The sequence below is a fragment of the Miscanthus floridulus genome, chromosome 5 (assembly GCF_019320115.1).
Source record: "Miscanthus floridulus cultivar M001 chromosome 5, ASM1932011v1, whole genome shotgun sequence".
Lineage (NCBI taxonomy): Eukaryota > Viridiplantae > Streptophyta > Magnoliopsida > Poales > Poaceae > Miscanthus > Miscanthus floridulus.
Genome location: NC_089584.1, coordinates 81937501 through 82007823, shown reverse-complemented (window position 1 = coordinate 82007823; position 70323 = coordinate 81937501). Strand labels below are relative to the sequence as shown.

Sequence of the window (70323 nt, the reverse complement as noted above, 5' to 3'; positions counted from 1 at the left end):
GCCCAACCATGTGTACAAATTGAAGAAGGCATTGTATGGCTTGAAGCAAGCACCTAGAGCATGGTATGAGAGATTGAGGGACTTCCTCCTCTCTAAAGGGTTCACAATGTGCAAGGTTGACACCACTCTATTCATCAAGAAGATTGGAAAAGATCTATTTGTTTTGCAAATCTATGTTGATGACATCATATTTGGATCAACAAATCAAGAATTTTGTGATGAGTTTGGAAAGATGATGGCTAATGAGTTTGAGATATCCATGATTGGAGAGTTGAGTTACTTCCTTGGTTTTCAAATCAAGCAATTAAAGAATGGTACATTTGTGAGTCAAGGAAAGTACATCAAGGACATGATCAAAAAGTTTGGCATGATTGATAGCAAAGTCATTAGCACACCAATGGGAACCAATGGCAACTTGGATAGTGATGCAAGTGGAAATATGGTGGATCAAAAATTGTATCGGTCTATGATTGGAAGCCTACTCTATGTGACCGCATCAAGGCTGGATGTCATGTTTAGTATATGCATGTGTGCAAGATTTCAAGCCTCACCAAGAGAAATTCATTTGAAGGCTACAAAGAGAATATTGAGGTACTTGAAGCATACACCAAATGTTGGTTTGTGGTATCCCAAAGGAGCAAAGTTTGAGCTAGTTGGTTACTCCGACTTGGATTATGCGGGATGCAAGGTTGAAAAGAAGAGCACCTCAGGCACATGTCAATTGTTGGGAAGATCACTTGTTTCATGGTCATCAAAGAAGCAAAATAGTGTTGCATTATCAACCGCCGAAGCCGAATACATATCTGCCGATAGTTGTTGTGCACAAGTACTTTGGATGAAGGCCACTTTGTGTGACTTTGGAATCAAGTTCAAGAAAGTGCCATTGCTATGTGACAATGAGAGTGCAATCAAGCTAACCAACAATCCGGTTCAACATGCAAGAACAAAGCACATTGATGTCCGCCACCATTTCATAAGAGATCACCAACAAAAAGGGGACATTTGCATTGAGAGTGTAGGCACTGAAGATCAACTTGCCAATATATTCACCAAGCCATTGGATGAGAAAAGGTTTTGCAAGCTAAGGAATGAGTTGAACATATTGGATTTCTCAAATATGTGTTGATGCACCCCCGCTCATATGACATGCCTCTCCTTCGAGCAATCCAAGGTAAAAGTTGATTGGCATGGCATACATCCTTGCTAAGAACATGTTTAGTGCATCTAGTCATATTTTTTAATCTTATTAGGACCTTTCAAGTGGTTCTATTTTATTAAGATCATTCATGAAAATCAAATGATTTTGATGTCTATATGGTATCACTATTGCTTCTATGCTTGACTTGATCTAGTGATAGCATATGACATGTTTATGGGCTTGTAAACCTAGTGTTTAATCTAGAAAATGAACTATAAGTGTTTAACTCAACATGGTACAAGATAACCCTTATTTGGAGGTGTGAAGAAGCTTGTCCTTGGATCAAACCGAGTTAAATATCTTTGGCAAATAATCTAGATTGGACCAAATTTGGGAAAATAATCCTCACCACATTGATTGACATTGATAATCTCGACCCTACAAATAATACTATCTATATTTAGAACCTTTGTGGTCATTGATGACAAAGGGGGAGAGAAACAAAGATAGTATCATAAAGGGAAAGAAACATATGATATCTAGATATATGACATAGGGGGAGAGATATGACAAATGAAAAGGATCAATTAAAATTTTGAGCACACAAGTAGGGGGAGCAAGCTTATGAACTTGTATGGTGCATTTGAATGTGCATTTCATATGTTTGCTTGCATGGCACAAGTATTAAATTTAAACATCCATGCTTGTGTGATGAATGTTAGTTGTAAGATTGAATGATGAAATGAAATCACTAGATAACCTTCATTTCAAGTATTGTTTCCAAGTGATATTGAGCTAACCATGGTGCTAAGGATGGTATATTGGTGCACTCCAATTGGTATCACGCTTCAAAGGTCCATCTCTTATACCTTAGCATCATATGGTAGACATTGACTTCTATATTTCCTATCTAAGCATATGTGCAAGCTACAATCCAAACTCTTAGCATATATATAGGGGGAGCAATTGCTACCATTTAGGGTTCATGAAACTTGTCCATATCCTTTTACACATGGTAAATATGCTTGGGCAAGCAACATGGATTCAATTGAATTTAAATTCATATCTTTGTGAAAGGGTTGTCATCAATTACCAAAAAGGGGGAGATTGAAAGCTCTAGTTTGGTTTTGGTGAATTGATGAAACCCTAAGTGCTAACCTAGTTTATCAAGTGATCATGAGATAGGTAGCACACTCCAAGTGATGAAGAAAATAAAGATCGTAGCATGATGATGTTGATATCATAATGATGATCAAGTGCTTGGACTTGGAAAGAAGAAAGAGAAAAACAAAAAGCTCAAGGCAAAGGTATAAACCATAGGAGCTGTTTTGTTTTGGTGATCAAGACACTTAGAGAGTGTGATCACATTTAGGTTTGATAGCCGTACTATTAAGAGGGGTGAAACTCGTATCGTAATGCGGTTATCAAAGTGCCACTAGATGCTCTAACTCATTGCATATGCATTTAGGATCTAGTGGAGTGCTAACACCCTTGAAAATGTTTGTGAAAATATGCAAACACATGTGCACAAGGTGATACACTTGGTGGTTGGCACATTTAAGCAAGGGTGAAGAAGTTAGAGGTGAAATGGAGTTGGTCACAATGATGCCGGCGTTGGTCAACTGACCGGACGCTGGGTCACTCTGCGACCGGACGCTGAAGGGCTGCATTCGGTCGTGTTGTCGGTCGGCACAGTGGTTAGGGTTAAGCACCGGACGCTGGGCTATGTCTGGTCAAGCTTGACCGGACACGTCCGGTCGGCAAAATCATGTTTTGGACCCTTACTGTAAACGACCGGACGCTGAGGGTCCAACGTCCGATCAGCTCTGTCGGAGCGTCCGGTCAACTTTTCGACTGTTGAGATCTAACGTTCACTGTTGAACGCAGGAGACACGTGGCCGCCATCGGGCGACCGGACGCTGAGGTATAGCGTCCGGTCAGTTGGACCGAAGCGTCCGATCAGCCCGCGTTATGCCCAGTGAAGGGGTATAACGGCTCTATTTTGAGGGGGCTTCTATTTAAGCCCCATGGCCGGCTATGGCTCATATCTTTGGCCATTTTCATTGACATAGCAACCTTGTGAGCCTAGCCAAAGTCCTCCCACTCATCTACATCATTGATTCATCATCATAGTGAGATTGGGAGTGAATCCAAGTGCATTGCTTGAGTGTTTGCATCTAGAGGCACTTGGTGTTCGTGTTTCGCTGCGGATTTCACTTGTTACTCTTGGTGGTTGCCGCCACCTAGACGGCTTGGAGCAGCGAGGATCGTTGAGCGGAGGGTGGTGATGGTCTCCAGCTCCGATCGTGGTGATTGTGAGGGGTTCTTGACCTTTCCCCGGCGGAGCGCCAAAAGGTACTCTAGTGGATTGCTCGTGGCTTGTGTGATCCTCATCTTGTGTTGGTTGTGCGGCACCCTATTGAGGGTTTGGCGTGTGAAGCCAATTAGCACGTGAACCTCCAAGTGAGTGAATCGCCCCAACGAGGACTAGCTTGCCGACAAGCAAGTGAACCTCGGTAAAAAATCATTGTGTTCATCATTGATTCCGAGGTGATTGGTCTTCATTGTTATTCATCCTTGTGATTGATTGGCTCATTCATCTACACGGCGGTATAATCTTCTTGATCACTCTCTTTACATTACCGCAAACTAGTTGTCAAGCTCTTTAGTGTAGCTAGTTGTGAGAGCTTGCTTGCTTGGTTGGTGTGGCTCTTTAGTTAGCCTTTGAGAGCACACTAACATAGGGTAGTGTCATAGCTCTTGTATGAATCGACACTATCTAAACTAGAATTGTGGTAGGTGGCTTGCATTTTAAGTAGGCTAGCGCAACACTTGCTTTGCCTCATAATTGTCTAACCTTTTGTTAAGTGTTGTTGTAGATTTTTTATTAGGCTATTCAACCCCCCCCCCTCTAGCCATTAGGACCTTTTAGACACTCTGGTTCAGCACCGACCACCCTCCGATCTAGATCTATCGAAGGCTGCTCGAGAAACTCCAGGGGTTACGGCCCTACCCTTCGGGTTCACCAACATCGCCGCCGCTTACCAACATGCCCTGAGGGGCAGATTCACCGACAAGCTTGAAGACGTCCATCCCCTCGCCGACCAGATAGCGCCATACGTCGCTGACCAGACATTCTATATAAAGCTAAGTCACACTTTAATATTCTTTTAAATATTCTCCAATTTTCGTTAATCGCCATAATGTTTCTCCGAGCTGTTTTCTCCATATTTGCTCTCCAAACAATTTTTCGAACCCCCGAACAGTCACATTGATGCTCGGATGCCTCTAGAGACGGCCCTGTCTCCGGCTCCTCCCTACACATGCTACGGGCTCCACGCTCTGCATTATGGGTGGTCGGCAGTGGCTCCTTGGTCACGCATGTTCCTCCTACACGTGCACGGGCTCCGTGCTCGACGTTATGGACTATGGGCTAGCAAGGGCTGGAGACTCAGCTACACGCCTACACACTAACTGGTCAGACGGTTTATATTAAATATAAATACATCTTCGCTCCAACTGATCGCCAACCTACATACGCTATTTTTTCTCTGGAGTTCATATATTTTTACATCATGTACTACCCATTCTACATGTTTGTATTTGCAGGGTCATCATCCAGGTGATTGGACCACCTGGTGCTCGGACTTCTCCACCGATCAACTAGTCGGACCGCTTGGTTCATCGACTTCATTGCCAACCAGTTGATCGGACTGTTCGCCGATTGTTTCTAGTCAATGCTCACTTCGCCACCGACCAGTTGACCAGACTGTTCGTTGCTCGTGCTTCATCGCCGGCTATGCCGGTTACTCCTCGGCGCTCGAATTCTTCATGCTCGAGGACTAAGTGGACACACTTCACTGCACGAACATCGCCAGCTACGCCAGGGACTCCTCGCTCCTCGATGCTCGGTCATCGCCAGCGATATCGGAGACTCCTCGCTCCTCGGTGCTCGGACATCGCCAGCGACGTCGGAGATTCCTCGCTCTTCGGGGCTCGGTCATCGCCAGCGACGCCGGGGACTCCTCGCTCCTCGGTGCTCGATCATCGCCAGCTTCGCTTGGGACTCCTCGCTCATCGGTGCTCGGTCATCGCTAGTGACACCAGGGACTCCTCGCTCCTCAGTGCTTGGACATCGCCAGCGACGCCGGGGACTCCTCGCTCCTCGGTGCTCGGTCATCGCCAGCGATGCCGAGGACTCCTCGCTCCTCGGTGCTCGGACATCGCCAGCGACGTCAGGGACTCCTCGGTGCTCGGACCTCGCCAGCAATTCCAGGAACTCCTCGCTGCTCGAACGTCGCCAGCTGCGCCGAGGACTCCTCGGTGGTCGGACGTCGCTAGCTACACTGGGAACTCCTCGCTGCTCGGACATCGCTAGCTGCGCCGAGGACTCCTCGGTGGTCAGACGTCGCCAGCTACATCAGGAACTCCTCACTGCTTGGACGTCGCCAGCTGCGCCGAAGACTCCTCGGTGCTCGAACCTCGCCAGCGATGCCGGGGACTCCTCGCTCCTCGGTGCTCAGTCATCGCCAGCGACGTCGGGGACTCCTCGCTCCTCAGTGCTCGGTCATCGCCAGCAACGCCGGGGACTCCTCGCTCCTCGGTGCTCGGACATCGCCAGCGACGCCGAGGGCTCTTCGCTCTTCGGTGCTCGGACATCGCCAGCGACATTGGGAAATCCTCGGCGCTCCTTTGGTGGTCGGATCTTGCTACGTCTCATCAGTGTGCTATCAAGTTGCTCCATGCTGTTCGGATTAGGATGCTGATCTTGGGCAGCACATCTGGGGTCTTGATACGCGCATGTTAGACAACGTCGGCAAGCTTTCAGACTTTCTTTTCTTTGACCCTGCTACAAGATTCATTCTTCATCTTCCAGCAGGTTCGGGGACTAAGTGGGCACAATTCACCTTGCGGTGAATGTGTGCTTTTCTCATCTCGAGGCTACGCCCAGGGACTGGCTGCCTGCTCGGCTGGTCTTCTATTTTCTGACCCTGGCACCATATGACTACGTCACCTACTATCAGGCTCGGGGACTAGCTGTGGGGGTATGGCCCCCGATATCCACAAGACAAGACATGGGCCGCACCATCAGAGGTGGCCTAGCCTACAAGATTAAGGTGTGCACGGCACTGCTCGGCGTTGAAAGGTCCTAATGGCTAGAGGGGGGTGAATAGCCTAATAAAATTTCTACAACAACACTTAACAAAATGGTTAGACAATTATGAGGTGAAGCAAGTGTTGCGCTAGCCTACTCAAAATGCAAGCCACCTACCACAATTCTAGTTTAGATAGTGTTGATTCACACAAGAGCTATGACACTACCCTATGTTAGTGTGCTCTCAAAGGCTAACTAAAAAGCCACACCAACCAAGCAAGCAAGCTCTCACAACTAGCTACACTAAAGAGCTTGTCAACTAGTTTGCGGTAAAGTAAAGAGAGTGATCAAGAGGGTTATAGCGCCGTGTAGACGAATGATCCAATCAATCGCAAGGATGAAAAACAATGAAGACCAATCACCTCGGAATCAATGATGAACACAATAATTTTAACCGAGGTTCACTTGATTGCCGGCAAGCTAGTCCTCGTTGTGGCGATTCACTCACTTGGAGGTTCACGTGCTAATTGGCTTCATACGCCAAACCCTCAATAGGGTGCCACACAACCAACACAAGATGAGGATCACACAAGCCACGAGCAATCCACTAGAGTACCTTTTGGCGCTCCGTCGGGGAAAGGTCAAGAACCCCTCACAATCACCACGATTGGAGCTAGAGACAATCACCACCCTCCGCTCAACGATCCTCGCTGCTCCAAGCCATCTAGGTGGCGGCAACCACCAAGAGTAACAAGCGAAATCCGCAGCGAAACACGAACACCAAGTGCCTCTAGATGCAAACACTCAAGCAATGCACTTGGATTCACTCCCAATCTCACTATGATGATGAATCAATGATGTAGATGAGTGGGAGGACTTTGGCTAGGCTCACAAGGTTGCTATGTCAATGAAAATGACCAAAGATATGAGCTACAGCCGGCCATGGGGCTTAAATAGAAGCCACCACGAAATAGAGCCGTTATACCCCTTCACTGGGCATAACACGGGCCGACCGGACGCTCCGGTCCAACTGACCGGACGTTGCTCCTCAGCGTCCGGTCGCCCGATGGCGTCCACGTGTCTCCTGCGTTCAACAGTGAACGTTTGATCTCAACGGTCGACAAGTTGACCAGACGCTCCGACAGAGCTGACCGGATGCTGGACCCCATCCAATCGTTTACAGTAAGGGTCCAAAACATGTTTTTGCCGACCGGACGCGTTCGGTCATGCTTGACCGGACACAGCCCAGCGTCCGGTGCTTAACCCTAATCACTGTGCCGACCGACAACACGACCGGACGTAGCCCTTCAGCGTTCGATCGCAGAGTGACCCAGCATCCGGTCAGTTGACCGACGCCAGTGTCATTGCGACCAACTCCATTTCACCTCTAACTTCTTCACCCTTGCTTAAATGTGCCAACCACCTAGTGTATCACCTTGTGCACATGTGTTTGCATATTTTCACAAACATTTTCAAGGGTGTTAGCACTCCACTAGATCCTAAATGCATATGCAATGAGTTAGAGCATCTAGTGGCACTTTGATAACCGCATTACGATACGAGTTTCACCCCTCTTAATAGTACGGCTATCAAACCTAAATGTGATCACACTCTCTAAGTGTCTTGATCACCAAAACAAAACAGCTCCTATGGTTTATACCTTTGCCTTGAGCTTTTTGTTTTTCTCTTTCTTCTTTCCAAGTCCAAGCACTTGATCATCATTATGATATCAACATCATCATGCTATGATCTTCATTTTCTTCATCACTTGGAGTGTGCTACCTATCTCATGATCACTTGATAAACTAGGTTAGCACTTAGGGTTTCATCAATTCACCAAAACCAAACTAAAGCTTTCAATCTCCTCCTTTTTGGTAATTGATGACAACCCTTTCACAAAGATATGAATTTAAATTCAATTGAATCCATGTTGCTTGCCCAAGCATATTTACCATGTGTAAAAGGATATGGACAAGTTTCATGAACCCCAAATGGTAGCAATTGCTCTCCCTATATATGTGCTAAGAGTTTGGATTGTAGCTTGCACATATGCTTAGATAGAAAATATAGGAGTCAATGTCTACCATATGATGCTAAGGTATAAGAGATGGACCTTTGAAGCGTGATACCAATCGGAGTGCACCAATATACTATCCTTAGCACCATGGTTAGCTCAATATCACTTGGAAACAATACTTGAAATGAAGGTTATCTAGTGATTTCATTTCATCATTCAATCTTACAACTAACATTCATCACACAAGCATGGATGTTTAAATTTAATACTTGTGCCATGCAAGCAAACATATGAAACGCACATTCAAATGCACCATACAAGTTCATGAGCTTGCTCCCCCTACTTGTGTGCTCAAAATTTTAATTGATCCTTTTCATTTGTCATATCTCTCCCCCTATGTCATATATCTAGATATCATATGTTTCTTTCCCTTTATGATACTATCTTTGTTTCTCTCCCCCTTTGTCATCAATGACCACAAAGGTTCTAAATATAGATAGTATTACTTGTAGGGTCGAGATTATCAATGTCAATCAATGTGGTGAGGATTATTTTCCCAAATTTGGTCCAATCTAGATTATTTGCCAAAGATATTTAACTCGGTTTGATCCAAGGACAAGCTTCTTCACACCTCCAAATAAGGGTTATCTTGTACCATGTTGAGTTAAACACTTATAGTTCATTTTCTAGATTAAACACTAGGTTTACAAGCCCATAAACATGTCATATGCTATCACTAGATCAAGTCAAGCATAGAAGCAATAGTGATACCATATAGACATCAAAATCATTTGATTTTCATGAATGATCTTAATAAAATAGAACCACTTGAAAGGTCCTAATAAGATTAAAAAATATGACTAGATGCACTAAACATGTCGTTAGCAAGGATGTATGCCATGCCAATCAACTTTTACCTTGGATTGCTCGAAGGAGAGGCATGTCATATGAGCGGGGGTGCATCGACACATATTTAAGAAATCCAATATGTTCAACTCATTTCTTAGCTTGCAAAACCTTTTCTCATCCAATGGCTTGGTGAATATATCGGCAAGTTGATCTTCGGTGCCTACACTCTCAATGCAAATGTCCCCTTTTTATTGGTGATCTCTTATGAAATGGTGGCGGACATCAATGTGCTTTGTTCTTGCATGTTGAATCAGATTGTTGGTTAGCTTAATTGCACTCTCATTGTCACATAGCAATGACACTTTCTTGAACTTGATTCCAAAGTCACACAAAGTGGCCTTCATCCAAAGTACTTGTGCACAACAACTACCGGCCAATATGTATTCGGCTTCGACGGTTGATAATGCAACACTATTTTGCTTCTTTGATGACCATGAAACAAGTGATCTTCCCAACAATTGACATGTGCTCGAGGTGCTCTTCCTTTCAACCTTGCATCCCGCATAATCCAAGTTGGAGTAACCAACTAGCTCAAACTTTGCTCCTTTGGGATACCACAAACCAACATTTGGTGTATGCTTCAAGTACCTCAATATTCTCTTTGTAGCCTTCAAATGACTTTCTCTTGGTGAGGCTTGAAATCTTGCACACATGCATACACTAAACATGACATCTAGCCTTGATGCAGTCACATAGAGTAGACTTCCAATCATAGACCGATACAATTTTTGATCCACCATATTTCCACTTGCATCACTATCCAAGTTGCCATTGGTTCCCATTGGTGTGCTAATGACTTTGCTATCAATCATGCCAAACTTCTTGATCATGTCCTTGATGTACTTGCCTTGACTCACAAATATACCATTCTTTAATTGCTTGATTTGAAGACCAAGGAAGTAACTTAACTCTCCAATCATGGACATCTCAAACTCATTAGCCATCATCTTTCCAAACTCATCACAAAATTCTTGATTTGTTTATCCAAATATGATGTCATCAACATAGATTTGCAAAACAAATAGATCTTTTCCAATCTTCTTGATGAATAGAGTGGTGTCAACCTTGCCCATTGTGAACCCTTTAGAGAGGAGGAAGTCCCTCAATCTCTCATACCATGCTCTAGGTGCTTGCTTCAAGCCATACAATGCCTTCTTCAACTTGTACACATGGTTGGGCTTCTTGTCATCTTCAAAACCGGGAGGTTGCTCAACATATACTTCTTCATTGATATAACCATTGAGAAATGCACTCTTAATATCCATTTGATAGAGCTTGATGTTGTGTGCACAAGCATAGGCTAGCAAGATTCTAATTGCTTCCAATCTAGCAACCGGGGTATATGTTTCTCCAAAGTCAAGACCTTCAACTTGTGTATAGCCTTGTGCTACCAATCTTGCTTTGTTCCTTACTACTATCCCATCTTGATCTTGCTTGTTTCTAAAGACCCATTTGGTTCCAATCACATTGTGTCCCTTTGGTCTTTCTACCAACTCCCATACTTGATTTCTTGTAAAGTTATTCAATTCTTCATGCATAGCATTCACCCAATCAACATCCTTCAAAGCTTCATCTATCCTCTTTGGTTCAATGGATGACACAAATGAGAAGTGTTCACAAAATGCCAATCTTGATCTTGTTTGTACACCTCTAGAAATATCTCCAATTATAGTGTCCAAAGGATGATCTCTTGCAACATTGGTTCGTTGGAGGATTGGAACTTGATTGCTTGCACTTGCTTGATCATTGGGTTGAGATGATGTACTAGCCACTTGATCTTGTTAATTGTCATGAGATCCACTTGCACTAACTTGATTTGTATCATCTTGCACATTCGAGTTAGAGAGCACTTGCACTTGATCATCTTCATCATCATTCACTTGCCTAGGCCTCAATTCACCAACATCCATGTTCTTCATAGCATTTGAAAGTTGAATGCCTCTAACATCTTCCAAGTTTTCATCCTCTACTTGTGAACCCTTGGTTTCATCAAATTCAACATCATAAACTTCCTCAAGAGTACCATTATCTAAATTCCAAACTCTATAAGCTTTGCTTGTGGTGGAATAGCCAAGTAGGAATCCTTCATCACATTTCTTGTCAAACTTGCCCAATCTTGTGCCTTTCTTCAAGGTATAGCATTTGCAACCAAAGACCCAAAAATATACAATGTTGGGCTTTCTACCATTCAAGAGCTCATATGGTGTCTTCTCTTTCAATCGGTGACAATAGAGGTGGTTGCTACAATAGCAAGCCATGTTGACAATAGAGTAGGAAATCCCTCAATCTCTCATTCCATGCTCTAGGTGCTTATTTCAATCCATACAAAGCCTTTCTCAACTTGAACACATGGTTGGGTTTCTTTTCATCTTCAAAACCAGGAGGTTGCTCAACATACACAAGCTCATTGATGTACCCTTTGAGAAATGCATTTTTCACATCCATTTGGTACAACTTGATGTTGTGGGCACAAGCATAAGCTAGCAAGATCCTAATTGCTTCCAATCTTGCAACCGGGGCATATGTTTCTCCAAAATCAAGACCTTCAACTTGAGTGTAACCTTGAGCCACTAATCTTGCTTTGTTCCTTATTACTATCCCATCTTGATCTTGCTTGTTCCGAAAGACCCACTTAGTTCCAATCACATTATGATCCTTAGGCCTTTCAACTAAATCCCACACTTGGTTTCTTGTGAAGTTGTTTAGCTCTTCATGCATAGCATTGATCTAATCTACATCCCTTAAAGCTTCATCTATCTTCTTAGGTTCAATGGATGACACAAATGAGAAATGCTCACAAAATGAGGCCAATCTTGATCTTGTTTGCACACCTCTTCAAATATCACCAATGATAGTGTCCAATGGATGATCTCTTGCAACATTGGTTGGTTGAAGCATTTGCACTTGATTGCTAGCATTTGATTGATCACTTGGTTGAGATGATGAACTAGCCACTTGTTGATCTTGCACATTGCCATCACTAGTGCTTGCTTGGATTTGATCATGAGAACCACTAGCTTGCACATTTGGGTTAGAGAGTACTTGATTCTTGTCATATTCAACATCAATCACCTCTCTAGGCCTTAACTCACCAATGTCCATGTTCTTCATTGCATTGACCAATTGAGTGCCTCTTACATCATCTAGATTCTCATCTTCCTCTTGGGAACCATTTGTTTCATCAAATTCCACATCATGAACCTCCTCAAGAATACCACTAGCCAAATTCCAAACTCTATAAGCCTTGCTAGTAGTTGAGTAACCAAGCAAGAAACCTTCATCACATTTCTTTTCAAACTTGCTCAATCTAGTGCCTTTCTTCAATATATAGCATTTACAACCAAAAACCCGAAAGTATGCTATGTTGGGCTTTCTCCCATTCAATAGCTCATAAGGTGTCTTCTCCATCATGGGGTGACAATAGAGTCGGTTGCTATAGTAGCAAGCCATGTTGATTGCTTCGGCCCAAAATGAATGACTTACATTGTACTCACTCAACATTGATCTTGCCATATCAATCAAGGTTCTATTCTTTCTTTCAACTAGCCCATTTGATTGAGGAGTATACTTGGCCGAGAATTGATGTCTAATTCCAAATTCATCACACAACTCATCAACTCAAGTGTTCTTGAATTCACTACCATTGTCACTTCTAACTTTCTTGATTGTTGTTTCAAACTTATTGTGAATGCCTTTGACAAATGATTTGAATGTTGCAAACACATCACTCTTATCAACAAGAAAGAACACCCATGTGTATCTAGTGAAATCATCCACAATCACAAATCTATATTTGTTTCCACCAATGCTAGTGTATGTGGTTGGTCCAAACAAGTCCATGTGCATCAACTCAAATGCCTTAGATGTGCTCATTATGCTCTTCTTAGGATGTGTATTACCAACTTGCTTTCTGGCTTGACATGCACTACATAGCTTATCCTTCTCAAATGTGACATCTTTCAAGCCTCTAACTAAGTCATGCTTAATCAATTTGTTCAATTGTTTCATTCCAACATGACCAAGCCTTCTATGCCATAACCAACCCATGCTAGACTTAGTGATCAAACATATTGACAATTGAGCTTCTCTAGCATTGAAATCAACTAAGTATAGATTCTCATATCTAAATCCTTTGAATATCAAGTTAGAGCCATCTACACTTATGATCTCTACATCATCCACACCAAATATGCACTTGAAACCAAGATCACACAATTGAGCTACCGACAATAAGTTGAAGTTCAAGCTCTCTACTAGTAGCACATTTGAAATGCTCAAGTCATTGGATATTGCAATCTTACCAAGCCCTTTGACCTTGCTTTTTCCATTGTCACCAAATGTGATACTATCAATCCCATTGCTCTTGCTTTCATTGATTGAATTGAACATTCTTGAATCACCGGTCATGTGTTGTATGCACCCACTATCAAGCACCCAATGCCTTCCTCCGGCTTTATAATTTACCTACAAAAGAAGATCAATTCCTTTTAGGTACCCAAACTTGCTTGGGTCCTTGTAGGTTAGTCACCAAGGTCTTTGGTACCCAAATGGTCTTCTTCTTTGGGCCCACAATTGGTGTACCAATGAACTTAGCCTTCACACAATTGGCACCCTTATAAAGCATGTAACAAGAATCAAATTTGATTGAGGATACATTAGGTTGCTTGTTCTTAGTCTTGCAATTTTGCTCTATATGCCCAACTTACTTGCATCTATTGCAAAACCGACCATTGCCCTTCACAAAGCTAACTTTGGGAGTGACAAAGGCTGCCTTGCCTTTCTTGGGGGTATAGCCTAATCCCTCTTTGTTGAGAGAAAACCTTTGGCTACCCAAGCACTTTAGCAAGCGGGCATCTCCACCATAGGCATTGCTTAGGGCACGAGTGAGCTCATTCACCTCCTTCTTGAGGGTTTCATTTTCCACCATTAGTGATGTATCATTCATAGGTGGAGTGGTAATGGTTGTGCTACAAGAAGTGTTAGTAGGAGCAACAATAATGGGTTCATGAAAAGATTCATCAATAAGATCACATGTTAGTCCCACATCACATGTTACTATCACTTGCTCCTTCTTGACTTGCTCAATGAGAGAGGAGTGAGCCTTTTCAAGCTTAGAGTGAGCTTTGCCAAGCTTCCCATGGGCATCCATTAGCCCCTCATGAGTGGCATTTAGCTCATTAAAGGATTGCTCAAGAAATTTTACTTTCTTGCGTAATTCTTTGCACTCCTTTCTCTTCACCTCATTGCAAGCGTGCACTTGCTCACACATGTCCAAGAGCTCCTCCTTGGAGTACTCCTCCTCATCATCATCATCATCATTATCATTCCTACAAGAGTCACTTTCACATTCATCATCATCACTCTCATCATATTTTACCTTGGTAGGCTTTGCCATGAGGCATGTTGATGGAGTGTCGAAGATGGAGGGCTTGTTGTTGATGGCGATGCTTGCTAGTGCTCTCTTGATAGACTTCTTGCCATCATCACTAGAGTCATCACTATCTGATGAGCCATCACTATCCCAAGTGACTACATAGCCTCCACCCTTCTTCTTCTTTTGGAAGGTCATTCTCTTCTCCTTCTTCTCCTTCTTTTCATTCTTATCTTTCTTGTGCTTCTTCTTTTCATCTTCATCATTATCACTATTGTAGGGACAATTTGCTACAACGTGATCGGGGCTCTTGCAATTGTAGCATCTTCTCACATATTCTTTGCTCTTGGTGTGATCTCTTCTCTTTCTTGCACCATAGCCCTTCTTCTTCATGAACTTGCCCATCTTGCGCACAAAGAGAGCCATAGCCTCATCATCAATATCACTTAGATCCTCATCATCACTTGATTCTTTCTTGGACTTGCCCTTGTTTTTGTATGATGATGAACTAGCCTTGAATGCTATGCTTTTCTTCTTCTTCTTGTCCTCTTCTTCCTTCTTGTCATCCTTGTCATCCCCCTCCCTTTCCACACGGTATGTCTCTTGTGTCATGACATCACCTAGTACTTGGTTGGGGGTAATGTCCTTCAATCCTCCTCTTATGATGAGCAATCTTAACATCTCAAATCTTGGAGGTAAGCACATCAAGAATCGATGGGAGACATCATCATCCTTGATCTTCTCTCCCAATACCTTCAAGTCATTGACAATGACTTGCAATCGATGGAACATCTCCGGTGTGCCCTCATATGTTTCCTCCAATCTCTTCCACACCTCATTTGCTCTATCACAATCCTTGATTTGCTCAAACACCTTGGAATCAATGGCATTGTATATGGTGTTGAGAGCCATTGTATTGCATTGCTTATTGATCTTATCTTGATTGGTTGGATCATCGGGATCAATGATAGCATAGTCATTTTCGGTCACTTTCCATACTTGATCATTGATTGAACCAAGATGCATCCTCATCTTTCTCTTCCAATAACCATAGCATGTGCCATTAAAGAACGGTGGTTTGCCCCCCACATGGTTGAACACAACTTGAGCCATAATTTGACACTGAGGTTGTTAAGCCTTTAATCAAACGGTGACCACAGCTCTGATACCACTTGAAAGGTCCTAATATGGCTAGAGGGGGGGTGAATAGCCTATTTAAAAATCTACAAACCAACTAGAGCAATTTGATTAGTTTGACAAATGGCATAATGCAAACTTGCTCTAGCTCTACAAGGGTTGCAAGCCACCTATCCAATAATTCTAGTTGCAATGATTACTTAGGCACACAAACTTGCTACTCTAAAGAGCTCAACTAGATGAATGTAAACAATAAAGCAAGCTCTCAATTCTAATTACACTAAAGAGCTTGTATCAACTAGTTTGCAAGAATGTAAGCAAGTAAGTAGGGTGATTATACCATTGTGTAGGGGATGAACCAATCACAAGATGAAGATCAAGTCAACCACCGGGAGAATGCAAATGACAAGAGACAACCGATTTTTCTCCCGAGGTTCACGTGCTTGCCAACACGCTAGTCCCCGTTGTGTCGACCAACACTTGGTGGTTCAGTGGCTAAGAGGTGTTTCACAAACCTCGTCCACATGATAGGACACCACAAGAACCGACCCACAAGTGAGGTAACTCAATGACACGAGCAATTTACTAGAGTTACCTTTCAGCACTCCACCGAGGGAAGTATAACTCCCCTTACAATCACCGGAGATGGCCATGAACAATCACCAACTCGTGCCAATCCTCCACCGCTGCTCCAACCGTCTAGGTGGTGGCAACCACCAAGAGAAACAAGCGAAATCCGCAGCGCAACACGAATACCAAGTGCCTCTAGATGCAATCACTCAAGCAATGCACTTGAATTCTCTTCCAATCTCACAATGATGATGGATCAATGATGGAGATGAGTGGGAGGGCTTTGGCTAAGCTCACAAGGTTGCTATGTTAATGAAAATGTGCAAGAGTTACCTCTTGAGCCGGCCATGGGGCTTTAAATAGAGCCCCCACGGAATAGAGCCGTTATAGACCTTCACTAGGCAAAATGCGCTCTGACCGGACGCTCTGGTCAGACTGACCGGACCCTGGACTCAGCGTCTGGTCCACTAATTTTGCCACGTGTCACTCTGAGTTAAAACTGAACAGTCAGATCACAACGGCTAAGTACTGACCGCGATGGGACGGCTAAACAGACTGAACGCTGGAGCCTCAGCGTCCGGTCGAGTACAGTAAGGGTCCAAATCCGTTTTTCCTCGACCGGACGTGTCCGGTCCACCTTGACCGGACACAGCCCAGCGTCCGGTGGTATACCCTAGCTACTGTACCACCAGGTCAGCACGACCGGACGTAGGCAGTCAGCGTCCGGTGCATTCAGATCCAGCGTCCGGTCACTTGATCGACGCTGGCATCTCCTCTGTCTTCTTCACCCTTGCTCAAATGTGCTAACCACCAAGTGTATCACCTTGTGCATATGTGTTAGCATATTTTCACAAATATCTTCAAGGGTGTTAGTACTCCACTAGATCCTAAATGCATATGCAATGAATTAAAGCATCTAGTGGCACTTTGATAACCGCATTTCGATACGAGTTTCACTCCTCTTAATAGTACGGCTATCTATCCTAAATGTGATCACACTCACTAAGTGTCTTGATCACTAAAACAAAATGGCTCCTACATTATATACCTTTGCCTTGAGCCTTTTGTTTTTCTCTTTCTTCTTTTCCAAGTTCAAGCATTTGATCATCACCATGCCATCACCATTGTCATGATCTTTGTCATTGCTTCATCACTTGGAGTTGTGCTACCTATCTCATAATCACTTTGATAAACTAGGTTAGCACTTAGGGTTTCATCAATTAACCAAAACCAAATTGGAGCTTTCAAAGGTTAGTCACTAGGCTCTTTGGTACCCAAATGGCTTTCTTCTTTGAGCCCATCCATGGTTTACTAATGAACTTAGCCTTTACACCATTTGTACTCTTAGTAAGCATATAGCACGAATCAAGCTTAATGGAGGATACATTTGCATTTTTGCTCTTATTTTTGCATTCTTGCTCTTTGTGACCCACTTGCTTGCAACTAGTGCAAAACCGACCATTGTTGTTGACAAAACTAGTCTTGTGAGAAGCAAAGGCCGCTTTGCCTTTCTTGGGGATATAGCCCAATCCCTCTTTGTAGAGAGAAGCTCTTTGGCTACCCAAGCATATAAGCAAGCGGTCCTCACCACCATAAGCCTTAGCTAGGGTGTGAGTGAGCTTAGTGACCTCCTTCTTGAGGTTCTCATTCTCAACCACTAGTAAGGCATCACAAGTGAGACCATCACTACTAGATGAGGTAGGAGTGGAAGTACTACAAGAAGGGTTAGTGGGAGCAACAATGATAGGCATAGATAGTGATTCATCAATTATATCATAAGTTAAACCTACATTGCAAGTTTTGACATGCTTCTTTTTATTTTGCTCATCAAGCAAAGAGGAATGAGCCTTTTCAAGCTTTTTGTGAGCTTTGCCAAGCTTCTCATTGGCTTCCTCTAGCCTCCCATGAGATGCATTGAGCTCATCAAAGGCTTGCTTAAGGGCTTTTAGTTCCTTACACAAGCTTTTGCATTCCCTTCTCTTGATATCAAAGTGTTCTCTAGCATCTTCTAGCATGTCAAATAATTCGTCCTTGGTAGGTTCATCATCATCACTATCACTATCATTTTCATTTTCAGGTTCATTGTCATCAACATGTTCTTCATCACTTTCATCATCACAAGATTGTACCTTAGTGGCCTTAGCCATGAAGCATGATGAAGATTCAAAGAGAGAAGGCTTCTCATTGATGGCAATACTTGAAAGAACCTTCTTTTTGGTGGTCTTGTGATCATCACTATCATCATCATCACTTGAGGAAGCGTCACTATCCCAAGTGACTACATATGAACCACCCTTCTTCTTCTTGAAGGCCATCTTGTCCTTCTTCTCTTTCTTTTCCATCTTGTCCTTCTTCTTGTTCTTCTTGTTGTCATCATCATTGTCACTATTGTATGGGCATTGAGCAACAAGATGATCTTTGCTTCCACACTTGAAGCACCTTCTTGACTCTTCTTTGTTCTTGAATGAAGACTTCTTTCTTCTAGCATGGTAGCCCTTCTTCACCATGAACTTCCCAAATCTCTTGACAAATAGAGCCATCTTCTCATCATCATCATCATCCCATGATTCATCTTCTTCACTTGATGTTTCTTGTTTTGCTTTGCCCTTGGATGATGTGGCTTTGAATGCCACGCTCTTCTTCTTCTCATCCTTCTTCTCTTCTTTCTTCTCCTTCATTTCTTCCTTCTCATCATCATCTCTATAAGTATCATCGGTCATTATATCTCCCAATACTTGGTTTGGTGTCATGGTGTCCAAACCGCTTCTTACTAGAATAGTGACCAATGTACCAAATCTTGAAGGTAAGCATCTCAAGAACTTGTGGGAGAAGTCCTTATCCTTCACTTCTTCTCCAAGTGCTTTGAGATCATTGATAAGCACTTGAAGCCTATGGAACATCTCCGGCACACTTTCATCATCCTTCATCTTGAAGCTTGCAAACTTTTCTTTGAGAATATAAGCCTTTGCACCCTTCACGGCTTGAGTGCCCTCAAATGATTCTTCCAACTTCTTCCATGCCTCATGAGCCATCTCAATATTTTTGACTTGCTCAAATGTTCTCTCATCAATTGCATCATGAATAGCACTTAGAGCAATGTCATTGTTTTGGAGAAGTACTTCTTCGGCCGCGGTGGGATTCTCCGGATCTTCAATCTTAATTTTTGTTTCTACCACCTTCCAAACCTTCCTATTGATTGACTTGATATAAGTTGTCATCTTGGCCTTCCAATAGGGATAGTTGGAGCCATCAAATTGGGGTGGCTTCTTGGTGTTGTTGATTTGAGCCATTTTAACACCGAAGGTTGTTAAGCCTCAAATAACGGTGACCTCGGCTTCGATACCACTTGAAAGGTCCTAATGGCTAGAGGGGGGTGAATAGCCTAATAAAAAATTCTACAACAACACTTAACAAAAGGTTAGACAATTATGAGGCGAAGCAAGTGTTGCGCTAGCCTACTCAAAATGCAAGCCACCTACCACAATTCTAGTTTAGATAGTTTTGATTCACACAAGAGCTATGACACTACCCTATGTTAGTGTGCTCTCAAAGGCTAACTAAAAAGCCACACCAACCAAGCAAGCAAGCTCTCACAACTAGCTACACTAAAGAGCTTGTCAACTAGTTTGCGGTAAAGTAAAGAGAGTGATCAAGAGGGTTATACCGCCGTGTAGATGAATGATCCAATCAATCACAAGGATGAAAAACAATGAAGACCAATCACCTCGGAATCAATGATGAACACAATGATTTTTACCGAGGTTCACTTGCTTGCCGGCAAGCTGGTCCTCGTTGTGGCGATTCACTCACTTAGAGGTTCACGCGCTAATTGGCTTCACACGCCAAACCCTCAATAGGGTGCCGCACAACCAACACAAGATGAGGATCACACAAGCCATGAGTAATCCACTAGAGTACCTTTTGGCGCTCCGCCGGGGAAAGGTCAAGAACCCCTCACAATCACCATGATCGGAGCCGGAGACAATCACCACCCTCCGCTCAACGATCCTCACTGCTCCAAGCCGTCTAGGTGGCGACAACCACCAAGAGTAACAAGCGAAATCCGCAGCGAAACACGAACACCAAGTGCCTCTAGATGCAAACACTCAAGCAATGCACTTGGATTCACTCCCAATCTCACTATGATGATGAATCAATGATGTAGATGAGTGGGAGGACTTTGGCTAGGCTCACAAGGTTGCTATGTCAATGAAAATAGCCAAAGATATGAGCTACAGCCGGCCATGGGGCTTAAATAGACGCCCCCACGAAATAGAGCCGTTATACCCCTTCACTAGGCATAACACGGGCCGACCGGATGCTCCGGTCCAACTGACCGGACGCTGCTCCTCAGCGTCCGGTCGCCCGATGGCGTCCACGTGTCTCCTACGTTCAACAGTGAACGTTTGATCTCAACGGTCGACAAGTTGACCGGACGCTCCGACAGAGCTGACCGGACGCTGGACCCCCAGCGTCCGGTCGTTTACAGTAAGGGTCCAAAACATGTTTTTGCCGACCGGATGCGTCCGGTCATGCTTGACCAGACACAGCCCAGCGTTCGGTGCTTAACCCTAATCACTGTGCCGACCGACAACACGACCAGACGTAGCCCTTCAGCGTCCGATCGCAGAGTGACCCAGCGTTCGGTCAGTTGACCGACGCCAGCGTCATTGCGACCAACTCCATTTCACCTCTAACTTCTTCACCCTTGCTTAAATGTGCCAACCACCAAGTGTATCATCTTGTGCACATGTGTTAGCATATTTTCACAAACATTTTCAAGGGTGTTAGCACTCTACTAGATCCTAAATGCATATGCAATGAGTTAGAGCATCTAGTGGCACTTTGATAACCGCATTTCGATACGAATTTTACCCCTCTTAATAGTACGGCTATCAAACCTAAATATGATCACACTCTCTAAGTGTCTTGATCACCAAAATAAAATAGCTCCTATGATTTATACCTTTGCCTTGAGCTTTTTGTTTTTCTCTTTCTTCTTTCCAAGTCCAAGCACTTGATCATCATTATGATATCAACATCATTATGCTATGATCTTCATTTTCTTCATCACTTGTAGTGTGCTACCTATCTCATGATCACTTGATAAACTAGGTTAGCACTTAGGGTTTCATCAATTCACCAAAATCAAACTAGAGCTTTCAGGCGTGCACCGCAAGATATTGTATAGTACCAAATAGGCTATTTTCCTTGTAACCCTACCCCTCCAGAGTATATAAGGAGAGGCAGAGGTCCCTAGTGGACACGATCCATACATCTCAATGCAATACATCAGAACACAGGATCTAGGTATTACGTCATACTGACGGCCGAACCTGTCTAAATCTTGTGTCTTGGTGCTTGTATTACCATCTCGCTCCTGATCTCGCTCACCTCTACGATAAATCTACCATCGTGGGATACCCCTCGGTGGACTGCCGATGATATTCTGTCGACAACGAGAGTACCCTAAAAAAAGATGGATGAGAATAAATGAGATGAGATTGTCAACTACTTATATCTATTAACTTCAAATAATAACAAGTAGATGATAATCAATGGGCAATCAATGTTGGCCTTATCATGTTAATTATTAACTTATAACATGAAATATTAATTATCATTAATATTCCACTAGTAAGCACTAATTAACAACAAAATAGGCTAATTATCTATAGTCAACACTAATGTTGACATGGTGTTTGCTAAATAACAATAAACTACAGTGATCATCTCACTAATAAGTTACTAATTAATAATAAATAGACTAAACAACCGCACATGATTTCATTCAAATATGTTAGTTCCTTACTTACATTTGTTGTTCAATCCACTAAAACTCACTTAGGGGCTCAGGCCCAGATCTACTTTCAGTGAGGATGTGTCATGATGAACAATTTGCCTAGAAAACTAATACACGGTTGGTTGCACCACCGTCGTTCCATAAATAAAGATTTTGATGTTATTGTATATTGAGGCCTATAACATCCTCCACGTACATCCAAGGACCTTGTCATGACCCCCACCTTCTCGATATAATTTAAAAAGTCTCCTCCTTTGTATTGTTGGCATTTCTAGTTGATCAACAACATCAATGGCAAAGGTTGTGTTTACAAGGACATAAGAATACATCTTCTTCTGGTAGGATTTAAAATATTGATGTCTACATGTACAATTTTGATATACATTTTAAACAGTAACATTCGTAGACCAACACTTGGTTTGGTGTGTAAATGTGGCTAAGTTTGTGTAGTGAACGGGGAAATAGGGGAAGCCAGCTGGGGAACCAACGAACCTAAAACACATGTCTCGAGTCTCATTTGTCAAACTATTTTTTTTTTAGCAAAATTTCTCAAACTATAGTTGGAGAAAGCGTGTCTACGCAAGCAGTGGGAACACAAAGCCCAACTAAAATTACGACGCGAAAACGGCCCAACAACTTCAGAGCCCAAGACCAGGTGGTACGTCACCGTTCGTGTGGCCCGGATGCAGCCCTCTTCCCGTGTACCCCCTCCTGCGTGTAATGTCAGGCACCAGGCAGCATTCAGCTGCAGCAGCTTGGAAGCACGCATCGCCACCCCCGTCGCCGTCTCCCCCGCCGATCCCCCGCCCCGCGCCACCTCTATGGCCGCCGGCGGAGGCGGAGGTGGGGACATCAGCGCCGACTCGGAGCGGCGCCTCAAGAACGCCATGGACAAGCTCTACCACTTCCCCAAGCCTAAGTCGAGTAGCACCGGCGGCTCCAAGCCCTCTTCGTCGGCCTCGGCTCCAAGGTTCTGCCCTAATCTTTTTTGCTCGCGCCTCTTGTGTGCTTCTCTCTCTCTTATTTATTTTGCGCTTTGATTTGACGTGCGCTTGATCTGATCTGACGCGGCAGCTCCGGGAGAGCGGTGGGGAAAGCAGCGGCGGAGGCGGCGAGAAGGCTCGGGGTGGTGCGCGGGTCGCGGCTCCCGCCTCAGGTGTCGGCCATGTCAGCGATCTCGCCACCACCGCCGTGCCGCCCCTGGGACCGCGCCGACCTCATGCGTCGGCTCGGGTCATTCAAGGCCATGACCTGGTTCGCCAAGCCCAAGGTACATTTTAGGCATGCCTACATTTTACTTACACACTTTTACCCTTATAATGTTGCTTGTTGGATTGGTAGCATTCAGGTGGGCACTGGCCATTGATTTTGAGAAAATTTTTAAGTCCTCTGTGGAGAATGTTTGGGGTACTGAATGTAGTTTTTGGTTAAAGCACGTTAAAATGCAATTGGAAGTCTGGTAGCAGGGTGGAGCTAGAGCGAATTTGAGGGGGGTGCGCTTGCCTTGTGAGTGCATAGATTTTTACCATGGGTGTATATGGTGAAATTTTGATCATAATCGCTGTTTTTTTCTTTTTGCTGCTATCTATAGTTCCGCCCCTGTCTGGTAGTTCTGGAATTTTGTGGATGGTCGAGTTCGTGATGATGTATCAACAGTGGCGAAGCTACGGGGGGACATGGTTGCCTTGTAGTTGTGAAAATTTAAGCTGTAACCATGTTGAAAATTTAATCGCAGTATTGGTTTTTCAATTTTTTGTTGCCACTGATTATTTTTATGGTTTAGTTGAGAACTGGTGATTGTGCATTCAGGTGAAGTATGTGCGGTTTGTAGTGGTGGTTGATAACTACTTGCTTTCTTCAGGTTATTAGTCCTGTTAACTGCGTAAGAAGAGGATGGACTAACATTGAGCCGGATGTTATAACATGTGAAGCTTGTGGGGCACGACTCCTGTTCTCCACTCCTTCCTCGTGGACAACACAGCAAGGTCTGCATTTTATACTATGTTAACCTGTGCATTTCATCTCAAACGATGAGTCTATGATTGAAGAAGACAATATTTTTATGTGCTCTTCTTGTTGTTGGGTATAAGTTAGACATAATTTCTGTGTAGTGATGGTTTATGAACGATTATAAAACACCCCATCTTTATCTGTAAGAGAGCGTCTAGGCTTCATTTACCTGCTTGATGTGGTATTCCTGTCTATAGTTTATTTTTATTTATTGAGAGCTGTGTTTTGTGCAGTTGAAAAGGCTGCTGCTGTTTTCAGCCTGAAGCTGGACACTGGGCATAAACTATTGTGCCCGTGGATTGATAACATATGTGATGAATCACTTGCTTTATTTCCACCAACACCTCCTCCTGTTTTAGTTGGGAACTACTATGAGCTTTTGTCCTCTCTGCTGCGACTTTTAGCACTCCCAAGAATTTCCTGCTCTTCTCTTGAGACCATGAAAAAGAGGAGTCCACAGCTAGAGCAGTTCCTATCAGAACCATTCTCTTCATCAGTTGTTCTCAAAGGGGGATTTATGCTTACTGAGGACTCTACAATTAAGGATTTGGATGGTGCTTTTCAAGATGCTGACACATATTATCAGGTAATTCTCTTCATCTATTTGTGGAGTTGCTGACTTGCTGTGAGATTTTTCTTGATATGTTCACGGGAACCATATGCTGAATCATATGACTTATCCTGGTGATATAAGTATCTGATATTAACCACGGACAATGTTCATATGCAACTTTCTATTGTGGACTTGCGGTAGTACCCTAACTGAATAAACCGTGCTTAGTTAAAACCTATTAATGGCTATCATGTTAAAACCTTCTGTGCCGTATGCAGTGAAATATGTTTCACAGTTCTTTTCTTCTTTGTTGGCTGTAGGTCTGATTTAAAATAATATTGTGCTATTAGGGAAGTTTAACAATACTCTCATGAAGCAAATTTCGACCTATAAATATCTGGTGTTGCTTCAAAATAGTAATGGCAATATGATATTTGTTAAGTTCTAAATGAAATAGTCAAAGATAGTGAGTCCAACTTATCTTTAAGAACTTGATTATGTCTGTAGGAAGCTTCTTTGCTGTGTTCATTGGAATTAGATCCTTGTATCTGGATCGACATTCCATATTAGTACATGAAGATATGCTTTGTTCCTTTACAATATATTGCCTTTTCTTTTTGTAATTTCACTGTGCATTCCTGCATCAAATCATCCATCTATCTTTCCAATTTAACACTTAACTTTGTAGCAGGCACTTAAGATAATAAGTTTGTGTGGATGGGAACCCCGCCTACTTCCTTATGCTATTGACTGTGGAACTGAGTTTCATTCAGATACAAACTCTACCTCTAAATTGGCTCAACCAGAGCAATCAAGTAAGACAATGGAGGACCGGGTCATACTTTACTCACCTGATGATGCTAATGGTGCTCGACCATCTGCTGATGTTAATCATGAAGATCAGCATTATGATCCATTATCAGTTGTTTTAGATTGCCAATTTTGTGGTGCATGTGTTGCCTTGTGGCCCTTTTCTCTTGTACAACGACCTCTTCAACTCTTTAAGCTGATTTCAGATTCTAATAGACAAGATGACCAGGATAATGGACATGCCAACGTAGTCGGTGGAGTAGGACATTCAAAGGATGCCAACATTGGTTTTAATTTCACCATTGCTGGGGGTCCTCCACCAACTAGACAAAGTTTCCGACCAAAAGTTTCATTTCCTGTCGTTAGTCGACATTTGAAAGCTGACTTGTACTCCCGTGTGAATTTGCTTTCCTCCGGAAGTGATAGCCACATGGTTCCTGTTGCTTCGGACGCTTCAGGTTCCATGAAACGTAAAAGAAGCACAGATCAACCTCATTTGTTGGAAGGTGATACCGATGATGTTGATACATCCACCATAAGGGCAAAGCATGACCAGCCAGGAGAAAATTCTGAAAAGAGCATACCAAACTCGGTAGTGAGCACTGAACAGAAACAAGGTGGTTCACATTCCAATACAGATAAGGATACCAGATTGGATGAAGCTTCCAATGTAGAACAACCAGAAACAGGTTCTCCTTCAAGAAAAAGTATAACAAGAACAGATGCGGCTGTTGATCAACATGGATTGGAACCTAGATTTTGCTCAGTTCAGGGTACGAGTGAAGAACCTTCTAATGGAGTGACCCTAACAGAGACGCATGCAAACAATTCCAGGCCAACTGAGGTAGCAATCACAGAATCATTAGTCAACAGGGAAAAAGGTGTGTATAGACCTCCAGGTAAAGAACTTATTTCTGTGTAGTTGTTACAGTTGAAAGGATTGAAGTAGCTTGTTATCTGTCTATTCACCCAACTTTCATGATGCTGTAATAAGGCTATAATTAGCACATTCAAAGTAATAGCTGTTTAGCACAGAATGTGCTGCTACAACAGTGCTGAGTTTTCTTTTTATCTCGTGGCAGCAAAAAATTATTTATCTCACTACTGTAGACTGAAGACTATGCGCGCATACTATGTTTCTCATTCTTTTTTGTGTTTCTTATTTGTTAGTCTAGTCGAGTAATATGCTTTAAATTCTTTGTCGTTGTCCTTAGTGTCCATCACAGTTAGCTCTCCTTAAACCCTAACTGTGAATTTATGCTTTCTGTGACAGAAAAACAAGGACTGTATGGCAGAATGAATGAGTTTGATCCTATCAAGCAGCACAGGACATTCTGCCCTTGGATTTCCCCTGATTACGGCGAACCCTTGCCTGGATGGAGGTTGACTCTCTCGGCATTACTTACTCAGGACAAAAGATCAGATGGGGACTTGCAAGTGGAGGTTCAGACCAGCCTTCTCGATGAGGTACGCGCTTTCATTGAATCATGCCTTGTATCTCTAGAACGCAACCTCACAGTTGGTTTTCTATGATTCAGGAGGATGACCCTCTTACCTCTGTTAGAAAGCTCTTCATGACACCACCTCCAAAAAGACGGAGGATACAACAATCCGAAAAGAGCTGAGAAGTGAGAACTGCATCCACTTGTTGGAAAAGGCTTGGGTCAAACTCATACGGTTAGAAATATCAAGGGGCAGAACCAGAATGGCATATGAATTGAATGTTGGAATTTGAAATGTTTACGCTGCTATCTGTGCAATGTACAAATGCTTGGGGCAGCAGCAGGGAAAAGGATTTATGACTTGGTTAATTGTCCCAGGACGATACCGCCATCGTAGAAGCCACTGTTGTGGTGGTTAAAGAATGTAGAAGTTGCCAATTCCCCGTTTGAAACCACCTGGGCATATACACCATGATTTCGTAGCTTAGCAATGTTGTTAACTTGTTATATTGCTGTACGAGCAGCTGTTAACTGTTAAACCCTCGGGGAATTTTGATTGGCGAAAGGGAAATTGTTTGACGCCTTTGCTGGCTGATTGACCTGGAACTGCTTAAAGATCTGATCGGCTTGAACGATAGATTCTGCTATTTAATGGCCTACGATGAATCAGTTTGTAAGGGTTTGGAAACAGCTCTGACGTGCATGTGTCTTCCAGAAAAAATAAAAATGCATGTGCCGTGCTGCATCACACCGCATGGCTTCTTCACGCCAATAGCGTGCAGCTGCAGAAACGATACTCGGCGACATGCCAATCGCAATGGGGTGATCGGTGTCCGCCTCGTGTTTTGCTTGTATCCCCTCGTAACCAATGACGGCTGAGACAGTTTGAAGACGACCAGCTTCTGGTTTAATTCGACCCTGCTGAAACCATCGACGCCGAGTTTTCAGCCGGTTTCAGCGACAGAAATTGTCAAGCTTTTTGTCATCCAAGATCTAGCTTGGCTCTGAATGTTGGGCCAGGCTGCCGGGCTGAGCGAAACAGGCTGTCTGGACCGGTCTAGCTAGAACTAGCCCAACCTCGCCAAAAACGAGCAAGCTATTCGTTACGTTACGGATGACGCGTATTGGTTGCTTTCTTGTAATATCGAAACATGAGGTCTTTTACTAGAATGATCTAGCTTCGGCTATGTTAGGTCGACCTCTTTCGGCGCTCGATAGAAGCGCGTTGTATGTTTCTTTAAAATCTTCTCCTTAATACAATGATACACAAATCTTTTGCGTATTCGAGAAAAAAAAGTTACGGATGACGATGGATTGGTTAGCGGAGAACAGAAGGATTGTTCCGGAAGTAAAAGTGGCAGGAAAACTGGAAAACAGTTAAGATGTGTAGCCTATTTTGGTAGTCTCGCAGACAGATATATCAAAAAGATAACGTTAGATAATGGGATTGCTGATTAAGAATAATCCCAACGGCTGCATTACGCGGTCGCAACTCAAACTTGCTACCTCGGCGTGTGAATAGGTCTATCTGGATCCAGGGGTTCAAATTAGGATTTGACTCCTCACACAAGACACTACAGGATTTTGGCATTGATGCTTGATGGTAACAAATTTATTGCCGTGATAAGAAAGATAGAACATGCCGGATTAGTACTACACAAAGCCAGCTAAGAAAGATTTACTGGGGCTCAGAGCGAGTCTTTGATGGATAAGATAAGATAAAATGATTTATCGTTATTGGTACTAGTGTTTATCCTAATGAAACTACTGCCGTTATACCGTTGATAGGAATAGGAATAGGAATAGGATAGGATGTAGGGACATGGGCAGAGTAGATCACGGCCGGGGATAACAACGTTTATGCGCCAATGCAAATGTAATGTGACTTGTAACAATAATAATCGAGATTAACATCTGGTTCATTCTTCTTGACGATCAAGTCGTAGGTTGCAACGGTTTTACACGCCACATGTCAAAAAACCCCGACATGCACATTTACCCACGCACCCCAAAACCGTTCGGAGCCACTGCCACATGGGCCCTCCACCCATCCGGTCCCACGCGCCAGCTTCTGCCCCACGCCGTATGATATGATCAACGGTAACACGGAGGAATAACCGCACCACAGGCCCCATCCGGAATCCGGATAAGCACACACGCGCCGCCGCCAGCGCGAGCGCCGCGACCAGGGACTCGCGGTCCGCTGCGGCGCGGCGGCCCTGGCCAGCCCCGGACCCTCCTCACGCCTATAAAGTGCGGGCGTACCCGCTTGGGCCGAGAGCCGCAACCACCTTCCCAAATCCCAGTGGTCGCCTCTCGTCGTCTAGCCCCGGTTCCGAAAGCCCCGCCCGCAGCTCATCAGCCGCGAGCCACCACCCACCCCCGGCGACCGAAGATGATCTCCCCGGACGCAGCCCGCAACGTCGTCGGCATCATCGGTACGTTGTTGGCTCGTTCGATCGGCGCCGTCCGGAACTCACTCTGGATCGGGCTGCTGGGGTTTTGGTTGGTTCGATTTCGCTGGGTCTCGGCCTCTCGGGTGCTCACGCGTGGCTAATTTCTCGCTTTGGTTGCAGGCAATGTCATCTCCTTCGGTCTCTTCCTCTCCCCAGCGTAAGCACTCGTCGATCTCTCTCCGCGTTCAGCTTGGTGGGGTTTTAATTTGGTTAGGGTTTTGTTCGTACTGAATACTGATTTGGGGAGGCGGCGCGGCATTTGTGTTCGCCTGTATGTACAGGCCGACGTTCTGGCGGATCTGGAAGGCCAGGGACGTGGAGGAGTTCAAGCCGGACCCCTACCTGGCGACGCTGCTCAACTGCATGCTGTGGGTGTTCTACGGCATCCCCGTCGTGCACCCCAACAGCATCCTCGTCGTCACCATCAACGGCATCGGGCTCGTCATCGAGGCCATCTACCTCACCATCTTCTTCATCTACTCCGACGGCAAGAAGCGCGTGAGTGCCATGGCCTCGATCTCTGATCTGGTGGTTTTGAGCTTGATCCCTTTGTGCCTTGATTCTCGCTTGCAGAAGAAGGCGTTCGCAATCCTGGCCGTGGAGATTCTGTTCGTAGTCGCCGTGGTGCTCGGTGTGATCCTGGGCGCGCACACCCACGAGAAGCGCTCCATGATCGTCGGCATCCTCTGCGTCATCTTCGGATCCATGATGTACGCCTCTCCACTCACCATCATGGTACGTGATCCATCGTCTATCCGGTCTCTCCCTATTGCTGTGCCGGCGCAGTGGTCGGTTTGAATCCGACGCGACGCGCCTACCTGATTTTACTGCTTAATTGCGTGGATAATGTTTGCTGTCGTGGAGTAGATCAGCTTGCTATAATTAGGCAAGCGTTTATCTGCATGGGTTTAATTTTGGGACCCACGTGTCGGTGGATGGTTGTGCTAATTTTAAATCGTTATCTAATCTATATGGATATAGACGTTGGCTCTGTTCGCTTATGCTAAAATTTAGCTTATGCTGTTGTTAGAGAAAAACACTGTTCCTGAAAAGTAGCAAGTGAACAGGCCGTTACTAGTTCTGACACTACTGTGGGGAGAGACCGAGGCGTGCATGCCTAATTTGGTTGGCGACGACGGCGGCGATGCATGCTGGTATGATGCATTCCTGATAGGTTAATCTGGTATGCATAGTCACTGACTGGTGGGCTGGGGAAGGATTTGGTGGATGGTCATTGACTGGTGGGCTGGGGAAGGATTTGGTGGACCTACTTGCCAGTGAAAAATGTTACCCTTAACGGCTGTTTGGATTGGGCGACGTTTAGTTCCCCAAACTCCCAACTTTGGCACTATGCTAAAAGAAGATTCTTCATCATATCAAATTTGCAGTACATGTATGGAGTACTAAATGTAGATGAAATCAAAAACTAATTGCACAGTTTGGTTGAACTTTGCGAGACGAATCTTTTGAGTCTAATTAGTCAATGTTTGGACAATAATTCACAAATACAAACGAATTTACTACAGTGTTTGTCGTCACATCAAACACTGTGCAAATGCCGATTCCGGCTGAACTAAACGAGGCCTTGGTTCTGTGTGCTCAGGTGTTTCACTGTTTATATTTTGAACTTTAGGAACATGCGAGAGGATTGACATTTTCTCAAGGTCATGTGTACATGCTAACTTATTAGCTTTAATTGATTGCTAACTGGTCAAGAATTCCAATCACCTTTTAGAACTTGTTGCATGATCTAGACAGAGTGGATCTGTTACGGATTTTGCTGCCTTCACAGGGCATCCATCCTAGTGTGACTCATCGGGGTTTTATTTGTATTGGATGAACAGATAGGAAAGCTAATTTCGTTAGTAATCTCTAAAAGTTGCATTGAATAATGTCCACGTTTAGAGTCTAAATCATGTGTCAAAATATTTGCTCCCGGTACAAAACAACGTGCCCCTGCTTAGTCAAATTGTCTTTGTAAAATTCCTGTCCCTGCTGGACACCTTTTGATCATTCAGTACATGTTTTCTCCATTATTTCCGTCAAAAAGGCTTACTGTATTTACTTGCGTCTACGTTTTGCCTACTTATTCACCTGGTGCTTTCATTAATTCCATGGTAGAGGGTGTTGTTTCTTTACTGTGCATCGGATTAGCTTGTTTCTTTACTGTGCATTGCATTAGCAAACCACAAACCAAACTTCAGTTGCGCTCAACAAACTCGCGTGGTGCCAAGTTGACGGGTCTGGAACGCAAGGGAATCTGTCGGCGGTTACATTTCATCGCAAAACGTATGCTGGTTAGTGGTTCGACGGTGGGTTATACCTTTCATCACAAACGTATGCCGGTTAGTGGTTCAATCTGGTGCCGATTTTCGGTGTGATAGATTTGGAATCTATTGTTCCTGGATGGAGCGAGTACAGGTGTGCCATGTTCCTTTTTCGTTGTCCTTCATCTTTAGTGAAAGCCGTCGATGAAAGGTAAGGTACAGTGGAGTCCATTGTGCTGTTGTGCTTCCTCTACTGGAGTCCATTGTGCTGTTGTGCTTCCTCTACTGCGGTGGTCGTGTGGTTTAGAGTCGTGGTTTGCTATTTGGCGGCCAGGTGTGAACTTCTGATTTTTTTTTTTTTTATTATTATTATTATTTGTGCAGGGTAAAGTGATCAAGACCAAGAGCGTTGAGTACATGCCCTTTCTCCTATCGCTGGTGAGCTTCCTCAACGGCTGCTGCTGGACGGCATACGCGCTCATCCGCTTCGACCTCTACGTCACGGTCAGTATCAATCGTCCATTAATTGCTTGCATCTCCTCTCCTCATCTGAACAAAAGCGTTACAGAATTCCGCCTCCAAAAGTTGAGAAGAATCTCAGTTATTAAAATACCTGCAATGCAGATCCCCAACGCCCTGGGCGCCTTCTTCGGCCTCATCCAGCTGATCCTCTACGTCTGGTACTACAAGTCGACACCTAAGAAGGAGAAGAACGTGGAGCTGCCCACCGTCTCCAGGAACGTCGGCGGCGGCAACGTCACCGTCAGCGTCGAACGATAGACGACTTAGCTGCAGCGGCAGCGCCGCCGCCGTCGAGAAAGAACTCGACGAGACGTACTTTACCCACACAAGTAGTTTTGCCCCTCATTGCTCTTCTCGGATGATTGTTTTAAGTGAGTGCTAGCTAGCTAGTTTTGCCCGGTGTGTCGTGTCAAGAACAATTAATTTATCCATCCATGTGGCTGTTTGCTACCTCTCATCGAGATAATGAATCATGCCTGATTGCTACCTCTCATCCCTTCCTGCATTGTTATCCTAGAGTGATAATGGATTTAGATATTGCATTGCTAATTTTGGATCGCCCATCTTTTGTGTGGAGACTGGCCGGAGACTTGCCAGAGCTGGCGGAAAGGAACAACCATGCCTGTTTGGTGTTGGCGATGCAGTTCGGGTCAATTTGAATGACCTGTTGGTGTTGGCGATGCAGTTCGGGTCAATTTGAATGAGTAGACTTACCTTGAGTCATCATCTCAATATGACAGGACACGTTGTTGGAGGGGAAAAAAAAAGAAGAAACAATGAATGAGTAGACTTACCTTTCCACTTACCTCGCAAAGAAGTGAGTCATCATCTCAATATGACAGGACACGTTGTTGGAGGAAAAAAAGAAGAAACAAGTCAATCTAGGGCGACGAAGACCTGTCGCTACTGAAAGAGAGAGATGCGGCAATATGGGACGTTGGGTCTCGATAGAAGTGCAGCGGAGCCAATGTGCTTGGCTCCCCACTTACGTGCACTACTACAATCGTGCAAGTGTCACGTTCTTATATCTACGCCCACTCATTATTACCGATGCCTATAGTTGATACTTGCCTACATTATTCTAGTTGATACTTGAATGCAGTTAACTTTCCCATAGTGCAGGACGTTTCTTGAAATGAAGCAGACGACGAAAAAATCAGATTAACTTTTCGATGAATATATGAGAGTAACAGCACTGCAGGTATTGTCCGATCTAGCTAGTTACAAAAGGCGCACACATGGTGTGCAGCTACTTCATACTGAAAGGACAAAAGCATTTGTCTCTTGATAACGTTAACGTACACTAGTTCCTCAACAAAAGCAAAGCTCACATGCATGATACTGGTAGGTATAAGTATAACACATCAATCTGATGTTGGAACGCAAAATTGGCTCAATCTTGCACGGACATTGCCGAAGAAAAGGAAACGGACTTGTTCAGTCTTGCACGGCTCATAGAGAATCTAGCTACCAATAAAATTGTTCAGTTGTACTCCTACAGTCCTCCTACATCGAACGCACTACTTCAGTAGCACCATTCGTCCTACGCAACTTTCGGGACACACCTTCAGCCCACAGGTTTCATGATTTCCTTGTCACTGGTCAATTTTTCCTCTCAATGCCATTCCTTTTCTTCTTGTCTTCTTGCCAAAGGTCACAATATATCAATTCATGAGTATCTGTATCCAAAGAAACTAAAACGTCACACACCACAGAGTATCATGCTTCAGAAGCGCTTGATTGTGCAATCAGTGAACAACTGATGTTCGTCCATTACTATTCAAGATTCAGTCACCATTTTGGGCTTGATTTTGGGCGCGATGAATTTTCTTTTCACCTGATTTTTGCAGTAACTGATTTTTCTTCATGCGGAATTTATGTTTGGAAAATAAGACCTGGTATGTAGAAAATGCTACTTCCACACTACTTGACAAAATGAGGGAACGTCTTTGTGTCTCTTTTCGACGTTTTCAGTTTTCACCCAAAAAGAACCAACAAACAAAACGACAGCCGAAGACACAAAAATGGCCCATATGCTAAGCACACCTCCATTCATGTCTACATGGGCCTGGCCTAACTTAAACGAAGTGCGACATAGAACTCTGGCTCAATGCCTCAATCACGACGACGTCGACGAGCCCGGCGGCGGCCTGTGAGCTGCAACCTCCCTCCAACTGACGCTGCGGCGCACAAGTTTGATTGCAGGCATGGCAGAGACTCTACATGTGCTAAAACAGACCCATTTACAGCAGCTGTTAGTGACAAGAGGTGCCTTTTACCAGCCTGAATCTGTTGGTTCCCTCCTCGACGATGTGCTGGAACGTGATCACTTTTTTTTTGGAATGGAACGTGATCACTTGATTGGGAGTACTTAAGAAAATATGCCGTCAATAATTTGTTATTTTACTTGTCAATATTTATCTATCTTTTGTTGCCATTAATACATGCATTATGATTTTGTTACAACCCGGCGAGGATTGCAACGGATAACTAGACGGAATCGGAATTTAGGCTAGGTTACAACAAGAACAGGGGATTGGGGTCAAACGAACGGAAGGATTCAGAAGCAAGCAATTGGAAGGCAGATGTTCAGAGTTCAGGTTCTATTTCCCCTTTGCCAATAGATTACACGGGCTTATATACCCGCTCGGACACAGCTGGATACACACGCTACCACCACCGTAATGGCCCAACGCCTAACGCTAAAGCCCATTAAGAAGGCAAGAGTCTAACCACCACAACTAACTGAATATACGCCGACTCAGCCACTTGCCGTCCTTGTTGCCGGACGCCCAACAGTGCCGCAACGCTTAGAGCGGGTCCTGACATTGCCTCCACCTTTAAAACCAGCTTGACCCCAAGTTGGGCTTCTAGGGTATCGACATTTCAGATCATTCTCCTCTTCCCAAGTCAACATAGACGATGGTAACAAACTCCAGCGCACTTGAATCTGAGCAATCATCGAAGTCCCTTTTCTCACCATTCGAGTTGCAGTAAACTGAATGGGTTGTACAACTTCTTCAGGGTCAGTAGGCACTTGAGTATTGTCTCCTTCAACCAGCTCAGATGGTGGCACATGCTTTTTGAGCTGAGACACATGCACTACTGAATGAATTTTGGACCCTTCTGACAATTCCAATTTATATGCCACTGCTCCCACCTTCCGAAGAATTTTGAAGGGCTCATAAAATTTGTAGCATAATTTCATATTGCTCCGAGGGGCTACTGAAGACTGAACATAGGGCTGAAGTTTTAGATACACCATATCCCCTTCCTGGAACTCCCTCTCACTTCTGTTCTTGTCAGTCTGACACTTCTTTCGCTACTGAGCATGATGTAAATGATGCTGAATGCAGTCATTAAGTAGATTCCTTTCAGTCAACCACTACTCCAGGTCAGCTGAATGAAAAGTAGATTCACTGCTAATCCCAAAATGTTTTGGAGGATAACCATAAAGGACTTCAAATGGAGATCTTCCCAGGACTGAATGGAAATTGGTGTTGTACCAAAACTCTACCACATACAACCATTTACTCCACTGCCTTGAACAAGCATGCACACTGCATCTCAGAAAAGTTTTCAGACATTGATTAAGTCTCTCGGTCTGGCCATTAGTCTGAAGGTGGTATGATGAGCTCATCATCAATTTTGTGTCAGTCAACCGAAATAATTCCCTCCAAACTGCACCGATGAATATTTTGTCTCTGCCTGACACAATACCTTGAGGCAGGCCATGTAGCTGATACACTAAATCCAGGTATGCTTGAGCCACATGCAAAGCAGTATAAGGATGTGCTAAAGGAATAAAATACCCATACTTAGTGGACTTATCCACCACAACCATAATTGTGTCAAACTTCTAAAATTTTAGAAGACCTTCTACAAAATCCACGCACACAATTTGCCAAGCTTGCTCAAGAATAGGCAAAGGTTGCAAAAGACCAGGTACCTTAATGTGCTCACTCTTGGCTTGCTGGCAGACCTGACACTGCTGCATAAATGGGTGAACATCATTTTTTATTTGTGGCCATGAGAAAAGGCTTCTGATCCTGTAGTAAGTTGCCTGAATCCCAGCATGCCCCCCCCACAGCAGAACTATGAACTGCTTGTAACACATGTTGCTGAGCCAACTTGTTATTGCCTAACCAAACCTTATCCTTGTGTCTGATAATGCCATCTTTAACAGAATAGTCCTTTGGTGGATTACTCAAAATTTGAGTTGCAACTGCATCATCTAAATATCCTGTTTTAGTTGCTGAAACCAAGTTGATTGCAGAAAGATATATTTAATAGATGATCAGAACTATGGCATCTGGACAAGGCATCAGCTATAGTGTTGTGAATGCCTTGTTTGTAGATGATTTTAAACCAAAGATTCATCAATTTCATCAATGCCTTGTGCTGAATTTTAGACCTCACTCTTTGCTTAGTCAAATAGAGCAAACTCTTGTGATCAGTTCTGATAACAAATTCAGCATGCTGTAGATACTGCCTCCATTTTTCTACTACCAGAATGATAGCTAAGCATTTTTTCATAGGTTGACAATGCTTGGTTCTGCTTACTTACTGGTTTACTCAAATAGGCTACTGGATGATTATCTTGAATTAGCACAGCCCCAAAACCCACATCACTAGCATCTGTTTCTAGCACAAACTGTTTGCTAAAGTCAGATAGCAAGCACTGGTGCGTTAATCAAGGCCAACTTGAGTTGCTCAAAAGCTGCCTGAGTTACTGATATCCAGACATATGGAATGCCCTTCTTCAACAATTCTGTGAGTGGTTTACTGATGAGGCCATAATGCTTAATGAACTTTCTGTAGTAGCCTGTCAACCCCAAAAATCCCCTAAGCTCCTTAACATTCATAGGTTGTGGCCATTGTTCAACAGCAAGAACTTTTGATTTTTCGGTGGATATGCCTTTCCCTAAAATGCAGTTCCCCAAGTACTCTACTTCTTGAGCAAAAGTGCACTTGGACAACTTGATGTAAAACTGATGTTGCTTCAATATATCAAAGACTTGCTGTAAAAGCTGCATGTGTTCCTCCCAAGTTTTTGAACAGATTAAAATATCATCCATGAACACCAAAACTCTTTTTCTGAGTATTGAGGCAAATATGATGTTCATGATACTTTGGAAGGTGGCAGGGGCATTAGTGAGCCCAATGGGCATAACCAAGAATTCATATAGACCACTGTGTGTCTTGAAAGCAGTTTTATGTGTATCTTAAGGTTTGATGTAAATCTGGTGATATCTAGCTCTCAAATCCAATTTGAAAAACCACTGAGCCCCTGCTAATTCATCAATGAGCTCATCAACAAGAGGCATATGATGTTTATTCTTGACAGTTTGGGCATTCAAGTGTCTATAGTCAACACAAAATCGCCAGCTCCCATACTTCTTCCTCACTAGCAATATAGGTGAAGCATATGGACTCACACTGGTCTTGATAATGCCCTGTTGCAACATGTTAGCCAATTGCTTCGCTATCTCATCCTTTTGAGTTGGAGAATACTTATAGGGTCTAATGTTCACTGGTGTGGCTCTAGGCAATAGCTGAATCTGATGATCATACTACCTTCTAGGAGGCAAAACAGATGGAGCCTGAAACAGTTCAGAGTATACAACCAGCATATCCTTCAGATCCTGGGGAACATCTACATCATCAGTTACAGTATGCAACTCATTTTCCCTTTGTCCTGAGTTCTGATTATCCTCAATAGTCTTCATCTGAACACAACAGGTGACATTCTGTTGGTGGACCAACCCATACAAACTTGCCACATAAATAGGTGAACAGTGATTGACACCTTGCTATTGACCTTGCAGAGTTATCCTTCTTCCCCGATAAGTGAATTTCATGATCTTGTTTGCCCAGTGGATCCACATAGGGCTACAAGACTCAAGCCAATCCTCCCCAAGGATCATGTCAAAACATTTCAGTGGAAGCACCCCCATAGTGGAAATGAAGGAATAACCCTGAACATTCCATTGCAATTTTTTTACCTGATGAGAGCATATCATTGGGCTTCCATCAACAGCCATATAATGAGTAGGAGGACACTCACTGAGAGGCACCTGCAACCTTTCTGCCAACTGAGAGTTGATGAATGTGCCCACACTGCCAGAATCCACAAGAATCAACACATCTAGTTTGCCAATAGTTCCACATAATTTCAGTGTCTTGTGTCTAACAGTAGCAGCATCTGAATGCCCCACTGCTAACATAGTTTCTTCCACCGCCTCCACTAGCTCATCCTCTGGTGGGTCACCTTCTATCTCCAGTGCATCAAGAATCTCCTCTATAACATGTAGAGCTACCTACTGAGGGTACTTATGACCTGGGGCCCATTTGTTGCCACACTTGAAACACATCCCATTTTCTTGCTAAACTCCTTCAAAGCAGACACCTTGTCCTCAGCCTCTGGTCTTGGGTTCAGGTGCTTGCCTTTGTCAACTTCACCAGTCTTGGTCTTCTCTACCCTAGGTTTCCAAGCACCCTTGCCGAACTCTATTGCTGCTGCATGAGGTTTGCACTGAGCGAGTTCTTCTTTCTGAATGAGTGCTAATGCACTAGCAGTATCAACATCCCTTGGTCGGTGCAAAGCTATCATAGATCGAATTTCCTCCTTCAAGCCAGCAAGAAATCGGGTCACGAAATAAGTATCATCATACCCACTATTATACAACAACAATCCCTAGGCAATTTCTTCAAAGTTCAAAGACAGTCTGATATTCCACAACCGAATCCTTCTGCTTGAGAGACTCAAACTTCTTCAGCAAAATTTGATATTGATTCTTATCGAATTTCTCCATCACCAATTCACATAGATGACTCCATTCAGTAATCCACCCCTTTCTCTGCACCGTCTGCAACCACGTTGCTGCCACCCCTTTGAAGTTGAGCGTTGCAAATCTGGTCTTCAGAGATGGGTGCACCGCATAAACCTTGAAGAAAACCTCGCATTGGTCATGCCAAAACCGAGGAGAATCACCATCAAACTTTGGAAATTCCATTTTAGGAAATGGTGGCGAACGACAACTGGCAGGAATAACATCATCATGTGAAACGACAGGGGGATGATTCAGACATGGGAACGTACCCTTGTTGATGTCCTGCGGCCGAGGTCCTAGGACACCACCGTAGTGTTCGCTGGGCCCCATGGGCTGCTCCCCGTCCTTAGCTGGAGAGCTTGTGGACAAACCTAGAGCTAGGTTGAGGTCCACGACGCGTGTACCATGCTGAATCGGAGCGGCCGCGGGAGCCATCGCCAACCGCGCCTCCAAGGAATCCATGCACGACGCGGCGAGATCAACCCGCTTCGAGACGTCGACCAAGGATGTAGTCGCACCGTCAGCCCGCTCACACAAATCAGTGAACGCCTTGTCCGCGGAAACTCACCATGCACCCATGGCGTTGAGCGAATCCAGAGAGTTCTGCTTCATATTCTGAAATCCCACGAACTGCTTCATCATCACCTCGAACTGGGTCGCTAGTTCTTCAAGCGATTTCGCCATCTCTTGCTGGAACTTGTTCGTACCACGCTTCGGCGCCAGACTTGCGGAAGATCAGCGTCCACAGCGTTGCAACCGCGTGCTCGATCACCGACCTGTTCGACCTCGGCTCAGACTTAAGGATACGTGCTGCTCAATCACCGAGATGACGAACAACATAACCTGCCGACGGGAATTACAAAACGCGATCAAGGTGAATCGATTACGGCGGCTTTGATACCAATTGTTACAACCCGGCGAGGATTACAGCGGATAACTAGACGGAATCGGAATTTAGGTTGGGTTGCAGCAAGAACAGGGGATTGGGGTCAGACGAACGGAAGGATTCAGAAGCAAGCAATTGGAAGGCAGATGTTCAGAGTTCAGGTTCTATTCCCCCTTTGCCAATCGATTACACGGGCTTATATACCCGCCCGGACACAGCTGGATACGCACGCTACAACCGCCGTAATGGCCCAACGCCTAACGCTAAAGCCCATTAAGAAGGCAAGAGTCTAACCACCACAACTAACTGAATATACGCCGACTCAGCCACTTGCCATCCCTGTTGCCGGACGCCCAACAGTGCCGCGGCGCTTAGAGCGGGTCCTGACAGATTGGTGGTCTTCAGAAGAGCAGATAATGAACTCTTTAATAAGCTGAATCATTTTCTGGCTGCTGCAGACGGCGTATGTTTGTTAGCTGACAATTATGTTGATTTTTGTCAGTCAACTGGCATTTCTTCATTCTTTTTCCTCCAAACACCAGCATCAAGCTGCTGTGAGATGGAAATCTTTCATCAGTGTAAGGAGATCCTAAAGATCCAGAAGTTTCAGACGTATCGCATCCTATGCTGGATTCTACTGCTTCAGTGCTCTTGTTACCTATGCCTACACAAGCAACACGTATGTCACTTCTAAATCTTCACACTCCTTGTTCTTTCCTGACAGTATTGTCTCTTTGAGCTTATTGTAGGACAGGGGCTGGGATTTCAAGAGCTGACCGGTATTCCTACCCTGCTGGTACTGAGTTACACTGACTGACACTGCAAAGGTATGGGTATGCATACTCGTCCCAACAGTATGTAAAGTATTTATCTGTCAGGGAGATTCCTCTCCTGTAACAAATAACAGTCAATTGCTGCTGGGGCGGTAATTTTTAGAGGCTTTTACATGTATGCCATTAAGAAAGTTTGCAATTACACAGAAGCCATTAAAAAAGATGACCGCACACAGGTGCCACTGCTCTAAACTTCTTTGCCTTACAGGTCATTCCGTCCTTGTTCTGTTTGTTTTTCGCTGTTTGGTATGGGACCGGCCAGTGAAATTGTCCATGTTACCCTTGGCGACTGCGTCATATCCTGCCAACGGAACAAAGAAGATCAGCTAACCCGACGAGAAAAGAGGCCTCACGAGAAAAATCTTACGTAGAAGCTCGCGCATCTCTAGTTCTATTAATAGCATAGTCCAAATCCACAAGGGGTGAAGAACACACACCAGTGGAGGGAGGCACTCGTCAGCGTGACGGCGCAGCACGGAGAAGACGCCGTGTGTGCTGGTGTCGGAGGCGGTGAGCATCTTGCAGAAGGACCTGACCGCTGGCCTCGGCGACGCAGCGGACGCAGAACTCGCCTTCCCAGCCGCCACATCGGTTTGCTGCATGAACGAACAAACAGAGCGAGAGCAAGTGAGAATCTCCGAGTACTGAGGGAAATTTTCCCGATACACGTGCCATCCGAATTGGGAGGCTACCTCGGGCTCTGGCATGAGCATGATCTGCGCGTAGACCTCGTCGGTGTCCGTCTCCGCCTGGAAAACCCCGAAAAACGTGTAAGCACCGGGCCTGGAATTGCTCGCCGCAAGGGAAGTGCCCGCGCTAGACGCAGAATTGGCAGCGAAAATCCAGGGGAGGGTAAAAAACGGCGGGAAGAGGAGGGAACCTTGAGCTCGACGTTGAGCACGCGGCAGAGCAACTTGGAGGGCAGATCGTAGAGGCGCATCTGGTTCCCGACGACCTGGTTCATGGACGCCTCCACCTGAGAGCCCCCAGCACCCAAAATCAGTGCCCGGAGCAGGGGAGCGAGCTAAAGCTCCAGCGGGAGCAGAGCAAGAGCGGGAAGATGAGGAGGTGTACCTGCTCGATGTGTCCCTGGGGAAGTAGAAGACGAGGTCGCCGACGTGGGGGACGGTGACGAGCGGACCGGCGCAGGCGCGCCAGAGCTCCGGGTACAACGGATCCCCTGCTGGAACAGAGCAAGGCACCATCAGCACGAGGCTCCGCTTGGAGGAGACGGCGAACACGAACAGAGATAGAGAGAGAAGGCAGCGGGGCGCTGGAGCTGACCGGATCTGGCTGGCGCGCGTGCGTACCTGAGTTAGACGGGGCCTGGGACGGCAGCGCCATGGCTGCTGCGGGCGGCATCTGCCTCGGATCGGGCGGCGACGGCGGCTGCGGGGTGGGAAACCCTAGATGGAGGAGAAGGGCGCGCGGAAAGGGGGGAGAGCAAAGGCAGGCAGAAAGGGGGGAGGAGGCAGCGGCAGTAGCAGTCGGAGGGGGAGAAATGCTTTTGTGGATGGAGGAAGGAGAGGGAATGTTTTTGTGCGCCCAAGGGCAATATGGACAATTTCACTGGCCGTCCCACACCAAACGGCGAAAAACAAACAGAACAAGGACGGAATGGCCTGTAAGATAAAGAAGTTTAGAGCAGTGGCACCTGTATGCGGTCACTTTTTTTTAATGGCTTCTGTATAATTACAAACTTTCTTAATGGCATACATGTAAAAGCCTCTAATTTTTACTTCATCTTCTGGTTCACAGCTTTACAAGGCAGCCTTAGGCAACGAATAGATGACTGGGCCCAGTAGAATTCTCCATCATGACAAAGCGTTTTGACCGGCAAGGCAAACCACCATATGTCTACCATGCTGTAAGGCCCTGTTTAGTTGCACCCCAAAATGCTAAATTTTTCAAGATTCCCCGTCACATCGAATCTTTAGACGCATGCATGAAGCATTAAATATAAATAAAAAATAAAACTAATTACACAGTTTAGACGAAATCCACGAGACGAATCTTTTAAGCCTAATTAGACTATGATTGGACACTAATTGCCAAATAACAACGAAAACGCTACAGTAGTGTTTTGCCAAAAAATTTGGCATCCAAACTGGCCCTAAGTTGTTTCCCTATTGTCTTTCATTTGGTGTGTCCTATACTAGGTTTGTATTTTATCAGGAAAATTTACTTATGTCCCTGTTTATTATCCTAACGTCGTTTTGCCTTATATCTGCATCCACCTTTTAATAGCAATATATAGCAGACCTCCTCTCCCATGGGCAGCTTGATGGAAGCAGTTTAATTTCTTGATGTGTTTTAGTTGGAACTTGAGAGGCTGTGCTGGTTACAGCATTGTAATACTGCAATACCGGCGCATCAGTAAAATGAAGTTTCCGGGGACCTTGTACCGAAGGGCTGTGTTGCTGACATGTTGGGCTTGGGTGGCTCGTCAAATGATGTCAGAATTGAGAACACAGATGGATTCTGTATTTTGGACCAGTGCACCAGTCCGTGTGCTGATTGCTTTGGAAAAAGAAGGCCATGGTACTCCCAGTTCAATCAATTTTTCTTCAGTTGAATCATTGATTTTTCCCTATCTGCCTTTGGTAATCACTAATCCAGTAGTATTTGCATATATCTTTGGTAGTCGGTGCATGTTACATTAGTTCGTGAGCTGTTCTACTACTCCTATAAAGGAATGGTACACACTGGTGTGATTTCTGAGTTGTATCCTGAATCTTTAACGTAGCTGGCGGCTGGGAGTACGATCTTTGAACTGCAGCAAGATGCTCAGAGTGTTCGAACTTCGGAGTGCTAACAAATTGATGAGCAGCCAACGTGTAGATTAGGAAGGCGCTGTTTCTTGGCGTTCATGCCTGCGAGTTTGCCTGGGGACGAGTTCAGATGGAATGTTTGACCACGGCTATTTGATCCAGACATATTAATCCCAAACGTTGGATTTGCCATGCCTGGGTTTGGCTTAAGGGGCCCAACCAAAATGTGCAGGCAGGCAAGAAACTACACGTGCATACTTGATCACGAGGTGGAATGGTGGATTTGTAGATATAATCTCTTATGTTGAGATTGCTGATGTAAATATGTGTTTTTGGTGAACTAGTTTCCTTTTTCCAATTTACTAGTTATAAGAAACAAAACTATTTTTTTGATGGAAAAGAAGCAAAACATTCGTTGTCAAGCTGCAGAACAAATATGATTAGTGGTATATTAATTTATCCCACACCAAATTATTTTTCCAACAAACAACGAGAGACCGCAAACTCGCTCTAAATTCATTCATTGGGTAAATTCAGGTGATTTCCTTGTACATTTTAGTTTTTACTGAGCGATGTAGTGCAAATCCAAACAAAACATCAATCGTTAAGTTCAGAAAACGCAAGCAACCATCACAACTCCATTTGGGAGTCGAACGAGCACGGAGAGATGGCAGCCGTTGCGCGCGCCGATCGGGAGCGGCGGCTACACGTGCTTAGCCTTAGCCAGCCTAGCCTTGCTGCGCGCCGTCGCGGCCTCGTCGACGTCGCACGCCGAGCGGCACAGCAGCGCTCCCGCCGCCTGCTTGCCGGTGCTGCGGGGAGAGGGCGCCGCCGGGAGCAGCCGGCCGGAGCTGTCGTAGTGGATGGCGCCTGGGAAGTCGAGCGGCTTGCACCGCTCCCCCATCAGAACGGTCCGGCGCCACAGTCCGCCTTCTTCTTCCCCGCCGCCCTCCTCGTCGGCGTCGTTGGCCTCCTCCTCCTGGTGATCGTCGGTCGGCACGAGCTGGCTGAAGTCCCGGCGCGGCCGCCGTGCGCGTTGGAGGAGGCGGCGCGTCGCGCGCGAGACGCGGCGTGCGCAGGCGGCCGCGGCGCTGGACACCTTGCTGAGGAGACTCGGCATGGACGGCGGCGCGTGCGGTGGACGGTGGTGGTGTGGGAACTCGCCCCGCCGTAGGCTGCTGCAGGGTGAGGCTGCAGCAGACCAGGCAGAGATGATCGATCGGCACAGGCGATTGGAAATTTGTATATCGTTGTTATCTTATTTTTCGATATATAACCCAGCAAAGTGAGAATCTCAAATCTTGACATTATATAAATGACCAGTATATTTAATAAGTTCATATTTCATAATGTTCTAGATAGACTAGCAGATAGATCCTGATAAAGGCCTGCACAAAAGATAAAAGGCCTGCATAAAAGATAAAAAAAGATATCTAAAAAAAAAGGCCTGCCAAAAACACGAGCCAGCAAACACAATGCTAGCTGCAACATATTTATACTGGGAAGGGATCTCATATCCATTAAATTGGTACTCAAAATGAGTATACTACGGCCCTGTTCGCGTGCCCTTAAGTCCAGCTTGATCTGCTTTTTTTTTACGGAACAGTGTTTTTCTCTCGCAAATTTCTCCAGATTCATCCAGATTTCTCCAAAATTCCTCCAAACGAACGGAGCCTATATACCCGTATAAGTGCCTTCAGATAGCATCTCAATTTGTTATTATTTTTTTAAGTACTATCTCAAATATTGCTAGTGCTATCTGGTTATGTCAACGCTCAAAGGCTAGTCTCGGTGAGAGTTTTGACTTTGATAGACTCTTTTCTATGGTGTCAAGTTACATCGGTAGCTTATTTAAGTTCCATGAAACATGAATCCTTCGTAATCTGAGAGTGTCTCCAACAAGCTATCCAATGGCTAGCTGAAATAATTTTTTATATGACGGAGAAGAGAGAGAATATAAAAAACGAAGTCGCTAGCGACGAGTCAATAGTCACACAGCTTTGATGACATCTCTCGGGTATCTTTTTCCTTCGGATCATGTACACCTTGGTAGTACTATTTTTTATTCCATCACGCATCCATGTTTTGCCAGACTACTGTGGACATCCTTAGTGGGGCTTTTTACCTCATTTAAAACTAGCATGCCACATCAGTAATTTTTCTCTTGTAATTATGTTTTGTTTCTTTTTTTTCTTTTTTTCCCGTCTAATACAAATACGGCAAAATATTTTGCCACCTTTCAAAAAAAAATCAGTAATTTTGTTTAGTTGGCATGTTGTTTCTGAGGGAAGAGAAAAATATAGTTTCATTAGGATAAAAATAAGACTTTTTCCCTCCACGGCTCCACGTCACTTAACTCCTCAATCCACCTATAAAACAGGCCTGCACCGAGCCCATTTCACAGCCCAACAGAACTTAGCATACTAACTGGACCGATAGCCGGTTCTCATGAAAAAAAGGGACCGATAGCCCAGTGCCATTTATTGCGTGGTGAACTCGTCGGCGTTCGCGAAACCAGTGGCGGTCCCACCAGCGGGTAGTGCAGGTAGGTCCAGGACTACATGGAAATTTGGCCTAACAAAGTTTAGTACTATGCAGCCCAATAGAATTTTGGCCCAGATGGTGAGACGCCCAGCATTCAGCCCATTCACGGCATCCTGCTCTGCCGGTCTGCCCCCGTCCCCTTCAGCGCGAGCTCGCGACTCCGCGTGCGACTGGAGACCGCCGCCATCGGTCGATTCCCCGCGGCGGCGCGGCCCCTCCCCGCCGTTATCCGCCCGCCCGCCGCACCACCGCCGCCCCTCTTGGTGCCGTGGTCGCGCCATCGCGGTCTCGCCGAGCAGCACGCCGGCACCCTCGCCGCCCCACGGCCCTGCGTGGGGGCGTGGCCGCGCTCCGCCAGTCCGCCGGAGCCGGGTGCGACAAGCAGCTGGCCGGTTCAGCTGGCGGCCACCCAGTCAGCCGTGCGCCGTGCGCTGCCCTGACCTGGCCCCTGCTCCTTGGTGAGTGCTTGTGCTTCTGACTTCTGAACATGTTGGTCATTATTTCTCTAATTAGAAACTCAAGCTATTAACATGTTGGTCTTTATCCGTTTTTTTAGTGTCCAAGAAGATCATTAACATTACTGATCTCTTTACATACAGATATACGGATAGAACGTATGTTGCAGGGCATGTCTGACAACAAAAAATTAATGTGAGATGAGGACTTTTCTAATCAATTCACCCACTGAAAATAGATACCATTCATCCACAAATTTATAAAAATTTTGGGCTTAAATGGAGATTGGACTGTAAATTCACTAAATTGGGCTTAGGGATTGTGGATTTGTAGTTATGTATACCGAACTTTTTTTTAGACTTTACAATATTGCATATAAAATTTTTGACTAGGACTATCCTTGTTTCAAATCCTGGGTCTGCCACTGCGCAAAACCGACGGCCGGCGGCAGAACCTTTGGAACCTGAGCCTGTCCTCGTGAGGAGACGAGGTGGAGGTTTATGCTGTTTTCATGCATGCCCATCCTCCTTTTCCTTATTTCCTTGTCCTGCGCTCGAGTTTTTGACTTCTGAGCTAGATGCACAAAGCCAAAGCGTTGCTTAAAATTAAATCCTTCTGCGGTTTGGAATCCTCGTCGAGTTGTATAGCCTTACACTGGCACATGGTTGCAGTTCTAGAGTTCTTAGAGGAAAGAAGAATTGCTAACTGCAGGGGCGATCAGTAGGCATGCATGGGAGGTGTTTGTTGAAATTCCCCAGACAAGTGTGCTTGCGGTTTTTTACCATTTGTTCCGATGCATTCTGTGCTTCTTTCTCTGCCGGATATTCGATCTGGATCACCCGATGTGTTCAATCAAAATGACACTGCGCTTAGTCTGGTGAGTATACTGAATATGGCTAAGACAGCACAATTTGCATTTGATGTGGGATGCATCATTTAGTACATTGGTTATTTGATAAAAATCTTTGTTGTTGGTGTTAAGAGAATATACATTGTTTTTTTTTAAAAAAAAAATGGAATACCATCCTTGTAGAGGTTCTGCAGGTTGATTTAGTTTGAAAGAGCTTCGCTGGAGCTTGTCATCAGTTGAATGTGCATGCTGTCATTGGTTTTGTAGAAAAATTCTTATTGAAATCGAATGTGACATGTAGGAAAATGAAACTTGTAAAATCGTCACCATTTGCGCACCCTATTAGTATCCATTCTCTCGGGTATGTGTTCCTTTGCTTTCTTCGCATGCCTGTTTCGTATTCTGTGACCTTTTCAAGAAACTATGCTCAAATTTTTACTGGCCAAGCTTTCTGGGGTGCAAATGTTTTGCATTTTGATCAGTTTGATTTCATGTCATTGGGAGTTCGGGGTGACCTTGGGATTCAGTGCAATAGTTTAAGATACAGATCTTCTGATTTCTTGGAATGATTTCATATACTATTATACTGCATGTGGTTTCTTGTCACCTGTCTATTCTGTAGCGCTAAGCTTGTGTCTAACTGATGTTCCTTTCCCCCTAAAACGAGCATTCAGCTGTAGTGAGATGGATATCCTCTATCGGTGTAAGGAGGTTTTGAAGATCCAGAAGTTTCGGCGAATGGTGTCATATGCTGGATTCTACTGCTTCACTGCCCTCATTACTTATGCTTACACAAGCAATACGTACGTCGCCACTGAACCAAAATTATCTCTTTTATTACAGGTCCATAACTTCATTACTTGTTCAGTTGTTCATGTTCTCACCTGCCAATACTCTTCGCTTGAGCTTTTTGCAGGACAAGGGCTGGGATCTCAAGGGCTGACCAGTATTATGCCTCCTACCCAGCTGGTACTGAGCTACTAACCGACACTGCAAAGGTGTGGAAACTGAATATACATTTCTTTTATATAAATGCATGTGGAGGAGCTTTTGTTATTGTCAGTGATATGCATATTTAAAATTGCTATTTGTTCCCCTAAAAAAAATTGCTATTTGTTTATTTGCTGTGCCAACTTCATTTGGTGGTTTGCAGCTTTACAAGGCTGCATTAGGCAATTGTTTTGAAATAGATGAATGGGGCCCAATAGAGTTCTCCATCATGGCGAAGCATTTTGACCGGCAAGGGAAACCACCATATGCCTACCATGCTGTAAGGACATTACACGCTGTCTATCATTCACTGCTAGCTACACATGCTTACCGCTCAGAAGTTCATATTTTGTCAGAAGGAAACACCCAATTTCATGTCTGTTTTCGATATATATTCTTGCTGCCTGATATGCAAGTTTGATGTACGCTTTCTCTGTGTTTTTGTTTCAGCAATATCTGGCACACCTCCTCTCCCATGGGCAGCTCGACGGAAGCGGTTAAATGCAGGACGAATTGTTGATAGCATGCATCAATGCGATTAGCCCCGTTCGGCTTACCCCATATTTGGCTTGTTCGGCTTCTTTTTTCAGCCGGAACAGTGTTTTTCTCTCACAACAATTCAGCCAGAACAGTGTTTTTCAGCCAGTTTCAGCCAAAATTCAGCCAGCCGAACGGGGCGTGACAAAAATGTTGCCTTGCTAGAACACTGAGTTCAGACTGCATCAGAAATTGCAGAACTGGCATCAGAAACATGTTCTGAATTTTTTGCCATCAGCCAGTACGTTATCAGTGCCGAATTTGTACGTTCGCGCAACAATTTCTGAAAAAAAACATGACATTGTCCTGTTGGAGCATTTACGGTGTCCTTTTATTGTTGAATAAAACTCTGAATGTTAAGGCTTGCATTAATTCGTCCCTTCTTGAGTGAAGAAATAGCCTTTCGTACCCGGACGAACTGGTTCTCTCCTGTTCGATTTCTCAAAACGTTTTTTTTTTGAACTGGTTCTCTGGTTTGGCTTGTCAAACTTTTTTGAGCCTTATAAGCAGTTGCTCTAAAAAAAAGTTTGAGCCTTATAAGCAGTTACTCAAAAAAAAAAAGACGTACCCAGTGCAGAGAGCTCCCATTCTGTGCGGGATCTGGGGAAGGGTGTTAGTGGTAAGCTTTACCCTCGCCTGTGCAATGCGAGGAGACCGCGACTCGAATCCGGGACCTTCCAGTCACAGACAGTAAGACTCTACCGCTTGCACCGGTCATAAGCAGTTACTCTATCAATTATAAATCTGACCTATGATTTAATAGCATGCATCAATGCGATTAGAATGTCACTAGATCTTGTACAAAAATGTTGCCTTGCTAGAACACTGAGTTCAGACTGCATCAGTCAAGAAATTGCAGAACTGGCATCAGAAACATGTTCTGAATTTTTGGCCATCAGCCAGTATGTTATCAGTGCCGAATTTGTACGTTCGCGCAACACTTTCTGAAAAAAAAAAACATGACATTGTCCTGTTGGAGCATTTACGGTGTCCTTTTATTGTTGAATAAAACTCTGAATGTTAAGGCTTGCATTAATTCGTCCCTTCTTGAGTGAAGAAATAGCCTTTCGTACCCGGACGAACTGGTTCTCTCCTGTTCGATTTCTCAAAACGTTTTTTTTTTGAACTGGTTCTCTAGTTTGGCTTGTCAAACTTTTTTGAGCCTTATAAGCAGTTACTCTAAAAAAAAAGTTTGAGCCTTATAAGCAGTTACTAAAAAAAACGTACCCACGGAAGGGTGTTAGTGGCAAGTCTTACCCTCGCCTGTGCATTGCGAGGAGACCGCGACTCGAACCCGGGACCTTCCGGTCACGGGCGGTAAGACTCTACCGCTTGCACCGATCATAAGCAGTTACTCTATCAATTATAAATCTGACATATGATTTAGCATGCCATTTTTTTTATTTCTTTCTAAAAAATGAATTAGCATGATAAGTGTCTAGCATTGCAGAAAAAAGGTTAAGGAATACACAAGCAACACATGCACACGCCAACAATCGGCCGGTCAAGAAACGCAATGCAGCCATGGAAACACATGCATGGCAATGGTATCCTAGAAACACAATGATCAGTAGCCAGGTAGGCGTAGTATGCTTCCATGGCTGAGGCTGCAGTGACGGCGTCGTCGACGGCGTCCGACGAGCGGCAGAACAGCGCGCCCGCCGCCTTCCTGCGGCTGCCGCAGCGGGGCGACTGGACCCGCCGGCCGAAGCTGTCGTAGTGGATGGCGCCGGGAAAGTCGAGTGGCTCGCAGCGCTGCCCCATCAGGATCGCCCGGCGCCACAGGGCACCTTGTCCTTGGCCATCCTCCTCGCGACGATCGCCGGCGCCAGCGTCGTCGTCGTTGCCGCCACCGTCAGCTAGCACGAGCTGCCTTTCCGAGGCAGACACTGCTGCCGCCCCGCTGGAGCCCTCGCGGGCGGAGGAGCCGGCGCGTGAGGCGGCGCGCGCAGGCGGCCACGGCGCTCGACACTTTGCTCACGAGGCTGGCCATGGTTCGTCTTCGTCGCCGTCGTAGCCAGTCGCGTAATGGAAAGTGTAGCGAAAAATATGTATACTTGTAGTTTCTTTGGGAGGTTTCTCGCCTGCTGCTGATATGGACTTCCGGTCGGATACGAACTCAATCAATTCTTTCCCGCAAAAATGTATCCAAATTCCAATATTTCTGCACAGCGGATGCTCTCTCTGTTTTTAATACAGTTGAATTGAAAATCGCAAAAGGTTTGTTGGTATCTAGCCGTACGCGGAAGAAACTTCTCGTGATATACGGCATAAAGGATACAAATTGGCACCAAGAAAAATGTTGAAGGGCGTATAGTAGTGTATCTCAGCTGGCTGTAGTCGAACGCATTTGTAGGTTGTAGGATCAAGCGATGACACGTGTGCAAAGAGCGGTCCATGTTGCCTCGTAAACAGGGCCGGAGTCACAATTGGCACAAGGCGTTTATTTAAAACACGTGTTTATCTATTCTATTATACTATTTACACCTAAAAAATGGCTAAGGTCATCGTCAGCGCTTACCTTCGCCTTGCTCGACCGAAAAAAAAAGGAAAAAGGAAACCGAAAAAAATATCAAATCAAAAATAGAAAAAAAAAGTGCGGACTCGAGGACTAATTCAACCATAAAAATAAAATACAAACGTGACAGACTACTAGACTACTCATATAAAATATGTTCTACAATTTAAAATCTAATCTAATTTTTATTCTCTATCTCTACAACTAAAAAACCCTAATATCATTGTCAGACGCCAAGATAATTCGCTTCGCCCAGCTTAATCCGTGGCTCCTGCGTCACACCGCCCACGTGGGTCCCTGTCCGAGAGTCTGCGTCGCCTCGCCTGCGTGGGTCCCTGTCCGAGAGTTCGCGTCGCCGGGATGCCAAGTATTATTCGCTCCGCCCCAGCTTAATGGCGAGTCCGGTACGTGAACCCCGCACGCTCCCGCGTCGCCCCGCCCATGTGGGTTCGCGTCGAGCCCCACCTCCCCGCAAAAAAAATCACGCCCCCGCGCGTGCCCTAGCTCCAGCTTGCGCCGGTGATGGCGGGCAACTGCGACCTGTTGCCGTGCGTAGTCCCGGCGTACGCGGGAGCACACGTCTCGCCATGGGCGCGTGCGACATGATGCCAGTATGTGCTGGTGGCGGCCGTGGAACTCGCCGCACTCTGCAACGTGCTCGCCGTGTGCTTCGCTTCGCCCCCGCATGCACGCCCTAGCTCTAGCCTGTGCCGCGCGGCGGCGAGCACCTGCAAACGCTCGCCCCGCTCGCTCGTGTAGGGTCGAGATGGCGGACTAGAGGGGGGTGAATAGTTATTTCTAAAATTAATCGCGTCGGCTAACCGAAACAAGTGCGGAATTAGAATTATCGGTCTAGCCAAGACTACACCCCTCTATCTATGTTCTCTAACACCTTCCAAAGATACTAATTAAGCAACAAAGGTGCCGGGCTAGCTAAAGCTCACCTAACCAATTCTAGGAGCAAGGTCACACAAACCTATGCCACTAGTACTTTAAGCAACAAGGGAGCTCCTACATAGCTAGTAAGCAAAAGCACAAAGCCAACTAAGCTCACTAGCAATGCTCAATAACAAGGCAACCAATGCTAAATTAGAGAGCGCAAATACTTAGCTACACAAACTAAGCAAAGTGACTAACAAGATTACACAAATCTAATTAGCCACGCAAGGGAGCTACTTCTATGCGACACAAGCAAGAACGTAACTAGTAAGCTACACAAGCTAACTAATTATAATAGCAACTACACAAGCACAATGTATATGAAAGTAATTACAAGCTTGTGTAACGAGGATGCAAACCAACGGGAAGAACAAGGTTGACACGATGATTTTTCTCCCGAGGTTCACGTGCTTGCCAACACGCTACGTCCCCGTTGTGTCGATCGCTCACTTGGTGGTTCGGCGGCTAATTGACATCACCCACCAAGCCCGCACGTCGGGCACCGCAAGAACCTACCCCGAAAGTGAGGGTAGCTCAATGACACGCTCAACTAGAGTTTCTCTTCGTGGCTCCCGCGGGGCGAGCACAATGCCCCTCACAAAGCTCTTCTCCGGAGCACCGCACAAGCTTCTTGCGGGCTTCAACGGAGACCACCACCAAGCCGTCTAGGAGGTGGCAACCTCCAAGAGTAACAAGTACCACCGGCTTGCAACTCGATCACCTAGTGCCACTCGATGCAACCTCATGATGCAATCGCACTAGAATCGCTCACTCACACAATCGAATGATCGCTATCAAGTATATGTGAGATGGAGGGCTCCCAAGCACTACTACACAAGCCACCAAGGCTCTAGTGTGCTCACCCTCGGCCCAAGGTGGACCATGGCTTTTATTTATAACTTCACGAACAAATAGAGCCGTTACCCCTTCACTGGGCAAAAGTCGGGACGACCGGACGTTGGACCTCAGCGTCCGGTCATGCGATGCACGCCACGTGTCCCCTGCTTCAAATACTGTTCGCCCGATCTCAACGGTCATCTGTCGACCGGACGCAACAGCTTGAACTGACCGGACACAGCAACCCCAGCGCCCGGTCGTTTCAAGTAAGGTACCAGACATGACCGGACGCGTCCGGTCGATCGCGATCGGACGCAGCACCTGCGTCCGGTCACTCTCTGGCCTTTCTGCTCTGCCTACGTCACCATACGTTACCCTGACCGGACGCACACAGTCAGCGTTCGGTCACTTCCAGCGCCAGCGTCCGGTCGATGACCGATGCCTGCACGCTGTCTGCCATCACTGACCGGACGCTGGAACCCAGCGTCCGGTCCACTCTGTGAAACCTTATCTTTTCTGTATAGGGCGCCGGTGGCACCGTCGGACAGTCCGCACTCTACGGACGGACACTCCGCCGGTGGAGTTTCAAACCCTTCTCACCTCCATTCCATCGCCGAGTTGATCCATATCAACTCCAACTTCATCTCCTTTATAAATGTGCCAACACCACCAAGTGTGTTAGCATTTTCACAATCATTTTTTATAGGATTAGCCACTCAACTTGCCACGCTGCTCAATCCTAGCGACGATGCAAAGTTAGATCACTCGAGTGGCACTAGATGACCGATATGCAAACAAGTTTGCCCATCTTGATAGTACGGTCATCAACTTCTCTACACACCTATGACCGGTGAAATAAAATGCCCTAGGTTATACCTTTATCTTGCGCATTCCATTCCATCTCCTCCAATGTCGATGCAACACATGCACCAACACGATCAATAATGATATGATCCACTCCATATCACCACGTGATCATATTGGTTCATCGATCTTGACTTCATTTGCTTTTCACTGTTGCCTTCGTCCATCAGCGCCAAGTCTTGCTCAAGCTTCACCGTCACGCGGTCCATCGCTCCAAAGCCTCCGACTTGTCCTTCACGCTTGCAACCGGTCCATCAAGCCAAGTCTTGTCTTGATCTTCTCCACCTTGATCACATGACTTAATGTCATGTCTCATGTGCAATGAACTCCTTCATCATCACATGTGTGAGCTTTGCAACATCTCCAAGCCATTTTCACCTTTATGGCATATGTTGCTCACATATATGTACCTGTGGACTAATCACCTGTGTATCTCACATAAACACAATTAGTCCACCTAGGTTGTCACTCAATTACCAAAACCACACAAGGACCTTTTAGCCCGTCAGCGCATGCCCGTGCGCGTGTGCCTGCACGTTTGCGCCCCACTCGCCTCGTGCATGTGGTCGCGCGTCTGTGCCCCGCTCGCCCTCCTGCGAGAGCAGGAAAGAAGGAACGACGTGCCGTGGGACGAACAGATGGACCTTCTCGCCGCAGTAACAGACGAGTCCGTTGCGTGGTGATACGCTTGATGCCCGCACGTAACAACATGGCCCATGAGTCTACCACGTCAACATAGAAGAAGGGAAACCTGGAGAATTTAGAAATAGTTTAGGAGTCAAATGCAAAAGTATTTATTAGTTTTTTATTATTTTTTGAAAATGTAAAATAATAAAAAACAAATAATAATTGAAAAACGAAACCAATTTTATTAGGTTTCTATAAACCAAATCTACACGATATATGTCATAATGATCATAAATTTGCTTTATGTAATCAAATTTGTATATTTCTTAATATGTTCGTCTAAAACACAAACCATGTGCATCGTCATAGACATGGATAAAAATTTGTTAATATGTTCGTCTCAACCATAAGACACATGCATCGTTGTACACATGGATAAAAATTCATTACCCCGTGCAACGCACGGGCATATATCTAGTTTTAAGTATAAAATATGAGTGAAAAATATATAAATTAGGTCCCTTTTGAAAACTTAAATCCTCCTAGAATCCTAGACTTTTTCACGGTGAGAAATTCTTAGAAAAATAATTTGAATAATTATTTAATTCTCCATAGAGGGTTTTTCATCCCTAGTGTATCTCCTCTTACATCCAAATTAGCCGTTAAGGTGGTCAAGATTGTTCACGCCACATTATTTTCATAAGACGGTGGAATTTATTTTAAACAAAGTTGCTTGATGCTGTGATTTGTACATCATTTTGAGTAAGACATGCCGCGTTTTTTTTGTGCCTACATATAGTCCTACTCAATTCGGGGCAAACGTCTTGTGATTCCCCGCCCGCCCAAGGCCCAAAACTGCCCAAGCCTTGTCACAGCCGCCTCGAGACATGCTCCGGCGCGCCGCCGCTACGGCTACGCTCAATGGCCACGCGGCAGCGTGGTTCCGTCGCCTCACCCGTGGGCCGGTGACGCTTCCGCCCGCGCATCCCGGGCGCCACTACCATCCGCAGTCCCAACTCCACCCCCCACGCGCCGTGGTGTCGGCGCCGCCGCCTCTCCCGACGCGCCTGTGTGGCGCGCGGGGCTACAGCTACAGGCGCATGGCGCGGCGCATCCCGATCGTGAGGCCCGACGGGTACTCCAGCTCCGACGGCGAGGCAGAGGAGCCGGACGCGCGCGAGGCCTGGGAGATCACGGAGCCGGTCGGCGGCGCGGGCGCGGAGGGCGACGACGACTCGGAGGGCAGCGAGGTCGAGGGGTTCATGCTGGACTTGAGCTCCTTCCCCGGCTCCGGCGACGGCGACGGCGAGGAGGAAGGCACAGAAGAGGGAGGGAAATAGCGTGGCGGGACTGCGCTGTGGGGAGCTGGCGAATCGAGCTTCGTCTGGGGGGAAGAAGGGGCGTTCGCCAGGTGCTCGTGGAAATGCCCGTAAAGCGTCGCGTCTATTTTAGCCAGGTGCTAGGTTCATCTGACACCTGCTTATGATGGAAGATGTATTCCAGTTGAATTCACTGCGTTTGTTTCACATCGAATCTTGCGGCATATGTATGGAGTACTAAATGTAGACGAAAAAAAAACTAATTGCACAGTTGAGTGAGAAATCGCGAGACGAAACTTTTGAACCTAATTAGTCCATAATTAAACACTAATTGCCAAATACAAACGAAAGTGCTATGGTAGCCAAAATCCAAAATTTTTTGGATCTAAACGGGGCCTGAATGAATGTCATTCTATGCTGACCCAGCTTTCTCAAGATTCATGGCGTGCCTGGGTGGAAAACAAAAGCTCCAAGCCGGATGGAAAGAAAAACCCCTTGTGAGCTTGATTGCTCGTTGCACTTATTTTTCCTTTAAAAAGTAGAATAAAATTGACTTTAAATGATACAAGGAACTGCAATAAATAAGAGTAGATCAATTTCAAAGAAAGCTCGGGGAAAAGAAAGTCGAACTCACCATCCACCCTTACTAATATCATGGCATTTACACGATTTAGAGCTCTAGATTGTGATGCTAACTAAAACATATCAGCGCATTCCAAATTATTCTGATTTCCAAGAGAATCTAAGTCTGAAATTTCATCTCATCTTGGCATCTTATACTTTTCTGTAACGCCCTAGAGTCCAAACGACTCAAATTCACTCTGCACGCACCCCGGGATGGTGGGCACGCTGAGCGAACCGCACCTACCATCATCTCACTTACGCTTTCGTCCTCGCTTCGCGTAAAAGGATTAACCCGGGGATGGTGGGATGGACTCTAGAAGCCTTATATGTTGGTCTATCCCACCTTTAACAATCAAGGTGGGACTAAACTCTTCACAATATCTCATTAACTTACATATGGGCCACTATGGGCCAAATTCCAAACTGGGCCGGATGTCACATACACCCCCCCTCAAAGGAACCGACGTCCTCGTCGGCCCAACACACCCACAACCGGGCAAACGATGACCAGGAACGTTCCCTCTTAGCGCACACGATCGTACGTCCAGTGCCGGCACATGTGCCATGACGTGCACCCCGTAGGGCCTACACGCGCAATGAACCCCATGTCCGCACGCGCCCGTGGTCGCGAAGGTCGGCTCTGATACCATTTGTAACGCCCTAGAGTCCAAACGGCTCAGATTCACTCTGCACGCTGAGCGAACCACACTTACCACCATCCCACTTACGATTTCGTCCTCGCTTCGCGTAAAAAGATTAACCCGGGGATGGTGGGATGGACTCTAAAAGCCTTATATATTGGTCTATCCTACCTTTAACAACTAAGGTGGGACTAAGCTCTCAACAATATCTCATTAACTTGCATATGGGCCACTATGGGCCAAATTCCAAATTGGACCGGATGTCACATTTTCAAAAAGTTCAAAACAATTGCATACCACTCCCTTTGTTGAGTCTGAGGGCAGCTGAACTGCATGAACCACAGAACGCAGATAATGGGTGTGTGAATGCAGGTGATGGTTCGAGTGACAGAAGCAAGATCCCAAAGGGGATTGAAGGTGGTAAGGCAGCGACCGGCACTGGGGCTACCGGCAAACTGTCGGGCGCTAACGAGAGGGCCCGGCAGGAGCCATGAGTCCTTTCAGGAGGAACTGCCGTGGCCAGGGACAGCCACGTGCCGTTGAGTTTGGTGTCCGGCTTGTTCGGACATCTTGTTCCACCTTTTTGCTACCCTCTGAAATTAGGCAAAATAAAATTGTAATGGCTCGTGTGTGTGAGTGCCTTGGATATGAAGTTTGCTTGCTAGATCATGTAACAGGAAAGTTTGAGTTTCGTTGTAACCTCTGGGTAAAGCTGAATGATGTAAATCTGCTATCGTCCACACACCTTTTCCTTGATGTAACAGTTGTAAAGCGTAATGGAATAAAAGGGAGCAGCACGTTTGATTATGGAGTCCCTTGTTATTTCAGTTTTGTGGTCCCTTGTTATCTCAGTTTGGTGTCTTTGGGGTTTTGTTCTGTGTGCTTTCCTGGCCATCCTGATAGGGCCTTCAGAATAAATTTTGTTAAGAGAACTTTTTCACATTCAGTTGTTTCTGCTGGGGAAGCCGATCTGATGGACCTGATGGAAGAACATGTTAAGAAGGAATATGGCGCCGATGTTTTCAGCAGGGATGACTTTGTCTACAGTGTCAGTTTCAGCTCCTCAATACCTATTTGGGAAGTATCTGCTGCAGAGTTGCTAAATTGTGGTCAGTGCTGGTTACAGTTTGTTGTGCGTGCCCTGTACACCACAATGCCTTTTTACGTGGGGCTGTCGGAACAGCCCTGCATAGATAAATGAAACTTATAGCATGGAACTGCCGGGGACTAGGGAATGGCCCGACAGTTCGTGGCCTTCTGAATTTTGTGAAGGAGGACCCTGACATTCTTTTCTTATGTGAAACCAGAATGAACAAGAAGAGAATTGAAAAAGTTTAAATGGAAACTTGGTTTGACAAATATGGTAGTTAAGAACTGTGAAGGAAAAAGTGGTGGTCTAGCTGTTTTCTGGAAGAAGGATATCAACTTTCATCTTCGGGAAATGTCCAGATTATACATTGACGGAGATGTGGTGCAAAATGATGGCTTCACCTGGAGATTTACAGGTTTCTACGGCGAACCCCATACAAATAAAAAGACTTTGTCATGGAAAACTCTACGTACTTTTCATGCAGCAAGGAAACATCCTTGGTTATGCGTGGGCGACTTCAATGAAATTCTCTTGAGCTGTGAAAAAGAAGGTGGTCAGCCCCGGCCACAGAGATGCATGGACAAATTCAGGGATGCCCTGGAGGACTGTTCTCTCACTGACCTTGGTTTTGCTGGTGACCCCTTCACATGGAGAAATAATAGTCACACAAAAAACTTATATATCCGAGAGAGGCTGGATCGTGCTATTGCTGATGAGGATTGGCGGGCGAAATTTCCGAACTTCAAAGTGATAAATGGTGAACCAAGGCACTCAGATCATAGACCCGTGATTGTAGTGTTGGAAAATCCTCCCACAGAACCTAGAGGAGGCGCTGTTAGATTGATCTCTAATCCCAAACTGGGCCCAACGGCCCAGTTGAGCCTTTGATCCGCGTCCTGATTGGGGGCGCCCAGCCCACTATGGCTGGAGGGCCCCTGTCACACTGCGCTATATATAGAGGTGGGGGTCGACGGCTCTGTGTACGAGGTTCGCCTGAGCCGAGCTCCCCACCGAAACCTAAACCCTAATCCCGATCAGAGAGAGGGCGCAGCCAGTGACGGGAAGCCATCAGCCGCGCCGCCCCGCTCCACCGACGTCGACGACTTCATTGACCTCTTCCCCGAACGTCGCTGCCCGTGCGTAGACTTCACCGACGAACGAGATGGCGAGCCCATCTTCATCCAAGGCGGCCGATGGTTTGCACCCTTCACCCCTCTCTTTCTCTCGTTCTATCTACTGCTACTACACTAGTAGATGTTCTAGGACTCACCGTTTTATTTAAAAGCAAGTAGACATGCTAGTTCTATGCATAGATATCATGTTTTTAAGTTCTACAATGGTACCAGAGCCACACTGGTGAAAGCTCTAGTTTGGTTTTTGTGAATTGATGAAACCCTAAGTGCTAACTTAGTTTATCAAAGTGTTCATGAGATAGGTAACACATTCCAAGTGGTGAAGCAAATGAAGATCATGACATGATGATGGTGATTCCATGGTGATGATCAAGTGCTTGGACTTAAAAAGAAGAAAGAGAAAAACAAAAGGCTCAAGGCAAAGGTATAAATTGTAGGAGTCATTTTGTTTTAGTGATCGAGACACTTAGTGAGTGTGATCACATTTAGGATCAATAGCCGTACTATTAAGAGGAGTGAAACTCGTATCGAAATACAGTTATCAAAGTACCACTAGATGCTCTAACTCATTGCATGTGCATTTAGTATCTAATGGAGTGCTAACATCCTTGAAAATGTTTGTGAAAATATGCTAACACATGTGCACAAGGTGATACACTTGGCGGTTGGCACATTTGAGCAAGGGTTAGAAACTTCACTGGCGGAGTGTCCGCCCGTAGAGTGCGGACAGTCCGACGGTGCCTCCGGCGCCCTATACAGAAAAGATAGGGGTTCACAGAGTGACCGGACGCTGGTGGCGCAGGGACCGGATGCTAGGGTCCTGCGTCCGGTCAGTGGCGCAGTGAAGTCCGCCCTCGGTCTCTTGACCAGACGCTGGCGCAAGAATTGACCGGACGCTCAGGGCCTGAGTCCAGTCAGTATGACGTACGATGACATATGTGGCGCACAGGGGAGACGTTGAGTGACCGGACGCTAGGTGAGTCCGGTCGGGCATTACCGGACGCGTCCGGTCGTGATTTTTCACTTTTGGATGCTTACTGGAAACGACCGGACGCTAAGGTCCTGCGTCCGGTCACTTCGAAGCAGCACGTCCGGTCACAACTTAAATATACTGATGACCGTTGAGATCGGACGATTAGCGTTTGAAGTAGAGGACACGTGGCCCACATCACGCGACCGGACGCTGGGGTCCAGCGTCTGGTCGTCCCATTTTTCAGTGGACTGAGGAGCCAACGACTCTATTTTGTGGGGGCTTCTATTTAAGCCCCATGGTCGGCTTAAGCTCACACTCTTGGCCATTTGCATTGACTTAACAACCTTGTGAGCTTAGCCAAAGCTCTCCCACTCATCTCCATCATTGATTCATCATCTTTGTGAGATTGTGAGAGAATCCAAGTGTATTGCTTGAGTGATTGCATCTAGAGACACTTGGTGTTCGTGTTTTGCTATGGGATTCGCTTGTTGCTCTTGGTGGTTGCCACCACCTAGACGGCTTGGAGCAGCGGAGGAGGATTAGCACGAGTTGGTGATTGTTCGTGGCCATCTTCGGTGATTGTGAGGGGATTGGTACCTTCCCCAGCGGAGCGCCAAAAGGTAACTCTAGTGGATTGCTCGTGTCATTGAGTTACCTCACTTGTGGGTATGTTCTTGCGGTGTCCAATCGTGTGGACGAGATTCGTGCAACACCTCTTAGCCACCGAACCACCAAGTGTTGGTCGACACAACGGGGACTAGCGTGCCGGCAAGCTCGTGAACCTCGAGAGAAAAATTGGTTGTCTCTTGCCCTTCGGTATTCTCCCGGTGATTGATTTAGTATTCATTTTGTGATTGGTTCACTCCTCTACATGGCGGTATAATCACCCTACTCACTCATTTATATTCTTGCAAACTAGTTGTAGCAAGCTCTTTAGTGTAATTAGAATTGAGAGCTTGCATTGTTGTTTTAAGTTCATCTAGTGGAGCTCTTTAGTGTAGCAAGTGTGAGAGCTCTTAGTGAGTAGTGACATAGCAAATTGTGTGTCTAGAGATCATAGCAACTAGAATTATTGGATAGGTGGCTTACAACCCTTGTAGAGCTAGAGCAAGTTTGCATTTCGCTATTTGTTATACTAATCAAATTGCTCTAGTTGATTTGTAGATTTTTAAATAGGCTATTCACCCCCTCTATCCATATTAGGACCTTTCAAGTGGTATCGGAGCCGTGGTCATCGTTTGATTGAAGGCTTAACAACCTCGGTGTCAAATTATGGCTCAAGATGTGTTCAACCATGTGGGGGGCAAACCACCGTTCTTTGATGGCACATGCTATGATTATTGGAAGAGGAAGATGAGGATGTATCTTGGTTCAATCAATGATCAAGTATGGGATGTAATCGAAAATGACTATGCTATCATTGATCCCGACAATCTCACCAACCAAGACAAGACCAACAAGCAATACAATACAATGGCTCTCAACACCATATACAATGACATTGATTCCAAGGTGTTTGAGCAAATCAAGGATTATGAAAGAGCAAATGAGGTGTGGAGGAGATTGGAGGAAACATATGAGGGCACACCGGCGGTGAAGAGTGCCAAGTTATACATCCTCAAGGATAAGTTGACAAGTTTCAAGATAAAGGATGATGAGAGCATTCCGGAAATGTTCCATCGGTTGCAAGTAATTGTCAATGACTTGAAGGCTTTGGGAGAGAAGATCAAGGATGATGATGTCTCTCATCGGTTCTTGATGTGCCTACCTCCAAGATTTGAGATGTTGAGATTGCTTATCATAAGAGGAGGATTGAAGGAGATTACCCCTAACCAAGTACTAGATGATGTCATGACACAAGAGACATACCGTGTGGAAAGGGAGGGGTTGACAAGGATGACAAGAAGGAAGATGAAGACAAGAAGAAGAAGAGTGTAGCATTCAAGGCTAGCTCATCATCCAAGAATAAGGGCAAGTCCAAGAAAGAATCATGTGATGATGATGATCTTAGTGATATTGATGATGAAGCTATGACCCTCTTTGTATGCAAGATGGGAAAATTCATGAAGAGGAAGGGCTATGGTGCAAGAAAGAGAAGAGATCACACCAAAAGCAAAGAATATGTGAGAATATGCTACAATTGCAAGAGTCCCGATCACGTTGTAGTGAATTGTCCCTACAATAGTGACAATGATGAGGATGAGAAGAAGAAGCATAAGAACTTAAGAAGTACAAGAAAGAAAAGAAGGAGAAGAAGAAGAGAATGACCTTCTAAAAGAAGAAGAAAGGTGGAGGCTACGTGGTCACATGGGATAGTGATGGCTCTTCGGATAGTGATAGATCTAGTGATGATGACAAGAAATCTATAAAGAAAGCACTAGCAAGCATCGCCATCAACAACAAGCCCTCCATCTTTGACACTTCATCGACATGCCTCATGGCAAAGCCTACCAAGGTAAAATATAATGTGAGTGATGATGATGAATGTGAAAATGATGCCTATAGGAGTGATGATGATGATGAGGAGGAGGAGTACACCAAGGAGGAGCTCATGGACATGTGTGAGCAAGTGCACACTTGCTTTGAAATGAAGAGAAAGGAGTGCAAAGAATTGCACAAGAAAGTCAAACTTCTTGAGCAATCTCTTGATGAGCTCAATGCCACTCATGAGAGGCTAATGAAAGCCCATGAGAAGCTTGGCAAAGCTCACTCTAAGCTTGAAAAGGCTCACTCCTCTCTCAATGAGCAAGTCAAAATAGAGGAAGCCAAGAAGGAGCAAGTGATTATATCTTGTGATGTGGGACTAACATATGATATTATTGATGAATCCTTTTATAAACCCATTGTAGTTGCTCCCACTAACACTTCTTGTAGCACTACTACTTCTACTTCACCTTTGAGTGATGGTCTCACTTGTGATGCCTCACTAATGGTGGAAAATGAGACCCTCAAGAAGGAGGTGAATGAGCTCACTCGTGCCTTAGGAAATGCCTATGGTGGAGATGACCGCTTGCTAAAGTGCTTGGGTAGCCAAAGGTTTTCTCTCAACAAAGAGGGATTAGGCTATACCCCCAAGAAAGGCAAGGCGGCCTTTGTCACTCCCAAAGTTAGCTTTGTGAAGAGCAATGGTCGGTTTTGCAATAGATGCAAGCAAGTTGGGCATATAGAGCAATATTGCAAGACTAACAAGAACAAGTAATCTATTGTATCCTCAATTAAATTTGATTCTTGTTACATGCTTTTTAAGGGTGCCAATGGTGTGAAGGCTAAGTTCATTGGTACACCAATTGTGGGCTCAAAGAAGAAGGCTATTTGGGTACCAAAGACCATGGTAACTAACCTTCAAGGACCCAAGCAAGTTTGGGGACCTAAGAAGAATTGATCTTCTTTTGTAGGTCAATTATAAAGCCGAAGGAAGACATTGGATGCTTGATAGTGGGTGCACACAACAAATGACCGGTGATCCAAGAATGTTTAATTCAATCAATGAAAACAAGAGCAATGGGATTGATAGTATCACATTTGGTGACAATGGCAAAGGCAAGGTCAAAGGGCTTGGTAAGATTGCAATATCCAATGACTTGAGCATTTCTAATGTGCTACTAGTAGAAAGCTTGAACTTCAACCTATTATCGGTAGCTCAATTGTGTGATCTTGGTTTCAAGTGCATATTTGGTGTGGATGATGTAGAAATCATAAGTGTAGATGGCTCTAACTTGATATTCAAAGGATTTAGATATGAGAATCTATACTTGGTTGATTTCAATGCTAGAGAAGCTCAATTGTCAATATGTTTGATCACTAAGTCTAGCATGGGTTGGTTATGGCATAGAAGGCTTGGTTATGTTGGAATGAAACAATTGAACAAGTTGATCAAGCATGACTTAGTTAGAGGCTTGAAAGATGTCACATTTGAGAAGGATAAGCTATGTAGTGCATGTCAAGCCGGAAAGCAAGTTGGTAACACACATCCTAAGAAGAGCATGATGAGCACATCTAAGGCATTTGAGTTGATGCACATGAACTTGTTTGGACCAACCACATACACTAGCATTGGTGGAAACAAATACGGATTTGTGGTTGTGGATGATTTCACTAGATACACATGGGTGTTCTTTCTTGTTGACAAGAGTGATGTGTTTGCAACATTCAAATCATTTGTCAAGGGCATTCACAACGAGTTTGAAACAACCATCAAGAAAGTTAGAAGTGACAATGATAGTGAATTCAAGAATACTAGAATTGATGAGTTATGTGATGAATTTGGAATTAGACATCAATTCTCGGCCAAGTACACTCCATAATCAAATGGCCTAGTTGAAAGAAAGAATAGAACTTTGATTGACATGGCAATATCAATGTTGAGTGAGTACAATGTGAGTCATTCATTTTGGGCCAAAGCAATCAACACGGCTTGCTATTATAGCAACCGACTCTATTGTCACCCCATGATGGAGAAGACACCTTATGAGCTATTGAATGGAAGAAAGCCCAACATAGAATACTTTTGGGTTTTTGGTTGTAAATGCTACATATTGAAGAAAGGCACTAGATTGAGCAAGTTTGAAAAAAATATGATGAAGGTTTCTTGCTTGGTTACTCCACTACTAGCAAGGCATATAGAGTTTGGAATTTGACTAGTGGTACTCTTGAGGAGGTTCATGATGTGAAATTTGATGAAATAAATGGTTCCCAAGAGGAAGATGGGAATCTAGATGATGTAAGAGGCACTCAATTAGTCAATGCAATGAAGAACATGGACATTAGTGATATAAGGCCTAGAGAAGTGATTGATGTTGAAGATGACAAGAATCAAGTGCTCTCTAACTCAAATGTGCAAGCTAGTGGTACTCATGATCAAGTTAAAGCAAGTACTAATGATGACAAAGTGCAAGATCAACAACAAGTGGCTAGTTCATCATCTCAACCAAGTGATCAATCAAATGTAAGCAATCAAGTGCAAGTGCTTCAACCATCTAATGTTGCAAGAGATCATCCATTGGACACTATAATTGGTGATATTTCAAGAGGTGTGCAAACTAGATCAAGATTGACCTTATTTTGTGAGCATTTATCTTTTGTGTCATCCATTGAACCTAAGAAGATAGATGAAGCTTTGAGAGATGTTGATTGGGTCAATGCTATGCATGAAGAGCTAAACAACTTCACAAGAAACCAAGTATGGGAGTTAGTTGAGAGGCCTAAGGATCATAATGTGATTGGAACCAAGTGGGTCTTTCGGAACAAGCAAGATCAAGATGGGATAGTAATAAGGAACAAAACAAGATTAGTGGCTCAAGGTTACACTCAAGTTGAAGGTCTTGACTTTTGAGAAACATATGCCCCGGTTGCGAGATTGGAAGCAATTAGGATCTTGTTAGCCTATGCTTGTGCACACAACATCAAGTTGTACCAAATGGATGTGAAGAGTGCATTTCTCAATGGGTACATCAATGAGCTTGTATATGTTGAGCAACCTCCAGGTTTTGAAGATGAAAAGAAATCCAACCATGTTTACAAGTTGAGAAAGGCTTTGTATGGATTGAAACAAGCACCTAGAGCATAGTATGAGAGATTGAGGGATTTCCTACTCTCTAAGGGATTCAAGATGAGAAAGGTTGACACCACTCTCTTCACCAAGAAGCTTAGAAATGACTTGTTTGTAATGCAAATCTATGTTGATGATATCATATTTGGGTCAACAAATCAAGATTTTTGTGAAGAGTTTGGCAAGATGATGGCAAGTGAGTTTAAGATGTCTGTGATTGGAGAGCTTAGTTACTTCCTTGGTCTTCAAATCAAGCAAATGAAGAATGGCACATTTGTGAGTCAAGGCAAGTATATCAAGGACATGCTCAAGATGTTTGGAATGGATGATAGTAAAGCTATTAGTACACCAATGGGAACAAGTGTAATCTTGGATAGTGATGCTAGTGGCAACATGGTGGATCAAAAGATGTATCGGTCTATGATTGGAAGCCTACTCTATGTGACCGCATCAAGGCCGAATGTGATGTTTAGTGTATGTATGTGTGCTAGATTTCAAGCCTCGCTAAGAGAAAGTCATTTGAAGGCAACAAAGAGAATATTGAGGTACTTGAAGCATACACAAAATGTTGGATTGTGGTATCCCAAAGGAGCAAGATTTGAGTTGATTGGATATTCAGACTCCGATTATGTGGGATGCAAAGTTGAGAGAAAGAGCACATCGGGCACATGTCAACTATTGGGAAGATCACTTGTGTCTTGGTCATCAAAGAAGCAAAATAGTGTAGCACTTTCAACCACCGAAGCGGAGTACATTTTGGCCGATAGTTGTTGTGCTCAATTACTTTGGATGAAGGCTACTTTGAATGACTTTGGAATCAAGTTCAAGAAAGTGCTATTGCTATGTGACAATGAGAGTGCCGTAAAGCTCACCAACAACCCGGTTCAACATTCAAGAACAAAACACACCATCATTTCATAAGAGATCACCAACAAAAAGGGGATATTTGCATTGAGAGTGTGGGCACCGAAGATCAACTTGCCGATATCTTCACCAAGCCACTTGATGAAAAGAGGTTTTGCAAGCTAAGGAATGAATTGAACATACTTGACTTCTCAAATATTGTGTGTCTAGAGATCATAGCAACTAGAATTGTTGGATAGGTGGCTTGGAACCCTTGTAGAGCTAGAGCAAGTTTGCATTTCGCTATTTGTTATACTAATCAAATTGCTCTAGTTGATTTGTAGATTTTTAAATAGGCTATTCACCCCCCTCTAGCCATATTAGGACCTTTCAACTGGGTATAGATCTAGCATATAGGATGAGAAAACCGAGTAGCAGCTAGAAGGAGGTGAGAGATTTGGTTTTTGGATCTAAAAAGAGGGTCATCGAACCCTAACCCTAACAGGGTGAAGGAAAGGAGTAAGAAGAAGAAGGACTCGGCTTCAAGAAGAACCCGAATCCGAGCTCAAACCCATGAAGAACTCGCTGGGGAAGATGAATAGTGACTCTAGTGAGTCAAACCCTAACCCTAACCCTAACTTGACTTAATCCTAACCCTAATCCCCAATCGGATGAAATCCGAGAAGAACAAAGAAGAAGATCCAAAAATAGATGAAGAAAAGGAGAAAGGGGAAAAGGGGAAGGGGCCTACCTCGCCGTTCACCACGCTGCCGCCTCGCCGGCGCGCGGGAAGACGGCCAAGCCGTGGGAGCTCTGGCAAAGGGCACTACCGCTAGTCCGCTTGACGGTGGCGCGCTCACCCGCGTGGGGAGCGTGCATACCAGCGATGGGCCAGCGACGGCGCCATGCTTCATTGCGTCTCGCGTCTCATCTCTTGGTCGCTCGCTACGGCTTGCGCTGAGGGGAGGAGAAAGGAGCGTGGTGAAGAGAGAGAGAAGAGAGAACTGAATGGTGTTAGGGTTTTAGGGGAGCCACTGCCGTTGCCTTTTTTGATCAAGCGACACGCGCGGACAGCTGTCGGATCCGATCCGACGACTGGAGCGTCTCGGGCCGAAATGAGCCCAGGCAGGATTGCAGAATCCTAGCCCAGGCCTAGGTTGTGGCCTGGGCGTGGGGAGAGGAGAGCGACGTGCGCCGTTGGGCCGTGTCCCTGGGCCGCGTGCTACTGAGGCTTGCTGGGCCGTTTTACTGCTGATGGAGGTCGGGCCAGAATGAATGTAAGAAAAGATTTGAAGTTTATTTGATTTTGAGAAGTAGATTTCGATGAATTTTGTCTAGTTTAATATCTCTGTTAAAATTTGAACCAACGGGATAATTTTTCAGAGAATATTTGAGAAAAGTTTAATGCTTCTGAAAAATAGATAATGAATTTTTTCATGTTTTCCGCTGCTAAAGAAATAGTTTATTCTCTAGTTATTTTGAACCAACGTGATATTTAATTGGAGAAAAAGAGATTTTGACATGATTATGATGTTGTTATTTTTTGACCAATGTTGTTAATAACAATATCGTAGTTTTAATGATTTTATGCATTATTTTTATTTCTGTCCAGCGGTGATGTAGATTTAATGTATAAACAGTTGTATGTTTTAATTTTGATCAACGTTGGAATCAAGGCATGCAATTGTTGTTATTATTTATGTTCTCACTCTATATGAATTGTGCTTTTAGGCGGATACAACTTGATGGGTTGTATCAAAGAGATCCCCACTCTCAAAGGTGACAACTACACGGAGTGGAAGAAAAAGATTGACTTGGCCTTCGTCTTGGCTGAGGTGGACTAGGCAGTCACCTCACCGTGTCCCACTGAGCCTGTGGCACCGGTGAGGGGAGACAAACGAGGCTAATGCCGCTTGGGCAACTAGAGAGAGGGATTTTGAATCCTAAAAGATGTCATATGACCTTGAGCATAGGAAGTGGGTCACTGCCAAAAAGAAATGTTTGGCTATGATAAAGAACACGATTGAGCCTGCAATTGTGGGCTCAATCCCAGAGTGTGACACGGTCACCGAGTACCTCGATAGAATAAAGAATCCATTCACTAGCTCTTCAAAGACATATGCTACCCAGCTGATAAAGCAGCTGGTGACAGAGAGGTACTCTGGAAATGGTGACATAAGAGAGCACATACTAAGGATGAGCAATTTGGCATCCAAGCTAAAACCAATGGATCTGACTCTCAAGGAAGAGTTCCTTATCCATCTAATTTTTGCTTCCTTGCTAAAGGAATTTGACACTTTTGTTGTCAACTACAACATACAACCCGAGAAGTGGGACTTAGAGAGGCTCATGGCTATGTATGTGCAAGAGGAGATAATGAAAGCTGCCAATGATGGCACTATCAATTATGTGAAAGACAACAAGAAAAAGAATAATAATGCTAACTCCTCCTCAAAGTCAAAGGGAAAGAGTCCCATGCTACATCAGCCTCAGCAGAACAAGTTCATAGTAGAGAAAGACCAGTGTCTCTATTGCAAGAAGATGGGACATTATAAGAAAGATTGTCCCGATTACTTAAAGATGATCATGGCAAAGAAAGGTGAGAACATTATTACATTCATAAATGAATCCCTGTATGTACAGTATTCGAAATCTACTTGGTGGAGTGACTCAGGTGCAACTGTTCATGTTGCTAATTCCTTATAGGGATTCCATTCGACGAGGACTATGCAAAGAAGAGAAAGACACGTTAAAGTTGCAAATGGAGTCCGAGCAGATGTTGAAGCCATTGGCGATCTTTCTCTAGAGCTTGTTGATGGCTTCACACTTTTACTTAGAGATGTACTTTATGTTCCCTCTTTACAGAGAAACTTGATTAGTGTTTCATGCTTGGACAATGATGGATATGATTGTCATTTTAGAAATGGCAAATGTAAGATAACATTTAATAATGCATGTGTTGGCCTTGCTATCTTACAAAATGAGCTTTATTTGTTATCACTACGTGATGATGTGAATGTTGTATGCGATGATGGGAACGTTGCGTGCGACAATGAGAATGTATCCTCATCTGCGGATGTAAATAGAAAATGAAAGAGAGCTCACGATGCGTCGTCGAAATTATGGCACTGTCGTTTAGGCCATATTTCGAGGGGGAGAATAGAAAGACTAGTTAAGAATGATATTCTTCCTCCATTAGAGTTCTCAGATTTAGAACAATGTAGAGAATGCATAAAAGGAAAGTATGTAAAGAAAATTAAGAAAGATGTCAAACAAAGCGTAGGAATTTTATAGATTATTCACACAGACATCTGTGGTCCGTTTCCTGTAAAGAGTTTGGATGGTTATGATTCGTTCATAACATTCACAGATGATTACTCCCGTTATCGGCTACATTTATCCAATCAAAGAAAGAACAGAAGCATTGGATAAATTTAAGATATTTAAGGCAGAAGTTGAAAACCAACACAATTTAAAGATTAAGATAGTCAGGTTCGACCGTGGGGGGAGTACTATGGTCAGCATACCCCATATGGCAAAGTTCCTAGACCCTTTGCAAGGTTCTTA

The 70323-nt window shown here is 44.8% G+C and overlaps 6 protein-coding genes and 2 pseudogenes across 9 annotated transcripts; 5 read left to right on the top strand and 3 right to left on the bottom strand.

Moving 5' to 3' along the window:
* Positions 1-22772: 22772 nt before the first annotated feature.
* LOC136452460 (uncharacterized) lies at positions 22773-27901 on the top strand. 2 transcript variants are annotated; one of them, XM_066453078.1, is made up of 7 exons: positions 22773-23010; positions 23115-23310; positions 23902-24025; positions 24284-24636; positions 25295-26294; positions 26687-26880; positions 26952-27901. In XM_066453078.1, exons 1-7 carry the CDS (start codon positions 22862-22864, stop codon positions 27036-27038), a joined length of 2103 nt encoding a protein of 700 aa, XP_066309175.1. In that variant the 5' UTR covers positions 22773-22861; the 3' UTR covers positions 27039-27901. The 2 variants fall into 2 exon arrangements, with proteins under 2 accessions (XP_066309175.1, XP_066309174.1); XM_066453077.1 differs by having other exon boundaries at positions 25295-26312; positions 26952-27899.
* A 1173-nt stretch (positions 27902-29074) lies between these two features.
* LOC136452459 (bidirectional sugar transporter SWEET6a-like) lies at positions 29075-32591 on the top strand. Its single transcript, XM_066453076.1, has 6 exons — positions 29075-29293; positions 29432-29468; positions 29593-29809; positions 29885-30046; positions 31963-32082; positions 32203-32591. The coding sequence occupies exons 1-6, from the start codon at positions 29251-29253 to the stop codon at positions 32356-32358; spliced, it is 735 nt and encodes a 244-aa protein (XP_066309173.1). The 5' UTR covers positions 29075-29250; the 3' UTR covers positions 32359-32591.
* Positions 32592-40378: 7787 nt separating this feature from the next.
* Positions 40379-42959, top strand: LOC136454829 (uncharacterized; annotated as a pseudogene).
* Positions 40855-41871, bottom strand: LOC136451189 (auxin response factor 4-like). The gene is made up of 4 exons (XM_066451935.1): positions 41533-41871; positions 41345-41401; positions 41090-41248; positions 40855-40953 (listed from the first exon to the last, which is right to left on the bottom strand). The coding sequence occupies exons 1-4, from the start codon at positions 41614-41616 to the stop codon at positions 40855-40857; spliced, it is 399 nt and encodes a 132-aa protein (XP_066308032.1). The 5' UTR covers positions 41617-41871.
* Positions 42960-44126: 1167 nt separating the features above from the next.
* LOC136452457 (uncharacterized) lies at positions 44127-44572 on the bottom strand. The gene has a single exon (XM_066453075.1). The coding sequence runs from the start codon at positions 44541-44543 to the stop codon at positions 44127-44129; it is 417 nt and encodes a 138-aa protein (XP_066309172.1). The 5' UTR covers positions 44544-44572.
* A 1331-nt stretch (positions 44573-45903) lies between these two features.
* LOC136452456 (uncharacterized) lies at positions 45904-49172 on the top strand. Of its 3 annotated transcripts, XM_066453073.1 has the most exons (6): positions 46289-46425; positions 46816-47300; positions 47948-48076; positions 48190-48271; positions 48427-48543; positions 48714-49172. In XM_066453073.1, the coding sequence occupies exons 2-6, from the start codon at positions 47266-47268 to the stop codon at positions 48762-48764; spliced, it is 414 nt and encodes a 137-aa protein (XP_066309170.1). In that variant the 5' UTR covers positions 46289-46425; positions 46816-47265; the 3' UTR covers positions 48765-49172. The 3 variants fall into 3 exon arrangements, with proteins under 3 accessions (XP_066309169.1, XP_066309171.1, XP_066309170.1); XM_066453072.1 differs by lacking the exon at positions 46816-47300 and having other exon boundaries at positions 45904-46425; XM_066453074.1 differs by lacking the exon at positions 46816-47300 and having other exon boundaries at positions 46070-46425; positions 47941-48076.
* A 1086-nt stretch (positions 49173-50258) lies between these two features.
* Positions 50259-50793, bottom strand: LOC136454828 (uncharacterized; annotated as a pseudogene).
* Positions 50794-55428: 4635 nt separating this feature from the next.
* On the top strand, positions 55429-56174 carry LOC136452455 (uncharacterized). Its single transcript, XM_066453071.1, has one exon. The coding sequence runs from the start codon at positions 55473-55475 to the stop codon at positions 55923-55925; it is 453 nt and encodes a 150-aa protein (XP_066309168.1). The 5' UTR covers positions 55429-55472; the 3' UTR covers positions 55926-56174.
* The last annotated feature ends 14149 nt before the right edge of the window (positions 56175-70323 follow it).

Excerpts from the sequence above, each read along its gene's own strand:
- LOC136452460 (XM_066453077.1), top strand. The coding sequence starts at position 22,862 with ATGGCCGCCGGCGGAGGCGGAGGTGGGGACATCAGCGCCGACTCGGAG. Across the intron at positions 26,313-26,686 it reads AGGTGTGTATAGACCTCCAG|AAAAACAAGGACTGTATGGC; the intron begins GTAAAGAACTTA and ends TTTCTGTGACAG. Across the intron at positions 26,881-26,951 it reads AGACCAGCCTTCTCGATGAG|GAGGATGACCCTCTTACCTC; the intron begins GTACGCGCTTTC and ends TCTATGATTCAG.
- LOC136452459 (XM_066453076.1), top strand. The coding sequence starts at position 29,251 with ATGATCTCCCCGGACGCAGCCCGCAACGTCGTCGGCATCATCG. Across the intron at positions 29,469-29,592 it reads GGTCTCTTCCTCTCCCCAGC|GCCGACGTTCTGGCGGATCT; the intron begins GTAAGCACTCGT and ends CTGTATGTACAG. Across the intron at positions 30,047-31,962 it reads CCTCTCCACTCACCATCATG|GGTAAAGTGATCAAGACCAA; the intron begins GTACGTGATCCA and ends TTATTTGTGCAG.
- LOC136451189 (XM_066451935.1), bottom strand. The coding sequence starts at position 41,616 with ATGAACCAGGTCGTCGGGAACCAGATGCGCCTCTACGATCTGCCCTCC. Across the intron at positions 41,249-41,344 it reads TGCTCATGCCAGAGCCCGAG|CAAACCGATGTGGCGGCTGG; the intron begins GTAGCCTCCCAA and ends TCGTTCATGCAG. Across the intron at positions 40,954-41,089 it reads ACGAGTGCCTCCCTCCACTG|GATATGACGCAGTCGCCAAG; the intron begins GTGTGTGTTCTT and ends TTCCGTTGGCAG.
- LOC136452457 (XM_066453075.1), bottom strand. The coding sequence starts at position 44,543 with ATGCCGAGTCTCCTCAGCAAGGTGTCCAGCGCCGCGGCCGCCTGCGCA.
- LOC136452456 (XM_066453072.1), top strand. The coding sequence starts at position 46,016 with ATGCAGCCCAATAGAATTTTGGCCCAGATGGTGAGACGCCCAGCATTC. Across the intron at positions 48,272-48,426 it reads TACTAACCGACACTGCAAAG|CTTTACAAGGCTGCATTAGG; the intron begins GTGTGGAAACTG and ends GGTGGTTTGCAG. Across the intron at positions 48,544-48,713 it reads CACCATATGCCTACCATGCT|CAATATCTGGCACACCTCCT; the intron begins GTAAGGACATTA and ends TTTTTGTTTCAG.
- LOC136452455 (XM_066453071.1), top strand. The coding sequence starts at position 55,473 with ATGCTCCGGCGCGCCGCCGCTACGGCTACGCTCAATGGCCACGCGGCA.